The following is a 72089-nucleotide window of genomic DNA, read 5'->3' on the forward strand; positions in this document are numbered from 1 at the left end:
CTTTCTGCCTTTAAAGTATTTAATTAGAATTCTGGCATTATTACTATCTGCACAGTTGTACTGAAATCCAGTGTTCAAGCACATTTTTTATTGGGAAAGTGGTCTCTACTTTTTCATGATTAGCAGAATGATTTTGGTAAATAATAATAACTATAATAACTGTGTTTTGTAGGTTTTACGTGTGCTATTGACATAGCTCACACAAAAGAGATTTCTACTATTATTACTCTCTCTTTTTTCTATAATCTGAAAGTGCTATTGGCTGTTCTCTTGCATCTCAGCATAGACACATTGCTCAGCTAAAAAAAGTCGTATCTGACCCCAATATCCCTTTTTAAAACCTCAACAAGGGACAGTATTATTTTTAGTGCCTGTTGTTTTGGGAGCAAAATGAAAATAGTGAAAGACTTTTACAGTCACTTGTATTTTGTGTATTTCCCCCCATACTTCTGGCTTTTTTTATACTTCGGAGCGCTATGCATAGTGACTTCCATTAGTGGACATTCTGAGAGGGGAAAGAATGTTCGTAGGCTGATTTACAAATGCAATCACAAGTGCAAAATTGCACACAAAATTGAGCATATTTGTAACTGTACATGCAAATTGCACTAGTACATTGGGTCGGCATACCTTGATGAATTGTTTATAACTGGTGGCGCACACCTATATGTACCATTCGTATAGGTGTACTATAGGTACCATATGTACCAAAACTTACTATAAGGTGCTTACTGCAGGGGTCATCTTTTATGTCCCCAATATATACAGAAAATAGGCAACAACAGGACACTCAAGTGAATAAAAATATAACTTTATTAGATTTTTTATATTAATCCAATCTATTTCAATCCCCAAAAACATTGGGTGGGTCCTTCATCAGGGGCACATTGGGGACCTGCATTTTTCTGTGGCCCTGATGAAGAACCCCCAGTGTTTTGGGCGTAGAAACAGATTGGGTTAATACGCAGATCCAATATAGGGTTGCCACCTGTCTTCTTGGTCTGGTGGGGTCATTTACAGCTGCAAGGGCAGTTGCAAGGTCACTAGTTTGTGAATAGACTAAAGCCATGCGGGCTGATTTTTGGCCTGCAGATAAACAACGGCTGAGATTCCCAATGCTCTCATCAGCTTTTGAATGTGCTTGCACCCAGAACCACTGTGTCAGGCCGGGCACAGGCATATGAAATACTACAGCCAGCGTCATCAGGAGACATTTCTCCTGCCATTGTTTTAGTACTGTAAGAGGAAACTGAGCATTGTTAACCTGTAATTTATATAGCACTGACATATCCCACAGCGTTTTACAAAGATTATTCATCACTCACATCAGTCTTTGCCACAGTGAAGCCCCTATGGGCGAAGACAGACAGATAACTTTTAAAACCCGAAATTGTGGTGACTAAAAGTCTATTATTTTATTATTATCAAACTTTTATGTTCAGTCTTAGTAAAATAAAATGGGTGGCACTGTGGCTCAGAAGTTAGTACTGCTGCGCTGGGATCCTGAGTTCAATTCAAGCCTGGGCCCTATTGTAAGGAGCTTGTATATTCTTTCCGTGTTTGTGTCCTTGTACTCCACTTGTACATACAGGCAGGTTAATTGGCTCCTGTAAAATGGACCCTGGTTTGTGTATGAGAACTTTAATTGTAATCTCCAATAGGAATGAATCATCTCTGTAAAGTGCTATTTAAATAAAGGCTAGTATAATAGAAAATATAGTTGCATTCACCATTTCATTGTTGGTATTTTAGATACCCAAATCAGTCATTTGTCCAAATCTTTTTGCCTGTATTGTTTGTACTAAGTTAAACAGTTTATAACCATATTCAATCATGAAATACAATACTTGATATACCTGCGTCAAAGTTATTGTAAAATAGATTGATATAAACATGCTCTGGCTTTCTACTGATCTATTGTATATTTTCGCACAACCAGAGGCATAAACAATTCATATGTCCAGCTTTAAATAAGGGGTTAACTTTCCATAGCCCCCCCTCCTGTGGCTTGGTTCCTAAAAAGACTCTGGGAAATCATGAGAGAAGAAAACAAATCTCCAGTTTTCTTGCTCTCCCACGGGAAGTAAATGCTGATATGTAAGCAGCTGTAAAAGCTCAAATCCCCTTCCAGGGATACATTTCCAGAAGGGGCAGGAATACATCCCACTCTGTACAGTGCAGTGGATGGGCTCTAAAGTGGACTGGGACTTAAGCGATTCCATTTACTAAAGGGCATATTTTAGATTTGTTCTCCCTCGCTGAAAAGCTTCTCATGTCATATTCATCAAACCAAACAAAATAGAAAAACAGCAGCGCGGTCCCACATGGGGCAGATTTCCCAGAAGCTGAATACATTATACTAAATGAAAGAATGTTTGGGATCTGTCAGGATTAGAGGAAACCTCTTGTATATTTTGACACCAGAGCATACAATGGTTTTCTAGACCACATCTAAGTGGTTCTAATACAGCTTAAATGTAATTTACAGTACAGATAACCTGCACATCTCTCATAAGCATTACACATAATTAGTAGTGGTGACCAAGTAGCCAATGATCTGGTATAATAAACAGAATATTAAACAGAGGAGAACAGGGACAAAGTGAGAGGAGACTGAGCCTGGGTAATGCTAGAATCTTAGATCCCTGTCCTTAGAAACCAGTAATTGAAATCAGGGTTGTCCTCTATCCTCCAGCATTTGGCTTTGAATTATTGAACAAAGTCTTTATATGTAATATATACTTTCACCAACGACATTTTCTGGCCAGAAGGACCTCTAGGCAAACACCCTTTGTGCCTTCAAACTAGCCATTATTTCCTATTCACTACAAGACATGCACTTGGCCAGTAAAGTTCTGATAAGTGATCTGTATTTGCTATCTGGTTGCAGGTTCCCTGGCATCAATACTTATTTTGTTGAGTTTTAAATAAAGCCCAAGTATTTAACCTGTGATTGTATGTTATTTCACATCTCCTCTCCTTGCACATCATTTCTCTCTGTAGCAGAAAACCTGTTATCCAAAATGTTCCTATTTATGAGAAGGCCATCTCCCATAGACTCCACTATAAGCAAATAATTCTAATTTTTAGAAATGATTTATGTTTTCTGTAATAAAACAGTCCCTTGTACTTGATTCCAACTATGATATAATTAATCTTTATTGGAGGCAAAACAAACCTATTTATTTTAATTAAAGTTAAAATTAATTTTTAGGTTATCTAAAGGATGGAGACACAAATTACAGAAAGACCTGGAATACCCCAGGTCCTGAGCATTCTGGATAACAGGTCCTATACCTGTATCCCTTTACCTTGCATTTAAAGCTACATAATAGCACTGTAGTGAGGTAACCTACGGGAGTGCAACACACATATAAGAGACATACATAGGCCCCAAAACTGAAAGCTGGCAGACATGTTTCTAAGAACACAAATTTCAAAAGCCCCCTCTGTTTCTGAAGATTAACAAAATACTTATATAATAGAGCTCCCCTGGAGCATTTCCTAATTATAATGGTTTCATGGTTTCTTTCCTTCCGCTTTCGACTCAAATAGGGCTTTGTAATGGAGAAGTGCTTCTCTAGAAACAGAGATTTAAAGGCAGATTTAAGTGTCACTAAAGGCAGCCATACACATTAAGATCCGCTTGTTTGGCAAGGTCGCCAAATGAGCAGATCTTCTCCCAGATATGTCTTAGGTGGGCTTTATGGGGCTAATTTGATTGTTTGGCCCTAGTGCCAAATGATCCAATTAAAAGAGCGGGTAAATGGGCTGTCAGCCAAGGACTGCCTCAGCTCTCAATCTGATGGGAAAATCAACTCTGCCGGATTGAGATCTGCCCGATTTTAGGCCAGATGTCGGTTGGGTAAGCCCATTGGGGGTGCCTATACATGGGAAGATAAGTTGCCAAACGAAACGGTCTGAAGGACCCGAATCGCCAGCTAAAAAATCTGCCCATGTATGGCCACCTTAAGTTTGACTGACCTGTAACACTAAATGTTTATTATGCACTAAGAACCACCACAGCAAAATAAACATCCCTATTTAGGTCCTGAGTAATAGGTAACTTGCTTAACAGGAAGAAGAGACCCATGCTCCAATACTTAGGGGTTGAGGATAAAAAGTTTACTCTCAGCCAATAATAATCCAGCCAATACTTATTCATTAAAGCACCCTTACCCTATGGTTGCCACCATTTCTTGAAAAAAAAGCAAAGCTCACATAAGGGCCCTTTTCTTACCACCTGCCCAAAGGAAGCAGAGATTTAATCTAACCATGGGCCACTGCCCTTAAATAGACTCTATGGGGGATGACTTGCCATAGATCATTTTTACCATCTTGGTCAGTAGCCAATCAATACCACTACCTATCCCCACAGAGGAGTCAATGGGCTGTTAAGCAGCCTTTGATTTTAAATAATCAGTTTTTCTGTATGTATTACATATTGTACATCTTTTACCCCCTGAAATTATAGGTAATTCCACTAATATAATGCCTGATAATAATAACACTGGAATTAAATAAGTATGCCAGCATAGCGATGACAAAAACCCTGCAGCAAGTATTTAAATATACATGTGTGTATTTTAATACACAAATCACCCCTTTCTACACTGCCTACAAAATATAATGATTGGGGGAGGTGCATAAAATGCCCTATTCTTACAACTTTCCCATTCATCTTCATGTTTATAACATTATTTAATTTTGTTACTTTTTATTACTTATCTTTCTTCTCCGGCCCTCTCCTGTTCATATTCCTGTCTCTTGTTCAAACCACTGTCTGGTTGCTAGGGTAAATTGTATAGGATATTGATGCTGCCAATTAAAATTAGGTGAAATGCATCAGAACAACTGGGAAAGGAGGGTTGGTGGTAGGTGCCTTGGTTGGGGGGGTAATCTGAAGGGAAAAAATTACATTATTCCAACACGGTGCTGAGCCTTTTGCACATAGTTATGGGGTTAGTGAGGCCAGTAGCTAGCAGTTGGATGGTGGCAAATGATGGGAGGGGTGAGCTGGCAGAAAGTTGTATGCTGGTGTATGGGAAGGTTGCTGTTGGGTGGACTTGGGCGCCCAAATCTCTTGGCCGGGCTGTACCATGATTTTTATTTTGTACACAACTGCCCACAACCCAGCCCGTACTTGCCACTTAAGACACTATTGAGAAGCCTGAAATAGAGCATATTGTTGTGTCACTTCAGAAAAGATCCTACTTTCCACAAGGCCAACATGACGGAAGTGGCCACTCCTGATCGCGACTCAATCATTGGCCCCGGAGCAGTTCTGTACAAAAATAAAATGTTGGCCTTTATTTCCAAGTAATACTGGCATGTACCTATTGATTTTCATAGGAAAGTGTCAGTATCACCATTACCGGCTAACAGAACACTCATACTAAATGTATTATGATAAAGATGAATTGGCTCGGTTAGGTTAGACAGCGCAGTGAGTGTCAGAGCAGCATTTTTAAGGGCTGGCGCCAGTCTCTTGAGGCCCTTAGTGCTGTGTGTTTGAGAGAGTGTTTGTGCAATTAATTGGTGACCAAAATAGCATCCAGTGAGTTCATGGGAAAGAGCTGAAAACAGTAAATGTGAAGAATCAGTATGCTGCACATGCTTCCCAGTATATATTTTTTGCTTGCTGCTCACAAAAAACACCTCATAGGACTTAGCCTCCCACAAGACCCTTTTTCTAGGTGTATTTACCAAAGGCACAAGTCATTATATACTTTTATTAGGGGGTGGGGGCCCATTGTTCAGGGGGTATAGTTTTCCTTTAAAGGATAAAGTCTTAAAAACAATATGGTTAGAAATGTTGCATTTTATATACTGAATTTACTGGACTGGCCCAGAGGATCAGCAGCCCTATAACAATAATGACTCTGCCCATCAAATTTGCCCATGGCAGCTCACCATCTTCTTACTGTGTCCGAGACACAGCTTACTATGCTCACTATGCTTTGGACCCTTGTTAGAAGATGGGGAGCTACTGGGGGCATCTTCAGAAACACAGATCATCCCTGCAAAAGGGCCGTGCTGGTACAGATCTCAAAACATACAGGGCAGCATTTCCAGCCACTTTATATCCTGATCTTTAGTTTTCCTTACATCCCTAATGATCCCCTCCATCACTACCACTTACCCCAATATAAATATCAAAACCACAGGGGAGCACTCACATGTATCCTCTTGCTCTGTGCTCCACTGAGTGCCTTGCCCCTAGACCAGACATCTTCAACCGATAAGATAATCCAATTCACAGAGCATCGGAACTGCAGCTTCATCCATTTAAAAACTCACTTTTATTGAAAGCATTAAAAACATATCCCAAACGGAGACTTCAAAAGTACACTATACCATATCATAGCCATGTTGGACAAATGTGTCCCAAAGTAGCATAGCCTGTTGCTGAAAGGTATTTCATGAAGAACAAATGTGCCTGGGGGCAAAAACTGTGACACCGGGATGCCTCTCAAGCAGGTCACAGGGTGACCACTGCTCATTAAGAAGAGTATTCTTCCAACTAATTACAGTAATGTCAACTGGCTGTAATAGATTATTGTAATGAGGCAGGTTCCAGTGTGATACGATTTTTATATGTGACTTTTTCTGACATGTTTTAGTGCCAGTAAACATGCCCTCTTCCCCCCCCTCCACAACCTCATCATTGGCACTTGCCTCAATTTAAAATGATTCCTAAGCTGCAGAGCTGCTAAGCAGGTTTGGCAACTACCATCCTATTTCCTAGACAGGAAAGTGTAAATAAATCAAAATATCAAACAAGAAAGAAAACATTTTTTTTTTAAAAAAAAGCATGTTTAGCCTTGGCGTTCTTTTGATGTCCTTTGCCTTTAAAGTGAGACTGGAGGGAATGTTGAGTAGGCAGTGTAGAATGCGAGTGGGATTTTACATTATCATGGAGTACAATGGCACATATTCATAGAGGTTGAAATGAAAAACATGAATTTTATTCAAAACCTCCGTACAGCTTCAACATGACGTGTTTAAGGGACAGTTGGTGTAAGAGAAGGAACCGTGCATTCTTTCAGAGATTTGCAATTCAGGCTTTTGAATAATTTACCCAAAAATGTTATTTAAGAAATTCTGATAATGTTATTATTGCATGTTATTTGCATCGTCTAGTTTTATGGAATATGGTAGAAATGTTTAACGGCTCCAGTGAGTGAAAGTCAAACGAGCAAACAAGGAAGTGGCAAATGACACACAGAATGATTGCAAGGCTTTTGGGAGTACAAAGGGCAAAGAAGTTTAGAAAAGAAATAACATAAAGGTCTTTTAAGGGTTTGTAATAGTATTTGTATATGACCCTGGAGCCTGTGTATAGACTTGCAGAACAGGACAGCAAGGGCTGGTGTGAGATTGGCAGAGTTCCTAAACTGGACCATTTGGCTTTGGCTGGGAAGACCCAGCCTGAAGACCATTTAGGATCACATTTTGGTAGAATGTATGGAACTATGGCTACATGGCTTTCAAGCAATGTTTTTATATATCTGTAATCTTGGATGAATGAAGGGCTGCCCTAACAAAAATGCTAGGTCTGCAAGGGAGCGCAGAATCAAATAAGTCACAAAACCAGTGGTTTGTATCCTTATATCTCAGTGCATATCTTTATATGATCCATCTATCTGCCTACCACTCAAGTGTTAGCCTGTGCTTCAGTGATTGGGGAGAAGGCAGACGTTTACCAGCAGAATCACATCCCCAAAACTAGTGTACATTTCACAAGCCTGGGAATTGTCTACTTTAAGATCTGGAATCTTTTTGAAACAAAGCCTGCATTTAGTAACCTAGAACACGAGATTAAGCATTAGAGGCTCATTGGAGTATTTTTATTGTGGGACCACTTTAATTTAATGAAGGGGGGGATCGGGGCATCTATAGCATACTTATGGTGCAAAGAAACCATAGGGTCATTCCCCTGTTCGATATAGCTCACTGGTCTTTCCCCCTTTTCTCACAAACTATTGCTCTCCTCCATACACTTATTCATTTAGTCTTTATCCACCTTCTCTGCCACCTGTACCCTGTACAGGCAGCTATACTTGTCATTCAGACCCTTTTTACTTGTTTGTAGCGGTACTGTTTCCAGCAAAAAGATGCACCGACTGTATAATGTGCTGACGTTTGTTGGCCAGTATACGGCTATCCTGTAATATTTAACACCTTAAAGTACTTTGCAGAAATAGTCTTTAACAGTGGTTGTAGGACTTTATTGTTTCAAGTGCCCCCCATTAGCTCTTAACAAGGTTACATATGTAGGAAAGCTTTGGTATCATTCAACCATAATTCCAAGTATATCTAGGAGAGCAAATGCATTCTCACCACAAATAACTCCCTGACCTTCAAGCTGGGTTCCAGCTGTATTTAGCAATGTTTAAGGCCTCCCCCACCACACCCCAGTTTGGGAACTACCAGTCTATTGAAATTATAGGGAAAATACACCCACCTTTTAACAGGAGTTCATTTAGTTGGGCTTATGTAGAAAATGTGCACCCCCCACTTCATAGTGGGTGCTGCACAAATTCTCTGGAAAGCAGAGGGACCTCAAGCTTTACATACAAAAACTGGAGTACAATGAAGTAACATCTGATATATAGGTGCTTACAAAACAAGCAACATTCATGGGCGTCGTGGCCTCAGGGTGTCGCTCGAAGGCAGGTATGCACTACACAGGCAGGAAGGGAGATAAGCTTATAAATCAGAGTTATAAAGACAGTACCCATCCTTCTTTAAACAATTGCTTTTATTTCTTTAATATAAAAATACTTATTTACAGAAATAAATATATAACGTAAATAAATTACCAACACATGAAATTTTAAGAGCAGGAAAAATTAAAAAAAAAAAAATATTTACAGTACACACAAGATTTTCTCTTATAGTGCTGATGACTCAAAACATTATTTACAATATAAGATGGTAGGCATCTTCCAATATCAAATCAAATACACAAAACAGTGGATAGCTCATGGCCCTCCAAAAGTTTACTGAACTACCAACATCTTGTTGTAGAAATCGCAGTTAAAAACATGTGGAGGACCACAGGCTGCCCATCCCGCCATACACAGATACACGAGGGAGTGTGGGACATTTGGCAGAGTTATCCGTATGACATACCTTTTGCAAATTCTATCCAAAAAAATAATGTCCGAATATTTGGCCCTATGAGAATTCATTGAATTTTGCCCAGCAGTTACAAAAAAGGAATAGTCTGAGTTCCCTTAATAATTACAGAGCAATACAGTTAAAAGATTATTAAAATAAAAAGGTTAGTTTATCCAAAACTCACATCTGTGTCATGCTTCAAAAACACATTTACACGAACACTCATCAACCACAGAGCGACTGCATCAGAAATATGTGATTGAGGCAGTCATTTAATGTGTGACCTGATGCAAAGCAACAGACAGGGTTGAGCAAGTCAGTGTTGTACGTACAGGAGTGGTTGGTCCTTCTCATTGGGGGGAAAGGATAAATTAATCAGTGGAACTGACTTTGGAAGTGTGAATACTACAGTACAAATGGTTCTAACAGATCCCTGCAATTGTGTCTTCTCTTCTTTTTAACTGAGCACTGACCTCTTCCTCCTACACAGCGATCCCGAGGCAGCAGCATGGATGATTTCGGTCACAGTTGACGTCATTCTGAATAAGCCTCATCTGAACATATGTAAACAGTATACGTGCATGGTGATTTATTGCAGAACTTTTTTTTTTTTTTTTTTACTGAACTGCTGCAAGGCGAGAATGATTTTTTTGCAACCCTTTCCCTTGGTAAAGGACTGCCAACATGGTCCGATAAAGTATTTAATCGTCTGGAGTCTCTCATGCATTATTGCTGCGGTGACCCTGAACCTCCAGGAAGAGGGATGTTGCCTGGTTTCATTTTACTCACTAAACAAGCAAGGTAAAGGATTAACTATCTTCTTAGCGAGCTCTTCTCTTATTACGCCCACAAAGGCTTAGGTTAGGTACATTTGGAAATACTGAACATCAAACTACAGGAGAGGGAGCTTTACCAAGGCAACATGAGAACTTGGTCCTTCTTCATACCCAATATTTTCAGTCCATAGATGGACAGGGGCTTTCATTTTGGCTTTGTCCCTTCACCACACCTCTAGTCCCTGAGGTAGTTTAAAACAAAAATAATATAATAAAATTTATACCAGTGCAAACTGCGCAAGAGGCACAAAACAGTGTCAAACAGATGATTCTTCTGGATTGGAGTCTGGTAATGCTTGCCTCTGCTTTAGCTTCCACCGAAGTTCCTCATTAAGGTCCCCCAGCTGAGGGTGCTCCTCAGCCACTCCCCCTCCAAGTGTCAGTCGGATATAACCATTACTACTTGAGCCCCGAACCCCTGCTAAAAGCATATGGTTGGGTGAATGCAGGGGAGGTGAAGGAAGAGGCTGCCCAGGAATACCATTTCCAGAAGGCGAGGAGGAGCCAGTGCTGTTCTGGCACAATGCATGACCAGGTACAATTTTCAGTGAACCATCAGAATAGTAGAAAGAGGAAGGGTCCCACAGTTTCTCATCAGAGTCTGCACTAGGCAGGCACTTAGGTGTCTTGGGTTGGGAAGGCAATTTGATAGGATATACCAATGTGTTCTCCATAGATTTGGAACCTTTTTCCAGCTCATCCTTTAACTTCCTGCGCAGGTAGACAACAGCTAGGAAAAGGGCCAGGCACACAGCCCCCAGTGCTATCACCATCATCCACACCAGGCCCAGCCCATCCAAAGGAGCACGAGATTCAAGAATAAGGGAAGGCGAGGCCACCACAGTAAGCTGGTAGTTCTCTGAAGTCAGTCGGGTTCCCTGCTCTTCTGAGAAACAGACGTAGGAACCAGAATGATGAGTGCCCACGCCAAGAATGACCAGTGCCTGCAGAGTGGCGTCAAAGAGGACAGAATCATCCTGGTCACTTCCCATGTCTTGCCCATCGAATGTCCAGATAGGTTCTGCCAAGTTAGAGGATAACTGGCAAGGAAGGACCACGTTTGTCCCAATTCCAATAGTAATGTTCTTTGAAAAGTATCTCACTGCTGGACAAAAGAAAAAGAGTGTAAATATATTACAGCAAACTTGCAAACACACCCTTATGTGCGTGAAACACACCTACACAGTCTCTAATGTATCATTACAGATGTATTATGTGTCACTGTGTGAACAATTGTTTCAACTCTTAAGTGGGATCAGTCTCTCTTTTTAGTATAATTTAAAGAAGGCACATAGCAGAAGTTAAAATCTCCACAATATTGTAGTCTATAATATATGATGCTGGATTTAATTTGGGCTAAATATAATCATTATCTTTGCCCTTGGGCCCTTTCTTGGAGCTCCCTAGAGATTCTCTTTGGTCCCTGTTTCAAATGAGGGTTCGTGTTCAAGTGGTCCCAGCCAGAAGGACAGTAGTACCCCCTAGGCAGTCACAGCCCTGCAGTCACACAAGCAAAGATAGGCATCAGTTCCCTATCAGGTCAGCCTAGCTGCTGATTGGATCCTATCCTACAGTACAGTGTGCTGGGGCAGCCACCCCCCTGCACAGCCTAGGAAAGGAGGCAGCAGGAAGTAGGGACCAGTGGGGTTTTTGGAGAAATTTTCAATAAATCAGCCTGAAACACAACGTTTTAAAGCATGTTTGCTTTTCATACAGTATGTCTGAGTGAATAGATTATTATATAGATTTACACGGTTATATAACTAGCTAATGGAGACCGTGACCAGCTAATAGTGAGCATGGCAGCACACAAAAGACTTGACAAATATGTTTTAATCAAAACTTCCTCCTTCTGAAGACACACATGCAATAATATGGGAAAATCATTCCAGATATAATCTGTGACTTAACAGTCATATTAACTCTTAAACAGAATCAGTCTCTCTAATTTAAGGATATTCTAAAGATTTACACTGTTATATAACTAGTGAATTTGGTTATATAACCTCTGTGTGCGTGCCGATGAGCAATACAGGTAAATTTAAAAAGAAAGTTGTTCTATGTGCTTTGTATTTGTATGGACTTTCATATGAATTCCAAGATGGGTTTTTTAAGGTGGCCACACATGTGGCGATTTCCGATGGTCGCACGAAAGATCGTTCCAATCGGCCACTAACGTTCGGGGCTGAAACAGCAGATAAGGAGGTAGAAACAATAGGATTTCTACCTCCTTCTGCCGATTCAGCCCTGAAGGCAGATTTTGATCAGGCGCCTTCTATGGCGCTCAATCAAAATCTTTTAACCCGCCCGATCGGCTAGTCGACCGATATCAGCAGCCTCCTGCGATATCGGTCGACTCACCATACACGCACCGAATATCGTACGAAACGAGGTTTCGTACGACATTATTGGTGCATGTATGGCCAGCTTTAGTCCACATTTTCTTACAGAAACCAACACCTTCTGCATGGATTCCCAACACTGACCTGCATTCATGTTCTGCACCTCACATACTGATGTGTCGGAGTCCTGAATATCCTGAAGGAGTACAGACCTGTAAATATAAAGACAGGTTGTTAAAAAATAAATAAATAACCAGTCCTGGGCAATTCGAGGCCTTTGTTATTAAATGACAACTCCAGGCACCACATTTAAGCTGTCAGTAGCATGGTGGGGGTTAATGGTTTACAACAGATTCAGGGCCACAGGTTGCACATACCTGCTAATGACACACAATCACACATATGCACAAGAGAATAGTATCTAAGGCCTAACCCAATTTACCTGTGCTGTTCATCGGCACGCACACAGCGGCTAATATTAACATTCCAGGCGCAGTAGGGATCTCGAGCAAGTATGCAGTCAGCACAGGAGCGGTATTTACTGCAGTCTGCAAAGGGAAGCTGCACTAGCCCAGATTGTGAGCCCACATACAGAAGAGACTGGAAGAGGAAAAAAATTAAAGGTTACAATAAACATTTTTAAAAATCAATGTAAATTGTTAAGAGCAACAGTAACAAGGATAGAATAATAGGGTAGTGGCAAGTCAAATAGAATGCCAGTCTAGAGAGGTGGAATATGCAATATAAAATATAATATAGAAAGAGTTTCTTGGGACTATAGGATTGGAAGCCTAGGGGACAGAGGATAATAGAAGATCACAATAGGTGGCCAAAGGGCAAGTTGTGGCATCCTGGAAGGAGAAGCAGACTTACCTTGCGGGAGGAAACGGCCAAGCTGTTCACAGGATAGGATTTGTCAAATACTTGCAGCTCCTCAATTATGTGCACCGTTGATCCAAAGCTCACAGCTTTATTTACCCAACCATTGTCTGGAATAAAAGGAACAGAGATGACAGTGAGTGAGATGAACCCCTATCAAAAGATGGTAGACTGGCTACCTATGAGTAAAGGACAGACCGGGCATTTTACAGATTCTTTTATTGCCTGAGTTTTATGTTTACTCCATGGAAGGGACACAAATTAAATAAATAAACATGTCCACGATGTAAAGTGAATGAGAACTGCCGCTATGTGCTGGTTCCTGTCTAGTGACTTAGGCAACTAATTGCTAGAAAGTGCCCAGTGTGCCATTACTCTATGGTACTGGGTCATTTCTATTCATGCGTGTCATATATATATTATGCCTATCAAGAGCACTTCTTTACCTGTTCCAATGAAGAGGACATCATAAGGCTCCTTATCCAAACCCAAGGTCCTCTGCACTGCAATGGTTGTGAAGTTTATTCCCCTTCTGACCAGCAATGGACGTCCTTGGGAAGGCATAACAGTGTCGTCCATTAGCGGATGCTTCTTGACAAAGTTAAGGGTATTGTCAGGAAGCTCCAGAGAGCTGTACACTCCATGATTCCTGTGCCAGTTGGTGATACACTGTTGAGAGAAGGAAAAATCATTATATTCTGTTACTCAAGGACCCAACTCTTCAGCAAATTAGCAGCAAATGTTTCCCAATAAGGTTCATCTACCCACAGAGTGGTACAAGCAGGGACCCAACAGCGGCACAAAACAAAATTTAAGTGACTGTGGCCAAATACATGCACATGGGGAGAAAACTCAGAGTAAGGCTGCACAGACACCCATACAATGTGATGTTTACATGTGATCCTAATATTAGTTCCTTGTATAGAACTTGGCTTGAGTAAAAGCAGGATTAGGCCTGAATTTTTGCATGTTTCTTGCCCTAATAAATATATTTCTTTCCACTTTGCAAGTGCTACATACACAAAAAGACTGTATACATAAATACATTCTACTGTTTTATACCAATAAATAGTACTTACTGATCCTGGTCGGGGACTGGGCACAGAGTCAGAGTATCGACCCCACTTCTGGGATTGCTCACGGTACTCCTTGTACGGTCCGTCAAAGACCTTCTGGATGTCATGGATGGAATACTGACAGACAGCGGACACTGGAGAATCACCCCTAAAATAGAAAAACACTCTTAGCCGAGCTAAAAGCCTTGGCACTGCATCCAAAACATTTACACTTTTGTATATTCCCATGGGACCTTTTGTCACAATGAAACAACAAAGCCATTTTACTTTATATTACTGGAACTTCAGCGGATATCTAATATTTTGCATTGTTCCCTAACACATAACATACAGAGTACAGCAGTTCAGAATGCTTCAGTGGTACCACTTACCAGCGAGCCTGGAAGGCAGCAAAGAACTGAGTGGAGCGCCACTCTTCGGCCTCTAGCTTAAATACAGATTTTAAAAGGTTAAAATTCAGCTGAAGCTCTGGGATGGAGCAAAGAAGCCGGGCTTTGAGGAAACTAGTCCACTTCCTCTGCAGAGTACGAGCCCCTCCTAAATCCCCCTACAAGACAAAATATGAAGATATAGCCCCAATTAGCCATAAGATAAGCAATGTGGAATTCAAAGCAAGGAAGGAAGCCTATTTTCAAAACAGAGAAGTAGTGGAAGGAAAGGTTACACTTTGATGCTAGAGGGTGCCAGGACCATGCGGATTGGGAGGAAGTTTTATTTCACAGAAACGGTGAAGATCCTTCTAACAATTTTACTTTATACCACCTTGTTGTAGGGCGAGCAACATGGAACAAGCCAAATAGATTCTTTTGTTTAAATAGGGTGCACCATTAAGTTAACTTTTTATATAGAATGCCATATTCCTAGCAACTTTGCAATTGGTCTTCATTATTTATTGATTATATATAATCTCCAGTTTGGTATTTCAGTCTCTCATTCAAATCACTGCCTGGTTGCTAGGGTAAATAAGACCGTAATACCAAATTGGAGAGCTGCGAAATAGGTATTTAGACTGAAAAACCAGGGAAAAAAAAAATAAAACAAAGACCAATTGCAAATTGTCTCAGAATACCACTATCTACACAATACTAAAAGTGAACCACCCTCTTAAAAGCAAACAATCCAGTCTATCTAAGCCTTGTTAAAATGAAACATGCTCTGCCCCAGGACCCTTGCCAGACATCTCACCTTGCAGATACGTGCCACCCTGGATACCACTTGCTCACTGGAGCAGTCATATTCTAGAGCCCGTTCGGTGAAAAAGTAGTATATCTTATCATCGTCCCCAATTTCACTGCCCACACTCTCTGGCATGTGCGCCGAGCTCACAAAGTTTGGTTCTGCAGGGAAGAATGAAATCCGGTGAAGTCAGGCAAGGTATGGAGTGGATTTGTAAAAGTAACATGAGAAAGTTTCCATAGGAAATAATCTGTAGTTAGCTTTAACTGGTCTGGAACACCCAGAATAATGAAGTTTGCAACATAACCTCCTTCAATTCTGTAAATGTCCAACACTTACCATTCAGCCATGATGCCAAATACTCTGTCTTCATTATATTATGCTGCCCCACAATGCGCATAATCACAGGCTCTGTTCCAAGGAAGTTGTTCATGGTGGCTGAGTACAGGGCTCCATCTGAGGAACATTAAAAGTATAAAGATAAGGCCTTGCTCTGTTTGACACCATAAATACAGATTTGGATATTCACTCTTCATGCTAGATTACCAAGAGAAATGCATTCCGATTTTAATGTTTCTTGTTATCATTAAAAAACGTTTTACTCTTCCATATTGATATCAATATAGCAATGTATTTAACTACTTTTCCTCTGGGTACATTTAAATGTCCTTTCTATTTATCTTTCTTCAGACATTTCATCATATCTATTTGAATGCAATTTCTTTATGTCCCTTCTCTTGCATAGGTGCTGTTCCTTTACATTTTCCAAAGATGTATAGTCTCCTCCCCCTTTTCTAATCATCTTATCGTCTTGTTTTCTATTGGTGTTCAGCCTTTTAAATACTAATGTTGTTGTATGTACATTTAAGGCCTGCTTTTAGATTACTAGAGTGCCCTTCCCCTGTTTTTTCTTGGTTTGATGCTTAACGCTTTGTCCACTCCCTAGAGCTGAGGGTTTTGGGTTGGAGCACCTGGACCATCCTATTTACATTAGTAAGCTTTTTTACAAGCTACGGGTGCTATTTTGCTAAATATATACATGATTTTTTTACCATAAATACAGTACCAATGGAGAAAAGAGGATGATTAACTCACCTAAAATAAGCCCAGTGTAGCCCTTGGCTGGATCATATGGAACTTTCCCCTTCCCCTCTTCCAAGTTATCTGCATCCAGTGTGAATCCAGACAGTGCCTGCACATAGAAATCAAGTCAAGTCAAAAGAGCTTGCAATTAGAGTACAAGAGTTAACCACCAGGGAAGCATGTGTGTACATGGATAAGCATCAATGCAAGTCTCTCTTGTTAATTATCCCCGGGTATTTGAACACCCTGAGAAAGTAGCTGAAAGTGCACTGCAAGTTCTGCTTTAGGCCCTTACTTGCCTGCAGTTACACAAGCAAACACAAGCTGAAGCACACACTGGTCAAAAACTATAGTGAACAATTCCACAGCTAATCTTGGTTTGTTGCCAGGGAAATGCTAAGATCCCTGTGTGCATTGCTGGCCTATGGCCAGAGTCACAGACATGGCTACATGGCTTATAATCAGCATCTCCCTATTTCATGGCACAGGGCATTGTTGTAAGTAATCCACACCAGGACGTCGCTGCTAGTGTTTTGGAGAATCGCCAGCTGTCTCAACTGCCCCAGCAGTCAAATGCTACCATTACTCTGCAGTACAACTACTTTCGCTCAAAGCATCATACCTCCGACAGTGCCAAACCGGTAGTTTGGACCCAGCCATAAAATGTTTAACACGTAGACTTTGTGAGCCTACAAACAGATTGAAAACTATAAGCATGTATAGAATGTCTACTCACAATGTAAGCACACTTGGGCTGGAAGGCATACGTCCCACAAGTGATGAGATGTGTCTGGTTGTACTCTTCCAGGAAGCGGATGTAGTTAAAACATTCTGTCTGCAATGTTATAGAAAAAAAAAATGTGGCTATTAGTGGCAATTTCGCAGAAATCATTTGACTACTTCCTATGGGAGATTAGAAGGAAGCTTGTGGCCAGCCTAGGCCAAAATGGCAAACTGGGAAGGAGAACATTTTTTTTTTAAATTATGCTCACTAGTCAGATTACTACTTTCCTTAGTGTGAAAACACATGGAGCTACTAGTAGCAACTAATTGTCATGGCTACTAAACTCCAAAAATCCCCTGCCATAGACAATACTGAGAATGTGCTTGCACCCTAAGAGCTCTGGCACACGGGGAGATTAGTCGCACGCGACAAATCTCCCTGTTCGCGGGCGACTAATGTTCTCCCTGCCTCCCTATCTCTCTGTTCGCGGGCGGGATGGCAATTCGGGGAGATTAGTCGCCCGCGAACAGGGAGATTTCTCGCGGGCGACTAATCTCCCCGTGTGCCAAAGCCCTAAAACACGACATTAGTCTCGTGGTGAGATCTCGGCAGTCCTTATCTAGGTTTGAAACAGTTTGTTCAGTGGCCCTTTTTTAACCTCCACATTTTTCTACTACTTTCAACTGGTAATGAAGAAGAGATCTCTTGATAAGATTCCAGCCCAAAGCCATCTACTAGCATGTTCTCACCCCCCATGCATTAGCATAGCTGACGGGCGAGGCAGGCAACCTACCCATTAATTAATGTCCTTCATTACTGGTTAACAGTACACTGATATTAAGATAAACCACTCTAGGTGGGAAACTTTTCACCTACCTGATTGCTTTTTCCCTTTTGGGCACATTCTGCCTTCTTGTCTGCTGGAGCTTGCCATATAATCTAAACAATAAGCATAATTTACATTTAAAATTGCAATCTTAAAAGTATTAAAGTGCAAGGAAAGTCATAATCAGTGTTGCAGCCACCATACTGGATAACGACAAGTGAATCACAAGTAAAATCTACCATACAGTCATTCTTTAACTCCAGTGTCAGGGTCATAAATTGTACAGGTTATGGCCCTTAATGAGTTAAAAGCACCCTTTTTTCCCCAAACAGGTGTTTTGTTGCATATTCTAATGTGCTTCAGAAGTCAGAACTTGGAGCGTATGAATAATGACTACTACTAAATAGCTTCAGGTTGCTGCGCAAAGCCAGCTGCACAGACATGAATAATAAAAAGAAAATAATATACAGTTCTAATAGTTGCTTACACCCCAGAAAAACATGCCTAGTTTCCCACGCACTGATTTTCCTAGCTGGCTTGCCCAACCCCAAACATTATCAAGCTAAGGAACACAAGTCATTTTTTGTAAGCAAAATACTCACCGGAGGCCTCAGCTCTTTGCCGATGTTACTGAGGTCTAAGCTAAATATGACTTCTCTTGCTCCCACATACAGAGCCCCCCGATCCTCATCCAACGTCAGTGTCATGACTTGGGAGACTCCGTTGCGCCAGGACTGTCGCACCACTGACACCCCTAAGTCATGGAAGAGAAGATATCTATCATATACACAAATAAGGTTTCACTCTCAAACCTTACTTTGACCTTTTAAACTGCACTGCCAGGAGTATATTTTAGACTAAATATGCATACTCCTTAAATCTCATCCAAAATGGCCATCATGCTGCCCCCCACCCCCCCATTCAAGGCTTTAGGCAGGCTTGCACCCTGAAGCACAACTTTGCACTAATCCTTGAGGTGACAGAAGTCTATAAGAGCAGACAGTAACACTCAGAGTTAAAGAATTAGCAGTATTTCTCCCAACAGACCGCTCCTAGCCAAGCCAGCAATTGGCCACGTGACACGTCGGTGCCTGCCATATCGCAAGGGGCAGGAGTTATAATTGCTGAATGACATCAGCCCCCTATGGAGTCCAAGAGGAACACAAACAGGTGACATCAGTCAGAACCTGGAACCCTTGGTAGGAAAGGCTTACAGAAGGGCTGTTCCGGCACCCAGTGAGGAAATTGGCACCCACAGTTGACTCACCATGGTAGCGCACGGTTTTCCTCGGAGTCAGTTCCCATTCCCAGGCCTCAGCTCGGAGCAGCAGTGCCAGAACAAAGAAGCAGCTGGGAAACATTGCCATGATGTTCAAAGCACGACCTCTGCCTTTGGAAGTCTGTGGAAAAAAGAAAAAAAAAAAAAAAAAAGAGAAAATTATTACTCGAGGGCACAATGACTCACGTGAAACTTAATAGCGCAGATTTTCGCCTCATTCTAAACACACAAACAGGGCCCTCTCTCGGCCTCATGTAATCAATTCTGTTCCTATGCACCGCAGTATTTATATACTCATAGGGGCTGATTTACTAAGACACGAATTCCGACCGAATTGGAAAAATTCCGATTGGAAAACGAACATTTTGCGACTTTTTCGTATTTTTTGCGATTTTTTCGGCGCCTTTACGACTTTTCGGAAATTATCGCGACTTTTTCGTTACCAATACGATTTGCGCGAAAAACCGCAAGTTTTTCGTAGCCATTCCGAAAGTTGCGATTTTTTCGTAGCGTTAAAACTTGCGCGAAAAGTTGCGCTTTTTTCGTTGCGTTAAAACTTAAAAGGCGCGACGTTTTGCGCAAGTTTTAACACTACGAAAAAAGCGCAACTTTTTGCACAAGTTTTAACGCTACGAAAAAAATCGCAACTTTCGGAATGGCTACGAAAAACTCGCGTTTTTCCGCAAAAATCGTATTGGTAACGAAAAAGTCGCGATAATTTTCCGAAAAAAACGCAAAATACCGATCATTACGAAAAAAAACGCAATCGGACGCATTCAGCCCGTTCGTAAGTAAATGGGCCCCATAGTCTTACTCACACAGACCAACAATATAGATATGGTTATCAGCTGCATGAAGTAGGAACTCATTCGTGGGACTGCCACCACTTTCCAACTCTGTAGGTGATGGCAACATATCAACTAAAGTTAAAAATGAAATTATAGTCAGGTTTCAACTAATTAGAAGGAAGGGACACCAGTTTTTTAGTATACAGCTGATATGTTCAATATAATATTTGTCCAAACCACAAAAAGCACAAGACTTCTGAGAATTTACAGTATTTTTAAAAATAGGAGTTCTATAGGAAAAACAGCCAAGGGGTCATCTGATACGGATGAAAAAACTCAACCTGCCTTCAACTCTAACCCACAAACCCTAAGCCATACCCTATCCTAAACTGCAAAATGCTGACATTGCACACTTGTCTTCCCGCTCTGTATTATACTGCTGTGTTTGATTTTAGTTGCAAGACGGGGAAGGGGATAGAGCTTACATCCCTGGTCTGACAAGCACCCAACTAGAAACCGCAATGGTCACCTATATTTGAACCCAAATCTACCTGACCCAGGAGTGAAATAAATAAGGCTGCCAGATTCTATAGCCCACATTTGCCATTTGAGAGGCTTCCACAAAGACTTCTTAAAGTGGCCCTGACAGATTTTCCATATCCATGCCTAGAATAACCTCCCTGGCCAGTGAGATAGCACATATATAGACAGGTACAGCATACTGCTTTTTTAGGAGCCATGTGCATCATGTTGTTGGTCCCAATGGTGCCAACTACAAGTAGCTACATTATCCTCCAATATAAATACTAACGCTGCCAAACAGGTCAATACAACTTTAAGGCAGCCTCAGATTGACAGGTCTGCAAGGCACGTGTAATTATTTATAGTCAGAGAACAAAAGAAATCCTTAGGTGAACTAAGAGAGAACATATTACATCATTATAATTTTCATTAGTGTGTGTGTGTTTATTACAGTGTAAGTCAGGTTGGCATCTGTAGCCAATTAGAATTTGCTGAACAATAACTCCCAGTATCCACAAATACCACTCATCCCTGCATTAAATTTAGCGGAGAATGTCCTCTCTTCCTCGTCAGGTAGCAGTCAACTTCCAAGGAAAGGGCAAGTCTGGAATGTGTAAGGCCACATTAAACTGCTCTCCCCTTGCTTGCCCTACCACACACACGTACATATATTTACCTCAGTCCCAAAATAGCAACAAAATAAAAATAGTAATACACAGGGTGGGAATAACAGTGTTGTTTTTCCTGGCCAGGAAGTAATTAGCACAAAGGAAAAATGGTTTCCTCCCGATTAACCAAGCAATAAAACAAAGCATCTTGGGCTCTCTACAAGTACCTGTGTAATTGTGTTGCAACAAGGATTTTCCACATTACGTCGGGTCATACCCCTGGCTGTAACGATTGTGCAATAAATGATTCTATTTCTTACAAGGTGTGTGCAGTTCTATTAAATCAGAACTTCAGGAATACCTGGTCTATTGGCCGGCTTTCATAACAGCCACACTGGGAAGGTGGAGGGGGGATTTAACTAATGCAGGAAAATCAATAGCTATTAGCAATAGGTCTGTGGCACTTTAACACCAATGTGTCCTAAAGTAACTTTGGAAGGAGACCTAGCAATGCTGCTGTACAAAATATACCCAGCAGCAATCTACGCGCTCCTCCTTGGGAGATTTCATAGAGTGAAATGAAGACTCTGAGCAAGCTAGGGTCCATCAAAATCCTTCCGTCCCAAAGGCTTTCAGCAGGACAGCCCCTACCTACCCCTACCCTAATGCTACAATGAAGGTCGGTTCTTCAGTAAGACTTAAGGTGGCCATACACAAGCAGATAAAACTGGTTCTCATCCTGATGTATTCCATTAATGTGATCCAATATTGCCCACCTCACACTGGGCATATTGGGGGAAAAAGCTAATTTGGTCAGTTTAGATCTTATCCTAGGGGGCTACAAGCTTGTCAGCAAGATTTCCAACCTTTTTGCCTGGATAATTTGCTTGTAAATAGCAAAAGAAGGGCATACTCTATTGTTAGGACCATTCACTTGATGGCCTCAAAGATCAAGAAAACCAAAGGCCACCCCCTCTCTAACCCTGCAAGGGACATTTATTTCATCTTATCCCAGTCAGGAGGATCAGTTCACACATCTATTATTTCAACTGGCTTGGTCTGGCCTGTACTTTCCCACTCTCTTATTACATGGCTCAGGGCTAGGGGTGGGGGTGGAATACACAGCTAGTTGTTATCAAATAGAAGCTCTCCTTGGGTTTTCCCTCTTTTATGTGACATATCACACTGGTGTTTCAAGTACTGCCACAGGTTATAAACATGACAGATATGCTGTCAACATCCTCCCTCCTTAAAAAGTCCAGCTGTGAACTACTGCTCCCAGCATCCTCAGTGTGACAATCACTGTAGAATCATTGTGTGGGTGGAATTTGGCTTAAATACCCCCTATGCATCATATTCAGGCTTGGATCACGTTTATTTGGCTGCACTGGAATATATATATATATATAGCTAAAAATCATCAACATCAGCATTAAAAAAAAAAGCAATCTGAGGTAGAAAGAAAAATAAAATGGAGGGGGATTTGAGCCCAATAAAAACCCACACTTTTGATGGCAGTTTGGATGAGTGCTTTGGGAGCAAGGGAAGTGTGGGAGTCAGGAGGGGGAAGGGTGTTAAACAGGATACACTTCCTGGGGATTTCGTTTCGCACATTTCCTCCAGCCAACAAAGCTGCTCTTTCCTTCTCCCCACTGGGATCTTACTGTAAGGAGAACAGGGAGCGGGCCTGACTAATATCTACACCGGGCGGGGGGGACAGAGACCGCTGCACTGCAATAATCAGGAATTACCCTGCCTGCTGCTATAAGCAACGGTGCACAGAATTTCCAGGCCTCAAAATCCCATGGCACGGCTGTATTTACACAGCATCTCTTAATGGGAAATGAACCGAGACCTCAGGATATTTAGTTAGCATATAGTCTTTATGGGTCACCAACAGGCTACAAAATCATTTGGTAGCTGGGCATGCCTAGTGTATGTATATACATATACATACACACACACACACACTTTTCATATATCGCTGAAATCAATAAAAACATTTTATTACCTTTAAAAACATTTATTTTTGGTAATAAACCCCCTGCCCCAGCATGCTGAGCTGATGGTGCAAGTTTCTAACAGTAGGGCTGCCTGTCTGACATTCCCCACACTGCACAAAGGCAGCGATTATCTGGACTACGCCATGCTGGCATGTGCCCTTATACACTTGGCATGAATATGTATTACAAAGTTGGGGGAGAATTTACTCAGCATTACAATTCAAATGTTTTACAGTACCACATCTGACCTTTCACTCTTCACAGGCATTCAGTGGGACAAGAATTTCAGGCTCTTTCATTCAAAAGCAGACAAAAACCTGGCACACAGTATTAGCACAGGGTCATTCTGGTATAGGCAATCTATGGCACTCCAGTCATCACCAAGACTATAACTCTCACCATCCCCACCCCCATATCCTGTCAGCACAGTTTCACTCTGGGACAATTCAATGCAACTTGCTCAACAGTAGTGTCTATAAAAGGTTTTTTTTAAAGGCTCTATCATTGAAAGCAGACAGAGGGCTGACAATGCAATCAATATAGCCGCAACACGTGATCATCATTTCATAATGATGTTAACATGGCAGCAGCCAAGAAACAAAATAAGCCATCTGCAAAGCCCACTGTTATTAGTACAAAAATTGGCTTTGGACAAAACTGCAGCCCCAGCTTTTGCCACTGCAGGATATTTGACCAGGCAGAGTGGCAACCTTTTCTTTAGAAGGGTCTGGAAGGCCAGACTGGTGTGAAAGTAAAGTTGCTACCTTTTCTGGAAAAAATACTAGCCGTTCTAGGTCTTCTATAATTTGTTTTTTTTTTCCTATTAATTTTCAAGTAATATTGGCATGAAGCACCAGTTTTACCAGCTAGGCCAGTAAAACACCGCAGGAGGCAACCCCACCTGACCTGAGTACTAGAGGATCTCCCTATGGGCCCCAGCAATAGACAACCCCTATCAGCTATCGTTTCTACCATAAGCTTACATAAATACATTTGCAAGAATTGTCGTATATTATAAACAAGCCCAGCATGTCAGGTTTTCTGGTGGGCCCTGGCAGGCCCAGTCCAACAATGTCTTTAAATTCTCCTACCCTGTTATAGGGTGTACCCTCTTATCCTGCTGCAAACAAGATAATGATATAGAGCAGCAACAGTTCCCTGCCCTTCTCCATGTGAGGCCCAGTTGGGCAAGTTGTTACAGACACACTTGCACAAGAAACAAATGGCATAAATATGAAATCATGTCTGTAAAACACTCACTTTATAGGGCTCTTATAAAAACACAAAGCCTTTATGAAAGGGAAAGGCAGCTGTCAGATCTCAGCAGTCAAAGCACAGAGGCAGTCATTAGAAGACGGGATAGCCAGCATTTCTCCTGACCCTAAATACCCTCATCAATCCCACTTTCACTATCAGCAGGACCAAACTTGCCTCTGCTTTACATGCTCTTTCCTCTTCTATTTTTAAAAGCATATTATTGGGGGGAGAATAGGCTGCACTGGAATCAAACAATGATGAGCCTGGTGGTGCTTTATTTGTAGCACTAAAGTGAGCAAACTTTTTTTTGGAGGCCCTGGATCTCAGCCTAGCAGGAAACATTGGTTGCTTTTTCACTAGTTCTGCCCAGTGGCAGCCACTGTTGGCTGCAATAAATTAACACCTCTTTAGGTAAATCTTCTGTATGACATGAAGAGGGATGTGCTGTTTAATACTAGCTTTGTTTTCATGCCAGCATGGCCACTAAGAAGATTCAAGGCTGTCTTTAAAATCAATCACCATCATTTTAATGTGGATTAGAAAAAAAATAAAGTGAAAGCAAATCCTTAATTATAAATAGGGCATATATTGGTTTATAAACACGTTGGCTCCTTCAACCACACCTGCAGTAAAGCCAGAGAGGGTCTGCAAGATTGCACACATCATTGCATCCGGTCTGGTAAATAACTTCCATAGTACATACAAATTCTGACCAAAAGAAGCAGATAATGCCTGCCAAGGAAACACAGGGAGTGGAAAGTCACACCCAGTAAGAACTTTCTAATAACCCATAACCACATCTAATTATCATGATGTCAAACACTACATCAAGACCCTAGAGAAGGCTTAAGGCCGAAACCCTGGATTCAACACAGGCAGCAGATTATCTCTGTTTAGTGTGCATCATTCTTAAAGAGCAAGGTCCAAGGCAGAGATGGCTACTAGTGGCTACCATGTTCATATTACACCACTACCCCTGTCTAAAAAATCCAGCTGGACCAGAGGAAAGACAAAAGAACTGGACAAATGGTGAGCCATTCATATACTGTTATGCTGTAAACACATGCTCCCACCCATTCCAAAAAGAGTTGCAGCCCCAGGCAGGTGCCTAACCCTAGATCCAGCTGTGCAGATTTATAAGCACGCAATAAGCCTATTCCAGTTTAATATTATAGCTAAATTAGCAATTCACTTTTACTACTTATCATAGCCAATATTTAATACTTTAATTATAGCACTGAGGAACACAAAGGATAGCCTGAATCCATGATGTGATCCTAGACATATAGAGGAGCCCTGTAAGTTTACTAGTAAATCCCCCATCACAAATTCATTACAGATTCAGAGTACACATGGTCCGCTGTACCATTATACCACTACAGAGACCCACACATTTAACAAACACATGATCCTGAAGAAAGGTAATTCAATACATTGGCTATATTACTGTGACCAATGTGATGGCTATGCACAACAGCACGGATGCACATGCATTTCTCAAGGGTCATGAAATGGCCAAGCCCTAATGACAACATCTATAGCTGTAGCACAGAGAGAACTTTCAAGCCAAACCCATATCATTCCTCTATAGGCAATCTTTTGGTTTCAGGAACCCTGGACGCCCACATGTCCTGTATAGTGCTTAATAATAATAATACTGTTATTATACGGTTACATAGCAAATAATTCACTCACCCATTTAAAAGTGTATTCTTGAAGCAACAAATGTAATTTTTTTTTAGTTGTAATATTGGTGTGTAGGCGCCACCTCAGTGCATTGTGCCCGAGTCTGAGCTTTCAGAAGGAGCCAGCGCTACACATTAGAACTGCTTTCAGGTAACCTATTGTTTCACCTACTCCCATGTAACTGGAGGAGTCCCAAGCTGGGCTTGTAATTCTTACTATTGATTGCTGTTCTGATATCTACTACTCCACTAGGCTGAAAAGTCATTATGATAGCCCATCATTGGCTTATAAACTTCCTGCAGCAGGATCTCTAGTGGCTTGTAAGCACAAATGGCAGGCAAGTGGTGGTATTTTTGGAGTTGCACCACTCCTTCTTAGCATTAGCCTGTAGGCATGCTGTGGTAGTAACATTATAGCTTCAACATGTCTATATCTCTAGGATCACGTAATGGTTTCAGGCCATCCTTTGTGTTCCTCTCTTCAGCTTTTGGAGGGACGCTGGAACCCCAACAATACTTGAAGGGTTCCAGGCACTGCCTTTATTAGCTGTTGGACTGCTTTACCTGCTAAAATGAAAATAATTTTGAACTCCAATGAGACAGTCCCCTGTGGCTATAATGTAATAATAGACAGCAGAATTGCTCTGGGCATTTTCTACTCAACAAGAGAAGGCATGCATATATTCTAAGCCTTCCATAATCATGTCCATTTAACTGCAAGAGTTCAGATATAGTTAAAGCGTATGCACCTAGATAGACTAGGACAACAAAAAAAATTGCTGTTACTATTAACCAATATATTCAGCATACAAACATACGGATTACATTGATGTATTGACCGATGAAGGTAGTGGAGGGGGTCCTTTACAATAAGGCCTGCAATCTGAAATAAGAAATTACATGATGGTAAATGCACCAATTTTTTTGCTAAACCTGTTCTACATTGTACATTTGGTATCAGAATTTTCTTGCAGCGCTTTATAAAGCAGGCTTTTCTGTGGTAGCACAGTGACGTATTCAGTAAATGCACCTATTTGGAGTAATTCTACCTTTCACATCTCCTCCCTCTGTCTTTCTCCAACTGTCTTTAAACAATGTCTCTACCTCTCCAACTGTCTTTAAACAATGACTCTACCTTGCTCCACCCCCCCACCCAGAACCCGAGATGTAAAACAGACCACCATTAACTGTGTCTAAAATCTTCCTTACTGGAGAAAGCTTTTAACCCACAAGCCACCAAGTGAGGGCCTCTAGCATACTGCAAGGGAAGGCGATTAAAACAGCAAGGGCAGCAAAGAGTTAAGTTAAACACTTGCCTTCCCCCATCCTGCTGCCAGGAACCCTGATGATGATGATGATGATGCAGGAAGGTCTTGAAGGCAGAGCACAAATCCATAAAGCTCAGTGTTGCAAGGCGTCTTACACAGAGAAGATGTGCAGCACTGACATCAGCTTGCCAGACATATGTTAACTGTCTCATATCTGGGATAATGTTGAACAGACGGACAGCCAAAGGCAATAACCTGCTAGCAACCTGCTTCTAGCAATGCAGTAGCCAAGGCAGCTCTTTGGTTTTATATAAAGGGGTGGCTTTTTAACCATAACGTTTCAGTCTCTTATAGACAGACAATTATGCTTTTATTACTTTATTTGTATGCATTTTTATATTTTTTTAGTCTGTCTCAAATATGACTGAAATCTCTCCCATTTATCAACAACCCAATAACTTACACTCAACTATATCTAATAGGGGCTTGTTCAAGTATTAATTTGGCAGGCTGGAAAAATCCCATCAGCCAAGAACCATAGATGTGGTACAAAACCAACAGGTTCTCAATGGACCCAACTGTCTTATTAAGGGCTAAATGATTGGTGTTATAGCCATAGCCACCATTTGCTGAAAAATAATATGCTAAAGACCAGTTACAGATAAACGAAGACAATGGAGGCTGATCGAAATTAAATGTCCTCTCATGAGCAGGGTCATCGGAATGAAGGTTTTAAAATGTACCCCAGTCTGTGGCCTGCTGCCTCCCAGTCACTTCAATGGGGATGAAAAACATAACCAGAGATAAGCCAGTATTGCCTCACATATTGCATGTATATTATTATTTCTCCTTTACTCTGGAGTCAAGACCCACCAACTGCCTCTTGCTCTCAAAAAGTAGTATAATAAGGCTTTTGCTAGGCAGTTCATTCTAAATGCTCCTGTGTCAATTCCCAGAATGCATCACAGCTGATGACATTACAAGGATTCTGGTTAGGGAATGCGCTTTAAACATTTGAATGCTCTCCTTTCACTCACATCTCTGGGCTGAAAAGCTCCAATACTGGCACTATAAAGGGTTCATTTGAATGTGAAGCTGTAGGGGTACCGACAGAAAAATTCCCTCATGTGCCAACAGCATATTTAAAATTATATAAAAAAAAAAAATACAGTGTGTAAGGAGGAATTACATAGGAAAGAATCTGCCAGAATGTCTCCAAAGCCCACAGATTCCTTCCCAGGCGTTATAAATAGAGGACTTCATAAAGCCATGGAGCTTCCTAATCCCTGTACTTCATCTAAAGAGTCATTTTTAGGTACCTAAAAAGGTTTTGCCAATAACAAACAACTTACAGTCTCTAAGACGCTGAAAGAAAAAAACAACAGGGCTATCCTACCCAGTGCTAAGAGAGCACTACCACATTAGGAGATAAGTATCTCCCTTCTTGAGCACTTGCAGGTCAGGACAAACAACATGCACAGCTGAAAATGGCTGCCAACTCGAACACTCCTGACTGACACAGCAGAATACTGACCCATGGTGTAAATGACCAAATTGGGCAAAGATTCACTCGTTTGGTGGCCTCACAATATAGCGTTTGTAAGCCCAACTAAAGGTTCTGTCTCAACTGGGAGACAGATAAAGGGATTTGATGATAGTTAATGGAAAAAATAGGAATTCCAAAGTCCATTTAAAAGATGTGATCATCCTGTACACTCTCTAGATAAATCCAAGGTTTGATCAGATGCTACAAATTGCTATAACCAATGTTTCCTTTCTTAAGGGGTCATAAACATGTCAGAGAATCAGTTTCCAAAAAATCTGCTTTAGAACCTAAAACCTTGAGTAGTATGTATGTAACTATAAGCACTGTTTTCCTTTCTTTGAAAAGATTATACAGTCCTAAAAACTATACCCGAGTGCTAGATGTCGCACTCTATAACATACATTGCATAAAACAGCACATATGTAAAACCCTGCTTCACCTAATTAAGCCATTTCAAAAACCAATACTACTAAAAAAAAAAAAAAAAAGTATGTGCCATTGGATAACCCTACATAAAAAGAAGTCCATTTTAAGTACTAAAGGCCGCCCTCCTGGTACTGAATGATTCCAAGTACACACAAACATTTTAGGTTCCATTATCCAATTAATTCACAAAGTTCTATCTTTTGCTCTCACTCTTCTTCCTGTTAGTTACTGGTAGATATGTATTATTTCTGGTCAGGTGATCTCTGAAGGAGCACACAGATCATCACAAAATGGTGGCTCAAGGGAAAAGGGCAATATTTACTAATACAGGTATGGGATCCCTTATCCGGAAACCCATTATCCAGAAAGCTCCGAATTACGGAAAGCCTGTCTCCCATAGACTCCATTTTAATCAAATAATTCAGAATTTTAAAACTGATTTCCTTTTTCTCTGTATTAATAAAACAGAACCTTGTAACTGATCCCAACTAAAATATAAATAATCCTTATTGGATGCAAAACAATCCTATTGGGTTTAATTAATGTTTTATTGATTTTTTAATAGATTTAATGTATGGAGATCCAAATTACGGAAAAAACCCTTATCCGGAATACCCTTGGTCCCGAGCATTCTGGATAATGGGTCCCATACCGTATATATAAATATATATTCCAGTTTAATAGGATACTTAATATGATATAAACTATTTGATGGTTAAGTATTCATTCTAAGGCTATAGTGTTCCTTTACGAAAACCAGAGAGATCCTAAATATGGGCATTCAGTTTTGGTCCTGAGCCACAGGTTTAAGATTACCGCAACAATTGTTCTGCAAATGCTTTTTTAGATTGAATGATTTTTGGATTTTGATTAGAATTTTACAAACTCCATTTACAACGTAACTGTATGTAACCTTGGACAGGGTTCTTTTTCACCAGGCCTTAGTGTATTTACCCTTTGAGTGCCAACTGATTTCCTGCCGGGCAAGTTCTGATCCGCTTTGAACAAAGAGGAACTTTCGGGAATATATAATCAGTAACATGAGCGCCTGTGCCATAGATTCAATGGCAGGGGCATTTATTCACACTTGAATTACAAATGCAGGTAACCGAATGCACCTTATTTTCAGCTACCTCCAGTGTCTGTAAGGCAGCACACCTCCCCCAAGCTGTAAGTTCTGGCTGGGTGGGGCAGGGATCTGATTCTATTAGACTTCGAAAAAGAACCTTGTCAGATGTAATTATACAGTAGAGTTGTATTTGTGCGGTGGGAAGGTCAACTACAATTTGCTGCACACACCTGCCTAACAAACCCTGAAGGGAGTAAATCACCTATATGCAGGTATGTGTAAGGCGCCTTTGTTTTCAAAGATGATAGACCATAGCATCACTTGCACTGGAAACTAACCATCTGTTGGGACACGAATGCTAAAATACATATTCATTTTATAAGAGAAAAGCATGTTACAACACAGAGATGTGTGTGTGAGAGTCTCCCTTCTATTGTAAAAACTAAGCCGTCTACATAAAAGGCTTTTTATTGTGCTGGAAAACTATATGTAATGTTACTGTTCAACATAAAAGGGGCTGTATACAAATAAAATATATAATAAATTGTTTTCTTACAAAATGGATAATTAGAGGAAGGACTGTATAATCTTTTCAAAGAAAGAAAAACAGTGCTTATAGTTACATACATACTACTCAAAGTTGAAATTTTTTTTAAAAACAAAAAAAAAAAATATATATATATATAATATAATATAAAAAAAAAAATTATATATATATATATATACAATTTTTTTTTAATATTATATATATATATATATTTTTTTTATTTAAATAGGTTTATTGCAGTTATTCCATGTTTCTTCCCTTGTTCTTTTGAGGCAGGTAATTAAATTATGAGAGCACAGCAAAGTGTTGGGGGGTTGTTTATATAGTAAAAACCAAATCAGCTAATTACAGGGGAGTTAGCAAGTGTTCAAGCAAAACAACTCTCTCTGACTGCATAATACAAAAAGACAAGAAAAACAGAGATTAATGTTGGCAAAAAAACCGTGTACACTGGTCTATACTTACTGAGGGAAAAAAAAATCTCTTTTCAACCTAAAAAAGGGGTAACCAAGAGTACTGGTGCCATCATCCTTGTACCTTCTCTCTTGCTAATAGGGCATCCATTGCTTTCTTAATGCTGTCTAACATACATGCCAGTACATACACTTCAGGTAGAGAATTCCACAACTTCACAGTTCTCACTGTAAAACCTTGTGGCACCTTAACATGAAACCTCATTTTTTCTATCTCATGGCATGTCATATTTTCCTTTTGATCTACTGGTAAATAAGAAAGATTATATGATCTCCTTATATATTTAAACAGTTATCATACCCCCCCCCCTTAACTGTCTCTTCTCCAGCATAAACAGACTCAGCTTGGCCACTATTTTTCATAACTAAGTCCTTCCCATTCCCTTTACTAACTTAGTTGCCCTTTATGTACCTAATTTCTGTAATACCCCTTCTAAGCACTGGATACCCAAACTGCATTGCACACTTTAGATGGGACAAGTGTTTTCTAAGGGTAAGAATGACCCTCTCCTCCTATGAGCATACAAATCATACTGAAAACTGATCTATGATTTGTCTGTTTTACCAGCTTCAGCCAATAGCCACTTGATGGCAATACAGACAAAATGCCTGGCCAAAGTCTAGCCATGAATGGCAGGCTTAACAACACTCTTGGCCAGATCAATGATCCTTTATCTGAAAGGCTCAAGGTTTTCATTGTTGACATTTGCAAACTCCAGTCTCATGGGGCTTTAAAAGGCAGCTGTACATGGGAAGTAATTTGAGATAATTCCTTTAGTCATAAGAGTGGGACTAATAAGGCCTCTCTTTTAAAAAAGGGAGAAATTATATATATATATATATATATATATATATATATATATATATATATATATATATATATATATATATATATATATATATATATATATGGGCAACTTGACAGTTCCACCTGTGCTGCTAAAAGATATCCCGAAAACATGCACTGCTCACGAGGGTGAGTTTGGTAACCAATAGCACAGGCTGTAGCAAGAGTGCAAATGTATCTTTACCACCATTTCATAAGAGTACAGCTATTTTGTGTTGCTGTTACTGACAAGTAGAAAGATACCAACAGGTACATAAGCCATAATGTAATACCACAGGGACTTTACTATGAGTCCATAAATGTCATATATGAACTGCTTCTTCTGACAAGATCAGAATCATGATTCAGCACAGCGCTGGGTCTGGAGAGCCAGCAGCAATCTCTATTAAAAAGCATTCCATCTCCTCCAAAACTCTCTCACATCACTGCTCCATCACTGAAGAACAGAAGGCACAATTAGTCTTTTATTTCCTTCAATTGTGTTCCAATAACTGAGATTGAAATCAAATTAAAAAAAAAAATTCATACTAGTCATTTCTCCTTATTCATTTCTTCACTCTTCTATCTTGCCCTCTTTTTATTTTGAGGCCTAAAACTAGCCATACATGGCCCAGTCCTTACAGTACCCAACCGACAATCAGAACAGTGACAGGAAGACGAGCTGCAGGGATGCAGCTACTCTTCACTTTCTTTCCCACAATGGAAATTATCAGTCAGGACCTATAATCCTCAATCTGGCAGGATCACAGGAATTCCGGTCTCTGAGGCCCCACGACTGGTCATACATGCCCACATGGTCGGGCAGTATAATCAAAACTGGCCACACTGCCTGCAGAAATCTAAGCAAATGTCAAAAGCTTTGGCTGGGTCAATAACATTGCAGCTTGCTAGCAAGGCCAAAAAGGTAAAACCAACATGTCACCATCACCACATGATTATGATTTACCTTGGCAACTTCCCACTGGAAATATCTCTGTGACAGAAATCTAAAGCAGGCCATACACATACTGATTTGTTTCTGTTGGGTGGCTGGTCCCAAATGATATCTTAGTATCACCGATATCGCTCTTCCTTTGGGCAGGTTTGAAAATGTCATGCATGATGCTAGCCAGTGCTTGGTGATTCAACAAAGCTCCTTTTCACTTCCTGCAGTTCCAAATGTGGGGACTATCAGCCCAAATGATAAAAATAGAAAGTTGGTCCTGCTGTATATTACCACTGGGTAGATCGATTAGATACCATAAATCATAGGCCAGAGTATGGCCACCCTAAGAGGCAAGAATAAAGGCATTTGATGCATCTACTCTTGCCAAGTCCTAGACTTTAAGCTCTAAAGAAAGGCACCTGCCATTTCTCATGCCATCACTACAGAAATGTTATTTTTTTTTATTCAAATATCTGGAGATCATGATGGAGGCTTGAGAAAGCACAGACCAGTGCTCCTTTCCTGTGAGCAAGAAACATGCCAAAAGAATTCATGCTCCCAAGCCGGATACAGAAAATCCTCTATAACAATGAGCGGAAGTTTTATTTTACTAAAGAAGCTGTGAATTTATGGAATTGCCTCTTGTTAGAATTGGTCAACGCTTGTGGCAGTAATAACGCAGGTTTCCAGAACCCAGCACAAACAGAGAAGACTCAAACTGTGCACTGTGAGCAAACAGAAGTGTAATCTTTGGTTTTAATTCCACCCCCCTGCAGATGCCCATGGAAAAAGTCATAAAGGTAACCCCCATGGAAGCTTTCCTAGTAAAGCCCTACTCTACGCATGACGCACAAGAGATGCAACAGGAAACAAATGTCTAGGTCATCACTGAATCAATATCAACTATCCATATGTCATCACAGAAATAAAACAGCCCAGGCATTTCAAGGGGATATAAACCCAAAATTATAAATTTGCCCAACGGAAGAAAATACATACCTTAATTACATATTGCAACTGTGATTGCTACTAAAAGCAGTGTTTGTTTGACCTTTTCTGGGGTTGTGCCTCGTGAAAAGTCAGCTTTTTAGAAGGCAGAACTGCCAGTGTAAAAGAATATCAAGGTACTGACACTGTTTCAATAGCAATTACATTTACAGAGAAATTTAGGACCAATGAAAATATTTAATTTATGCATTTTGTAAAACACATATTATACATAATAGTGACAGTCATTATATGACTTGGTAACACCAGGACTGGAGGATTAACTCACTGGTGACTTGGAGATATAGCGGATATCTTTGCATTGTAAATGGCTGGTTTTAATGGTAAAGCATTGCCCAAAATTTATAGAAATAACAGAACAGAAATCAGGTAAGTGGCACAAGATGCAGTGGAAAGCCTGCATGTCCTTCTGTGCCATACAACCCAGGGAAATCCCTGCTCATATTAGATATATATATATATATATATATATATATATATATATAAAATATATATTCCAACATGTAACGCAAGGCAAAATTCAAGCAGGTATGGTTAAAGGCTATAGAAACACACCAATATAGGAGTGACATTTTAGAGCCCAATGGTAAGGAGTCTTGCCTAGCCCTGCTATTCCCCTGAGATGTCATTCCCTTGCTATTGACTAGAATTGCACTGATTTCATTCATGGATAATTCAAGGCAGAGGGCGTCAACTGTAGTGGGGAATATCAGGGGGTTAATGGCAATCACTTGCAAGAAAAAAAGAGGAATGGTAAGCCACAATATATATGGCAAATATAAATCACTGAAGGGAAATTTAAAGGTAGGGTTATAATTTTTAGGGTTTTGGGATTGGGGCATTGGACTGCTGTAAGGCTCGCTATGACAAACAGCCGTATGTTTGCTAAATTATAACCTTTACACAAAAAGCATTGAAGGTGTCCATAAATATACAAACCTTATATACAATATGGTCATATTTTGAACACCCCCCCCTCCCACTTATCCATTGGTCAGTTTGGTAGAATTATATATCTATATTTTTATTGCCCAAAATGAAACGCCATTCTGACTGAAAATATGATTCAGACAGTATCTAGTGGTTGAGATTATAGGTATATAGGAACATCAAGTACCAGGCAGCCCACAATTTTGCACTGTGCTTGTGCTACGCCCTGAGTGTGGAGAAAGAAGGCAGTAAAGGTGGAATCTACATGTAAGGCCTGTTAGAACTGGGAACCTGCACAGCAGCCCTATACTCCTAACCCTAAACTAAAAACATGAACTTTAATTGGGGCTGCTCACGGACTGACCATCATGCATAGAAGTGCAACCTGCAAGGCCTTTTTGCTTAACTAGAATTCTCAGCACCCTGGATATAAGGAAATGTTGGGGGTTGAGTAACTAAATCACTTTATTAACCCCATGCACAAGGATAAAGAAAGGCACACATTGCTCTTCGTGAGCCAAATCCCAGCACCCTCCAGTATAAGGAAGGCTTGCTGTACAGCAGCTAGGGGTAACAGTTTGCAAAGGGCAAGCAGCACAGTGCAAAACAAGCCTTAAATGTTAGTTTAAATGTTGTGTCCCTCCCATGAGTGGCTGCACATTTGCCTGGGTTTATACAGCGTGCAGAGTAAATACATCTGGTCTTTGCACCCCCCAGCCCACATGTGCAATTAGTCTAGCGCACAAACTAAAGCCTTCCCAGCCCCCCCTCACACATATACAAACCTCTCCCTCCCCTTTATACTATCCAGACCTCTAGGAGTCAGCAAAAAAAATCCCTGCCCCCAAACTACTCTCCAGTGCTGCTGCACACTCTCCTGGCTAATCCACAGCAGCATACAGTACAAACAGTAACAATAGTATTATTATTATTATTATTATTCCCATCGTCCTTTATTTATAGAGCAGCAGCACAGGGAAACCTGCAATAGAAAATCAGTTCAGCGCAAGAAAACCCATCTCAGGTTACCTATAGCTACACAGTCATGCACAGCAGCCTCACCTGCCCCAGGGATGCCTCTCTTTGCCTGATCCCTCAACGCCAACGTCACCTTTCCTATAATATCCAGCAATTCGGCCCCCCTGCATACAGCGCTCCCACTAATCCGCGGGCTGCTGCGCAACTGGTGAGGGCGATGTGCGGCAGCTGCGCTGATCCCACGGTGTGCAGGCGGCAGGGCTCATTTACTGTAGTTCCATATGTACCTTCCCCTGGCCGCTACCAGTAAATCCCCTTACGCAGGAAAGGATAGGGCAGCGATCGATAAAACGGTGATTAGATCCCTTTGCGCTGGACGCGCTCTGCAGCGGAATTACACACAGCGCTTCTCCGGCTTCCCGAACGCTATGAGTGCGCTTATCTTCTATCTGTGGCTTTCTGTATAACACACACTACTTTGTAGTCTCCTCCTCTCCTGCCCAACCGTATCCCTATCCCTTCCCACTCTGTAGCGTCACTGGCGGGGAGGGGGGGCCGGGATCCTTAAAGGGCTCGGATTTCACTCTGCTCCATTAATGCTTCCATTGTCCCAGATGACCTGCAGGCACAGGGGGCAGAGCCTCGCCTATAGACCCAGCGGGGGCATGTGGTGCTGGTTCCTTCCTGAGCTGGCTGCGAGTTACAGTAATGCTCAGCATATGGGCAAGGATAGTATTCTTCCTATTATTATGCTTTATTTATATTCCCTTCAGATTGCCAGAGAAGTCGCAATTGCCTTGTGAGGAGCTAAGCACAAGGGGTGCTTGCACATTAGCTTTATTAGTATTAACAATAATAAATACATGGCTAAGCATGCAGTATAATGTAGACAGAGGGCCTAATTTAGGGCTGTAGTTAGCATGGGACTGTAGCTGGGGGGAGCAGCATTGGCAGGGTTAATTATAACGCACCTGGTAGGTGATGGGGTCCCTGATAAAAAATTAAGCAGCAGCTGGGCAAGGGGTCATGGCAAGTTTAGGGGCTGACAGAATATTAGCTACAAGGAGTCACATGTACAGGGTACGGGGGGGGGGTATAAAAGGGCAAGCTCTTGGGCACAGGCTCACCTTCCATCAGGGACGGTCTTATGACGTTCCCACCCACCCAGCCGAAGTTAGTGTTTACTTTGTACTTTGTAAGGATTGTAATGCGGTAGTGGTATAAAAAAAAAAATATATATATATATATTATTGTCGCAGCTTGGAGGTGTTTATGTTGGTCTAAAATTAATGGGAGAATTGAAACAAATTTGATATGCTCCTGGCCTGGCATTAAGGCGGAGTAAAAAGATTTAAAATAAGGCAGCTGGAAGAGTTATTATTCTGGCGTGCTTGGTTCATTTTGTGTTTATTTTGGTGAAAATTAATAAATAAGCTGCGGCCATTATCTTCCACCCAGCTCTGGTCTCCGAGTGGTTCTTTATTATTTTAGGTAATCAATGTTACATCCAGCGTACAAGTCCCATGTTCTATCCAATCTAAAAGTCAGGGCTATATCTAGAAAATGCAGCTTTACTTGTAAAGGAGATCTTCAGCCACAAAGAAAAACGCTACCTTCCAATTTGTGCCTGTATGTTACCGATTTACTAATCCATGAACGGATCAAAAGCGTCTAAATGCGTTTTTTTTCGTAATAATCGGTATTTTGCGATTTTTTTCATCGCCGTTGCGACTTTTTCGTAAATTGTCGCGACTTTTTCGTAGCCGTTATGACTTTTTCGTAGCCGTCACAAAAAAATCGGAAGGTTTGCCAGCTGTTTACTAGCGCTCAATACAAAAAAGTCGCGACAATTCGTGCAAGTCGTAACGGCTACGAAAAAGTCGCAACAATTCACTCAAGTCGTAACGGCTACGAAAAAGTCACGACGGCGATGAAAAAAAATCACAAAAAATACAAAAAAGTCGCAAAATGTTCATTTCCAATCCGATTTTTTCCCATTCGGGATTCGGATTCGTGGATTAGTAAATCAGCCCATTAGACTGTAAGCTCTGCGGGGCAGGGACCTCCTTCCTACTGTGTCTCATACCACATGGCACTTACTGCCTGTGTATTTATACTTATTTATTGTATTATAACACTTGTCCTCCCTGTGTGTAATTTTGTATATTGTAAGATTGTACAGCGCTGTGACCCTTGTGGTGCTTTATAAATAAAGTTATACATACATACATAGATATTGCTATTCTAGGCCACTTTCCAGTATATTCATTATTATATTTTTGTAAATAAAATGGCTATTTAAAGTGTTATTCTCTTTTCAATTAGAAAATGAAAATATCAATATTGGTCAGGACTTCATTTCCCACAATGCCCTGCAGACTTCTGTTGTTCTCAAGTCTGTTAATTCCAATACATGCGGGGCGTTGTGTGAAATGGAGTCTTGGCCAAATAAAGAGCAGCTGGGGGAAGCAGAGAGGAGAATGAAAAAATGTTTCCAAATTGAAATTAAGTTTAAAATGGCTTTAAAATGAATGTACACTGGAAAGTTTCTTAGAATTACTTTTTCTTTCATTATGCAAAAACAATTTTTGGGTGCAGAGCCTCTTTAATTAAGGAAGCAGTATATATATATCCTTTTTTCAGGATGCAATGAATAAATAGGGCTTGTGTTAAACAAACTAAATGCCAGAGGGGCTGTTGTTAGAGGCCATAGACAGTCACTGTTTATTGGGCTTGTGGGGGGCCTGTTTGGGCCTCTGTAAACTTGAAATGCCAGGGCCTGTCTAAAACTGGCCATACACGCACCGATATTGTAATCCCATATAGAAAGGCAGCCATTTTAAACACTGAGGCTCTGTGCTCACACACAAACCAAGGGCACGTATACATGCTAGGTTGCATCAGCCAATTTACTCTAAGGTGGCCATACACATTCACATGCCTGACATGCCCACTTTTCCCAATGCGTCGGGAATTAAAACCTGCCAATGGACACCTGGCCATTTCGTCCAGATATCGATTGGGGGGGCCCATACACGTGAAGAGAACCTGCCGAATTGGTCTAAAGGACTTGAATCAGCAGCTTAAACCTGTCATGTATGGGCCACCAGGTAAGAACCCACAGAGTGGTTGAGTCAACCGCACCTTTTCGGAGCAATTCGTCACCCACTTAAGCGCTCCATGGGTTCTTACCCTTACTCTTCCTTTTGTAGTTAGAATTTGTGTTGTTTCCTGTCAGGTGAACAGTGAGAACATCACAAAATGGTGGCTCGAGGGAAAAAAGACAATAATAGCGGATATGTATATGCCAATTTGATGAAATCCTATGTATGTATTTATGTATAAGTACTATATTATTTCCCATATCTATAGTTACCTTGTACTTCATCAGTGAATATTTACCCCAAATAATTGTGTCTTAATAGTAGCATCCAGCCATTCCACATTAATTAGCTGGTTACTCAGGCTGGTCAGAATTGTTGGGTGCCAGCCATTACCCACCTTGTGAGCAGGCAGCCAGCAGCTTGGGAGAGCTGACAATGAACTCCATGTTATATTTCCCTTTATAAAGGCAGAGCTGTGGTTGGCTACCCACATCTATCAGAATTCCAGGGGAAGGACCATTAGGACAAGCCCACCACTTGACTATTTTCCACATGGTTGCATATAATGCTTGGAGGTTTCTTGGGTCTGTCTGTCTTGGCACAACATTACTTCCAGACATTTGGCTCCTGATTGCTGTTGCCGCAACTAAGAAGACAAAGGCACCATGATGGAAGATTCATTCTGCCAAAGGCTATGTTGGTGCTGTGGCAGCAATTTATAGAGAAAACCCTCTGATCTGTATTTTGGCTGAAAGCAGCCCACTTTTATATACATTACAGCATTCTTATCACACACATGACCTCCAAGGGGCAGATTTTTTATGCTGTGTAAAAAAAACAGGGACAAAATTTGCCACACATTGCCAGGCTTTACTGTGTAAAAATGATGCAAAATTTTTCACACTTTTTTTTTTTTCTTCTGCCGGACCTTACATAAATGGCGTAAAATCTGGACGAAGAACTTCACCATATATTTTACACAGCCTTTTACACCATTTATTTTTGGCAAATTTTGTTTTACACAAAATAATAAATAGGCCCCCGAGTGTACCAAGGTTTTTGATTCTTAAATGGACAATAACTATATGAAATTCTAATTTCCAGTTTGCATTAAGACATGATATACACTTAAAGGAAACATATACCCCTCTTTGTGACATGAGTTTGTTAATTTGGGTTTATGTAGAAAAGGTACATAAACATTATATGAATTTCAAGAAATATAAATGCATTTTTGTCTTTTAACACAGAAATCTGATTTCTCAGACTACAAGGAAACCCTGGCAGTGCCTCAGGGACCGTTTACCTTCCTCGCCTCTAGGCTCAAACACCACTTCTTCACCCTGTTTCATTTGAAGTAATGGATTCTGGCACTTGAAGTCCTTTTGCTTTCCAAAGAATTAGTGCACCTCCCACCGTATCTCCTCCAGCTTACATTCCCCATGGAGAGGCTTGGAGCAGTGACAGGGGGTATTAGCCATGAAGGCAATAAAAGTGAGAAATGGGGTGAGTGGCAATTTTCTATCATAGATACACCATAAATCCCAACTTAAAAGTTAGGGTAACATTTGGGGTGGATATGTATTTGCTGTCCAAGATATTCTTGAAATTATGGCTAAATGACTAATACACTGTCAAATATACCTCCCCACTGTTCTGATTGTTTCAGAACAGTCTAGAGTGTTGCCCCAATCCTGCAGTTCCAAATAGTTTGACTAAAGTCCCATTTCTAATAAGCCCTTGCTGAGAGTCTCATCCCATGATGAAATGTGACATCACCTCCCTTATATAAATATATATGATATTACTGTTAAAAAATGTTTCCTTTATTTGTCTTATTTTGTGACCTGTCCTTTCATGTTATTCTGTGACCAGTGGCACTGCAGGAACTGTGATGCACAGAGCTGGTGGACCTAACTCCATTAGGTGTTCATTGGTTAGGTATGCTCAGGCTTATTTGTTTAAGTAGGTGCAAATTTGTACCAGAGCAGTAAAAGTGGCCATACATGGGCAGATTCAAGACCGATTCAGCAGCTTATCTGCCAGTGTATGGGCACCAATATAGGACCTACCTGACTGATATGTGGTCTTAAATTGGCCAGATAGCTTGATCTTTGGTTAAAATTGTAGGCAGTGTTCTGCGACCTTAACCCACAGCAATCAGTCACCAGGCCATCATGTGTGCCTTAATTTTAGTTACATATTTCAAACAGGTAAAATAGAATTTCAGACTTATTATCATGAGTGGCATGTGTTTGGCCACTTAGAAAGAATAATCATTCTTTTATGGAGTCGTCTAAAGTTGAACCATCAGCTGACCAAAAAATATGTTTGGATTAAATGCCTTCCTTTCATAGGACTGATACAGTAATAAGTATTAATAGCAATGACCCACAGCCCAACGCAGATCATTCTTTATTGTCCTGAAGCTATCCTTAGACCTTTTGCACTTTTCCAACCATAAAGCTTATAGCACCAGTATAATCTCACTAAATATACCATTACTGTGTCCCAAATCATCCCTAGCTACACCCATGCACGTGTGTGTTATCAGCATCCCTTTCCCATATCACTAATACAGGGCTGATGGAAAATGCATACACACAGGAAACAGGGGGATTTGATAATTATTAGTTCCAAAACATGAAATGATTTACAAGGCAAATGGAAAAAGAAAGGAGCAAAAGAAAAAAGATAAAATACCACCATATTAAGTATATATAATTTGTGTATATTTATGCCATTATTAGGGATTATTCTGTAGAGTTGGATGCAAATGCCGTCTATACTACATGTATTACTGCAGGTGTCTGCACGGTGCCCACTTATGTCAAGCCGTTTCAACAATACAGATATTTTGTCATATGTTGTCAATATACTGTATACAGATATAGGATCTATTAACCAAAATGCTTGGGACCTGGTGTTTTCTGGATAAGAGATCTTTTTGTAATTAAGATTACCATACCTTAAGTCTGCTAAATAAAAATAATATATAAACATTAAATAAACCCAATAGTATTGTTTTGCCACCAGTACAGATCGGTACACTCATGTTGAACTGTTCTGGCAGTACTGTTATTCATTCTCTGTTTACCATTCACTTTTTTACTCTGTGTGTACTACCCATAATGGCCTCTGTTTGAATGCCAAATGTGATTCATGGCTTCTTCTACAGGATAAAACCTTTTAATATAAAATGCAGCAGTTGCTGCCAAGCAATATTTAATTTGCAGGATCTGGGCAAAGAGATGTTGTTTTATTTACTCAGTACTCATTTACTTACTTGAGTAGAGGCTGAGGTTCCCAAACCAGGTGGCGAAAATGACAGTTTCGATTCCAAAACATTCTTATGCTTGGGGCCTTGTTCACGCAACAGGGAAAAAACTAGAGTGTAACCAGTTAATTTAGACCGACAAGTTGGCTAAATGTTAACAGGTTCAGTTTTTCTGCCTCTGTTCCTAAAGGCAAGTCCCTAAAGTTGCAAGCACTTTAACATTCTGTTGTAATTTCTGTGCAGATTTCTTGCAACAGCAGCAGTGCTCCACAAACTGGCCCACTTGGGGAACAACGGAACAGTGGCAGGGTCTTAACCTGAAGACTAGTTGGGGTGAGAATTTGGGAAGATGGCTATTTGCTCTCCTAGACACAACTTAAAGCCCAGTGCAATTAGGGTAAGATTTGTCATACATATTCTTACTACGGCTGGTTGGACCTTTAACAGGGGCCATAGTAGAGGACCTTTTAAGGGAGCTTAAATGAAAAAAGTTGAAACAGGGCTGGAACTCACATCCACCCACACTGAAGACAGGGTTGGGAGGTAATACACACAGGCAAGCAGGCAGGCAGTGGGGGGACAAGGAACCAGAATAGGGGTAGCCAAAAGAGGTACGTGCCTTGTGTCCCCCCAACATTGCGCCCTAGGCACTTGCGTCTTCTGCCTACCACTAGTTCTGACCCTGCTGGGGCCCACTGGGGCTGCCACCCTAGGGGCCCCCCAGTAGTGAGCTGACCCCACAGTCCATTGTTTCGCCTACCATATACTTTCTTTGTCATGATCAGGGGCGGTCAGGGAGCACCAATACTTTGTGGTGGGTCTGGGTCAGATGGGCTGGTTTTTATCGAGCGGGGCCAGTCCCACCCAGGGTATATTGTGTTATCTGCTGTCTCCCCTAATGTTCAACCTCTTCAGAACAATTTACCCATTCTAAGGATTGCAGCTTCCATGTACTTGTGCAAGGATTTGTCAGAAGATTACAGTTCAATACTTTACAGAAAGTGCTGAAAATTTTAAATATGGTATTTAAAAAAAAATTCCAGCCAGGACCAGTCTGTGAAATGGGATTTCCTGTCTTTTTGGCATCACTTTAATACTGTAATATGGGCTTTGACTGGTTATGTATAACCTAAACTCAGTTCATCCTAGTAATTAGGATATACAAAGTCATTGCAGATTAACAGCATTTTGCCACATTTCCACCAGAGAAAATCTGCTTGTAAACAGTGGTTGGGGGTTGTTCATGGCTTAACCCCCTCCGGCACCTGTCTGTCTAGAGTGATGGGGAGAAAAATATATTTAGGGTTTTCCCCTTAAGGGAGCCCCTTCAAGCTGTGTGTTTGTTTATGCCCTTGAGCCTTCCTTTCCCTTTTCCATCTGTATGGCATAAGGGATCATTTTGCTGTTAGGATAAAAAGGAAAACATACTGTAAATTCACCCAATCTGAAGAGTAAATGTGGGAGTTTAACTCTCCAGCTAGAACCAACCCAGAACCCTTACAGATAAGTTACGGGCTGGGATATGCAGTCACTTTAATACTCTAATATGTGCCTTAAGTGTTTATGTAAAGCTTCAACTCACGTCACTGCAGTAATTAGCAAACACAAATTTGAAGTGAATGCAACTTTAAGAGTCTGATGTATACAACCATTCTGGAAAGTGTGTGATATATATATACTAAAGGGGTCATTTAGGAAAACAAGTGCAGAGTGCAAATCACCATGTTTTTTTACCCATAGTGTAGCATTTCCCCCATAATTGCAACCATACTCCAAGTCCTGTCCTCCACAATTGCACTGCTGTAATTCGGCGCAAGTTGTGGCTAGTGGGGGTTGCGTTACTTCCACAACGCATGTTTCACTGTGAATCTGATTCACTGGGCCCTGGAAAATCTTTTGAAACGGTGGCAACTATGGATTGTATAGGAAACCATTGTCTTGGTGGGATAAGCTGCCATTTCTAAATTTATGTGATTGGTGGAGCTCCAGCATTCAGAGCATGTGTGGGTGGAGGGAGTTTGTCTGCACTCTCCAGGCAGCTAATAGGTGTATGGGCAGTTCCAGGGTGCGGCGAAACCTCAGGGGATTTAAGGAGAACAGTGACTCGTAATCTTTTAAACCGTCCCATTATTGGCCAACTAATGACCACATCAGAAGGGTGATCCAGCTCATTATTCTATCTGCCTGCATGCGGTGTGTCCAATATGGTAGTGCCTACTTTGGCAAGAACAAAAGCTGTTGTTGTTTTTCTAACATAATTGAGATTTGCAGAATCTGTGTCTACAACAAAATAGTTAAGTGGAGATTTGTCTGTGTCTTCCTCCCAACAATTAGCCCTTCCGTTGTGTTAGGAAATGTGTAAAACTATACTTAAGCCTTTGCCTAATATATAGCTGGAAAAAAATATCATATATGCTTTCTCCTCTGGTAAACAGCTTGTGTATAATTAGGACTGCATGTTGACAAGGTACACAAGGATAACGTGATTTGTGTAAAGTACTGATTCCCGGGAGGAACATGCGCCCAGTGATGTTGCTCCCAGTGGCCTCAATGTAGGTGCCCATTTTTAAATTCCTGGCTTGGAGGCAAGTTTTGAAAACATAGAGACACCGCTTTACTCCAAGCAGAGCCTCCTGCAGGCCAGCAGTCCCCATGGGGCTACCTAATAGCCAATCACAGTCCTTATATGGCATCCCCAAAGAACTTTTACATGTCTGAGTGGCTCACCAACACTTTTTACATCTGAGTGTGGCTCACTAGTAAATTAGCAGCTTTTTGTCGCCCCTGGTTGTTAGAGGTTTTTACAAACAAATATATATACTGGACGAGGCTTATAATTAAAATTCTGTATTTATGAAGCACTTTTATTTTTTTGGTGTTACTGACCCTTTAAAATAGGAAGCAATCAATTTGGGTATTATGACTGTCAGCTGAATGTTATTTTCACATGTGATTGGTTTTTTTTTTCAGTAGGACAAAATGCAGATGTGCATGAGACCTCATACATTATTGCTGTTTGTTCCAACAATCCTACTCTATTCATCTCAATAGTTTTCCAAGGAAGTCACCAGAATATCCAATTTTCTTTCTTAATTGCACAATGTTGTTACGTGACATTGTGATTCTCCCCTCCGCAGTTCTGGATTGACAAAACCTTTTTGACATCACATGCAAATAATGCATAATGATTCATTTTACTGCAGAATCCTCCCAACAGCATCACTATAAATGGGGCCTGACTATCAGCAAACGTTAAACCAACAGTTCCCACATGAATTTTATCAGTCCTTCAGAAGCCTTTTAATAATCAGATTCCAGTAGATATCACAGTCATGGCATAAGGAATATTAAGTATGTATAAGGGCATTTTACTCACCATTATTCTAGAGTTATATGGAAGAACATATGCATAACTGGATTAATAACTTGTAGCATATGAATGGTGTTTGGAAGTAAAGTTTAATGCTTTGCAAAGTTTTCCTATTATCTTGGAATTTCTGCTAAACTTGATCACACATTGGGGTTCAAAGTACAGTTTGGGTAAGTGTTGATCAGTTTTATGCTTCAGATGGGTTTTGGCAGTGCTGTATTTACATAGTAACATAGTAAGTTGGGTTGAAAAAAGACATACTGTACGTCCATCATGTATTTAGGTCCAGTGCCTAGGGTGATTCAAAATACGCTCCCAGATTGTGGAAGTAACGCTACACGCAGCGCGCACGTGAATCACTTCTGGTAACGCGTGATGTAATTTAACCTTGAATGACATCAAACTCCCTGTTTCGCACATCCTAGTCTCTTCATCCCCCAGTTATGCACAAATTTTCCAGCCGTGGCTGGGGGATTTTTATTTTTTTTTTAAAAAAAGAAAATCTGTTATATAGTCACCCGAGGGCCACCCCCAAAAACTGCTACCCTAAGGGAATTATAAATACGGCTCTGGGTTTTAGGGCTCAGCAGTATATTGAGAGCAGAGTGAGATGTAAAATAGACCCTGAGATTTGAAGTACAGAGGCTGAAACAGCCCCCACAAGCCCAATAAATAGTGACTGTCTATAGCATCTTACAGCAGCTCCTTCTCATTTGCCAGAAACCAGAGTCTGCCAGTCTGGGCCGGGTTTATGTGCTTTTTGGTCTATGTTGGGTGAATTAACTAATATTGTATAATGTATTACACTGTATTATTTAAAACATGTATTATTTAAACATGTAATTAGGCTTAGACTGTAAGGCCCTACATTGTTTACCTGTTCACACCTCAGAGAGACTGTAGGACCAGTGCTAGCATTGTGTCACTGTATGTACTGCAGAGTATGGTACACACAAGTAGCACAGGGAAGGCAGAGTAAGGCACATTGGTGGCATAGGGCAGGCAGAGTATGGAACACACAGGCAGCATAGGGCAGGCAGAGTATGGCACACACAGGCAGCATAGGGCAGGCAGAGTATGGTACACACAGGTAGCATAGGGCAGGCAGAGTAAGGCTCATTGGCAGCATAGGGCAGGCAGAGTATGGCACACACAGGCAGCACAGGGCAGGCAGAGTATGGCACACACAGGCAGCATATGGCAGGCAGAGTAAGACTCATCGGCAGCATAGGGCAGGCAGAGTATGGCACACAGGCAGCAAAGGGCAGACAGAGTATGGCACACACAGGCAGCACAGGGCAGGCAGAGTATGGCACACACAGGCAGCATATGGCAGGCAGAGTAAGACTCATCAGCAGCATAGGGCAGGCAGAGTATGGCACACAGGCAGCAAAGGGCAGACAGAGTATGGCACACACAGGCAGCATAGGGCAGGCAGAGTATGGCACGTACAGCGCTGCGTACATAAGTAGCGCTTTATAAATAAAGATGTGCTGGGTTTACTTGGATGGGTTGAACTAGATGGACACTGGTCTTTTTTCAACCCTATGTAACTATGTAAAAACTATGATATACATACAGGCAGCACAGGGCAGGCAGAGTATTGTACACATGGGCAGCACAGGGCAGGCAAAATATGGCACACACAATTGGTACCCTGCCTGCCCTATGTTGCCTGTGTGTGCCATACTCTGCCTGCCCTAGGCTGCCTGTCTGTACCATACTCTACCTGCTTTATGCCTGTGGGAGGGCAGGGGTTTGTTCTGGGAGTTTATTAGCATTTGGAAATAGCCATTATATGGTCCCTACGGTGTGTAATTATGTTCTGGGGGTTGCTGTGCTATCCACAGGGGAGGAGGAGACGGCATATGGATTTAAGGGTATGTCTTAATAGGACAAAATATAATTCTTTTACATATGAATGATGGGTGATATCCCTGCAGTGAGCACCAACCATTTGGATTTTTGCTCGGCTGCCACCATTTATATGGGTATGGTCTTAAAAGCTCTTGTTATAACATGGGTGTGGTTTGAAGTTGGTGAGGTTTAAAAAAGGGGAGAAGTCAAAACAGGCTGCCATTATCAGCCCTCCACCATGTAGGCTAGAACAATTCTGGCCCTTGGTACCACAGAAGTTGGACATCACTGGCCTGGATAATGGAGTCTCAGAGGGTATAGGTAATAAAATTGGCTGTGGGATATAGCAGTGCAGGGCTTGTCAGTGATACTGACACTGATATGAACATACCAATATCATTCATCCAATAAAGTTGTGGTATTGCAGTCAGCATTTTGTATCTCAGGAAAAAGCAGCTTCCATTTTCCTTGCAGCGACAAAGCTCTTTCTCTTACAGAAGATGGAGCACCTGTTCCATTACAGTTCTCCCATTGGTTGGCGCCGTTTCATTACTAAGTGCTCATTGGAATTCTGCTTTGTCATAGGCCAAGACTACCTGCCATATACCTTCAGCTTGCAATAAGGCAACAAAGGGCAAAGGGATTAAAAAAGATATCTGTAAGTAATGGGACCAACTTGTTTGTGCTTAAACCCTTCTAGGGATTCCTTTTTGGGATGTTTAAATTAGTGTTTACAAGACACATTCAGGTCATTCAGGTTTGTCAGCGTTAATTTGTTACTCACTGTAATGCCGGCACCAAGTTTGCTTTTATCATTGCTTAAGTTTGTCCTAAAAAGATAATTAAAAGAAGTTGAAAAAAGCAAAATGCTCTTTAATGTTTCCTCATAATTGCTTCCTGCAGCCTCCAGATTTAGCAGTTTTATTGCTCCAAGTGATGACTATAGTTTACACATACGTTCTGGAGCACTTTTGGAGAGCTGAGGAAAATGAGATGCTTTCCAAGTCTTGGGGATGCTTTATTTGAAAAAGTTTTTCCAGTTGAAGTAAAGTACTGGCAATTTTGCCTCTTGCTCTAAATTGCAGTACAGAAGCCAGAGTTTTCCCATACACTGCTAGTAACACTACCCCCTCTAGTATTCCCCTCATCACCAATAGCAACAGAAGCCTGCCTAAGCAATACAGCACTATAGACCCTCATGTGCAGTATGGGCAATATCCTACCAGGATACCGGAAAGCTCACGGTGGGCCCAGGTGTCATTGGCCCTCCTGCTCCTGACCATTCTGCCTAATTCATGGTCATTTCCTATTTCAGAATGGGAAGAAAGAGGAGAAATAGATATAAGAATAGATGCTAGCATGTAAATAAAAGAGACTACTGGCCATCCTCTTCTGCCTTTTCAAATGGGAGTCACTGACCCCAGCAGCCAAAAACTATTTTATTATTATTATTGTTACTTTTTTTTATTTATCTTTCTATGCAGGCCCTCTTCTATTCATATTCCTATCTCTCTAATAAACCAGGGTAAATTAGGGTAAATAAGTGCTTGTTTGTGTGCACTGTGAATCATATGATCCCAGGGGGTGGCTGTTAGTACTTAAAATGACAATTTTCTGTTTAGTACTACCCAGTGGCACATACTACTAAAAACTGTATTTTTATGAAAATGATGAGGCAGGGTTTTAAATATGAGCTGTTTATGCAATATATTTTTTACAGAGACCTACAATATCTGCATGTACGAAAGCACAACAGGGATAGATGGGACATGGGAGCAACAAAGCTGCAAGAGGCTGTGCCTCCTTATGAAATGCTGTCTGCACTGTCTGTGCATCCATCTTGCTAGGAATAGCTGAAAGAGCGTTGTCATGTTCAGGTGAACTGCAATCCCATGTGTGCAGTGCTGACGGCAATCAATGTAGGTTGCTTTGTGCATTTGCTGCAGAGTCTCTGTGAATCAGCATCTCTGGTCTATGAGCTCAGTGCTTTATTATAGGAGCTCGCTGCAGGCCCTGTTGCTCCTTCCCTTTATTGTATGCTCAGTGGCTCTGTTCATGTTACTAATTATTTCTTGGCGAATAAATAATTTCCTGTGTGTGCATTTGAGCGTATGGAAGCAGCACTTCTCCTTATTTTAAAGCCTAGCCATCTACCAATTCATTTTTATTATAGCAATGTCTCCATTGTGTGGCATAAATGACCACTCAGTGTAAATTATAAAGATATTCAGTCATGGCCAAGTATATACACCTTTGTCCATACACTCAGATAAACTGATCTAAAACATGTTGGGAAAAAAGAAACAGATGTACACAATTTCTTCCTTTCTAAGATTCCAGAACTGTGTTATTCTATACAGAACTTCTATCCTTTCAGATATTAAATAAACAGCACTGACAAAATTATTGACACCATTGGTAGCAAACCCTTTGGAAATAATACGTAAAACCAGGTGATTCCTATAGCCATGATCAACCATCCTTCTTTTGTCTGCTGATAGTTTGGAAACTAATCCCAGATTTAAATGTTGCCTTCTCCCAACTGCCATTTTCAGACCTCATCTTGATTGTTCAATGGTTAATTAATCTGAAACCCTTCCCATTTTGTCTGTAACCTTTCCTGCCTGGGGGGCCGTTTGAATTGTGGGTTTGGTCCTTTTTTTTCTGGAAAACCCATGATCTGAATGGAGACCCAGCTTTCTGAGGTTGGGATCAAAACCATGCTCCCAATTGCCCGCAATATCATAATGCCATACACAGGCTCCCAGTTCCAGGGGCAGCAGAAAAAATAATCCCCAAAAGCTCTAATATTTCCTCAGCCTTCTCCCAGTGGGATTTTGCCATGTTCATGTGTGCTTTGGCAAACTCCAGACATGCTAAATTGTTCCTCTGTCAGCAGTGAGGTCTTGACCTGGGTCTCCTAACATAGAATATTCTTTCACTAAAATGGTGACAGACGGTGTTGTTTAAACTATTGTACCTTGTGCCTGAATCAGTCTGGCAGTTGATCAGTGTTGTTTTACCACTATTCATAAAATCCTCTGCAAACACTGACCAATTTTTCTCTTGTGTAGACATCCAAGGAAATTTGCTACATTGCCACAATCCTTAAAGTCTTTGCTAACATTGCATATGGTGGCCGTGTAGCCTTGACATTGTTGACACTACCTGTTCAGGCAGTAGTGATTTGTGGGTCAGCACTGACCCTAACCCCTAAAAGGATGCCTTTGTAGGACATGCACCCATGTCATTTTTTACACTTTGTAGGCTACTTCTGCATGCCTCTCTCATTCCAATACAGGGAATGTTCAGGAGCAGAGGAGAAATCGATGTCTTCACTCTGACCTGCACCCAATCTGATCTTGGAATGGTTGACTAAGTTGCAAGCCAAAACCCACCTGCAGGTCAACCTGCACATCGCTATCAGCCAGTTCTCTTCTTTCCTGTGTCTTCTCCATATTCAGTGTGGGGTACAACCCATACTGGTAAATGGCGTCCATCTTATATGGCAGCCAGTGTATTAGGATTAGAGTATGGCAGCCACCTGCATCTCATTACAAATTAAAGGAGGATCATCTGCTTGTAATCCAAATATTTCTTACAAGTTCTAGAAGGTGGTACATATCTTTTCCAGTCCATTTTAGGAGACAATGTAGTCCTTTTTCCAGCTTATCTGTCCTACTCCACTGCAAACAAAAGAAATACATATGTGAATACCACAGCATTGTTATTTTCACAATTATAGAGCCAGCATTGTCAGATGCCACCAAGATTACAGGTCAAGTACCTTTATACAGGTCACTGAACAAAGTAAGCAAAATATTTACAAGTAGCTGTGTTTGAAGATGGATTACCTGTTAGCCTGTGGCCTCAGTCTTTTTAACAGGTCATACAATTCCAATGTGACATATTAGGCATATTTAACTTAACTGTGACTGCAAGCTCTATTGCCCTCCGGTCCTACTGCCCTTAGCTGTGGGAAGGGTTCATCAACAACTGCCAGCTACATGTAACTACATGGCGTTGCCTTATATATAAATTCTAGTTGGGGGGATCAGGTTTTATGTAATACAAAAGTAATATGACAGCTGTAATTTTGACTCTTAGAAACTAGATATCTATCATAAATTTCAATTTGGGGCCAGGTAGTCTTTACCCAGTAGCAATCTCTCTGTATAAAATACAGTTCCATAAACGCCCATGTCTCTGCAGATGTTCTGAATACAATACCAGCTAATGCTCCATATCCTGAAACCCAAGCAGTATAATTCCCCTTTTCCCTGCAGTGGTTTTGCACAAAGAAACCTTAGAACTCTTAGTGACTCTGCAGATCATAGCAGCCCCTCTGAAGGAGCCCTTTGCCAGAGATGGGTTACGTACGAGGGACCACCTGCCACGCATACCGACGACTCAGGCACCAGAGAGATGGGACACAAAGGAGCTGCTAAGCGAAAGCAAAACTAATGAATGGAAATAGCCTAATTAGTGTTATTAATTAAACAGCAAGCGGTCCCTGCATGTCTAGAGGGATCATTAGCGCTGCACCCGACAGACTGCTTGCTTGGCAGTCGATTTCTTCTACACAGAGGTGCTGCCTACATACTGCTCTGATTGGTGCAAAGATCGTGTTAGCCATTACGCTGAAGAAGTGGGCATTTTAAAGGGGAAATCTACCCTTTATATATACCACTTTTTCATTCCAATTATTTTCTCTTAAACAGAAAAAAGTAAAGAGATAAAGTGATTTGGTGTTATTGTTCCTTGCATATTTAGATTTTTCTCTCCCTTCATGTCTATTACCATAGTAAAGGATGTGCCACAATTTGACTGACATTGATGTTTTTTAATCTAAAAAGTTTTGCAACTATATATATACACATGTGTTAAAGCTGCCATATTCTTCCTATGCTTAAACAGATCAGAGCCAACTAATACCTGCAATTGAAAAATAAACCGAGGTTGGTAGTATTAAAGATCCTGTTTAGAAGAAAGAAGGTTTCATCGAATTCAGAAAGGGTTGTTTTTTTTTACAGCGAAGCTGTTAAGTTCTCTCCCTGAATTCTTACTGGCTGATACATTAGATAGCTTCAAGATGGGGTTGAATGGCTTTTTAGCAAGTGAGGGAATACAGGGTTATTGAAAATAGCTGTAACCTGGCACTACTGGAGTCAGGAAGGAATTTTTACCCCTCTGAGGGTAATTGTAAAGGTTTCAGTTGGGGTTTCTGCCTTCTTCTGGATCAACTAGCCATTAGGCAGATATTATTTAGGCATAAAAGGTTGAATCAGGGGTTCTCCTGCCATGAGGCAAGTTGAGACACTCGCATCAGGCGGCCGCGCCTTACAAGTCACCAGGGGTGGCAAAAAAATTCCGATATTTAAACTCAAATTTTGGCTTTTCTAGTGCAGAGAGTGCAATATCGCTCTCTGCACTAGCAATACAACCCCCCTTCTAACATAAAAAAGCTATGTGCGAGGGGGGGGGCAACTTGACCACCTCAGGCGGCCAGGCCCCCTGTGTAACTATGTATTTATGAATGCAAATATACAAAGAAGGTAAGTCCTGAGCAGAGTAATCCATGTCCCATATACTTTATGTCTTGCTTTAAAAATGCAGATAAATGTTTACTATGTATAGCCATGTTTGTGATCAGAAAACTCTGTAGTACTGTATGACTCATGTTCTTTCTTCCCCATTCTAAATGTTATATATTATATTATTATAGTTAGTGTAAAGCTAGTGTATAATGTATTGGGTAATTACATGGAGTAAGTGTACCTACTGCACTAAGGAAGAGTATTCTGGAACAGTAGTGGCCCTTTAATTAGAATGCCCCTAGGAATTGAGACATTAACATAAGGCTGATAATTAAAAGAACAATAATAAAGGCCAAATACGATGAAATATTATGGATTTTAAAATCCATGTCCATGTTTATTCTTGATGGGCAAAACAAAAGATAGCCTTCATTATGGAGTTGTGTCAACATCATGCCAATCCCTGGGTGGATTTATAACCTGTAAAATGAACTGCCTTTTCTCATAAAGCCTGCTCTACTATTGTATTATTTATCTTAAGGATATGTCCATCCTGTTGCTACTGTTATATTACAACAGACAGTCTGTCATTGACAGTTGGTGTATTGTATTCTGCGCTCAGCCTGGAAATGTGTCCTCTATGGCGATCCAGATCTTCTTATAGACTTGCTTACTGCTAGTTTGGAACCGTTCCTGTTAATCATTTGATTAGCCTTAATTTCAGTTTAATTAGTGCTAAAAGCATCTGTGTCATATGATTGTTCCAATGATACATACTGCCAGTGGATCTGTAGCTGCTTCCATTATCATTAGTTACTCAACGGGAGACCTCAAAGTTTGGAAATTTAAAAAAGAATTTAATAGTAACAAAATGTAAAAATCATCATTATCTTTTATTTTATATAGCACCAACATATACTGCAGTGCTTTAAAGAGATTGTATATCATTCACATCAGTCCCTGCCCCAGTGAGACACACACACACATTTTAAAAAATATACTTTATTATATATAAAATATAAACAACAACAACAAGGCAATACAGTAATCCTTGTGTTACAGTATTTTTCAGAGATACAATAATCTAGACATAAAGCTACGGAGGGAAGGAGGAGTGGATGGAGAGTAAATGGGCATCCCTTCCCTTCCTCAGATTAAGGTGATTCCTGAAGAACTACAGTTTATATGGTGCCAGTCTTCCAGCATTGTCCCTTCCATATGGGTGTTCTGAACACTCAATAAAGCACCGTAGTACTTAAGAAAGTTCCTGGGCACACCATCGGAGTTCATGTTCCATGGCTTCAAGCAGGGCCTGTGCAAATGGACTGTCCTAAAAAGTGTGCAAAGCTGTGCTTTATGAATGATGTACTGTGGATAATGCTGGAAGCTTCACAGGTTACCCTAAGGCATCTTTCGCCATGCCTTAATATAAATTCACTTCTTAAAGTTACCTAGAGCAGCTTATTGCCACCCCTGGAAACCTGTGGGGAACTGCTATCTGAGGAAAGGTTGTCACCTTACCTCATGGCAGGAGCACCCCTGTACCTGCAGAAGTGGCCATGCTTGAACCATATAATGTAGGATGGGTAGAATCTCATTCTGCAACACTAATGTTTTTCCTATAATGGTAATATCTTTGAGGCCCCAAAGACAAATCTTTTGACAAACTTTAGCCATTCTCTCATCACAGCACTTTAGGGCTGCATCATTACTACTGAACCAGACTCCAAAGATTTTGATGATTTCGGATTTAAAGGAAAAGGCGACGGTATCAGAAGTTAGATTCCACTCAAATAAGTGCAAGGTCTCAGACTTGCCCCAGTTGACTTTACCCCTGTAGGGTTGCCAAAATACTTGCAGGTCTGGACAAGCGCTCTCACCAGCTACTGATATGTGTAGAAGATGGTCACATCATCCAAGTACAGTGAGCACTTGATCTGGTTGGTCCTGGTGCGCTGATCTCTCTAAACTCTTGCATTTGTCTGATACACTCAGCAAAGAGCTCTATGCAACAAACAAAAAACAGAATTGAGAGAGGGCTGTTTTGTCTGACCCCAGACAACACTGGAAAGAGGTCCATTTTCCAGTCATTTACCAGCACCAAATTAAATTCCACCACACTCCCTCCAGTGCCAAGGGAGTGTTGTGGGATCAATGGTATAAGTGTTACCTGATGCCAAGGTTTCCTCAGTATCTTTGGGGGAATAGAGGAAGCTGTGACAGTGTGTGACCACTCCCATCACTCCCTCCTTCTCACTGCAGCATATAAGGGCCCTTACACAAAGATATTAGTCGCCCACAACAAATCTCCCTATCTTCACCAAATGCATTCTCACTAATGTAAACTGGTTGGAAGAATAATGCGTTGCTTCGTCTTTCCATAGTCGCCCAAACCATTTAGAGGCCTTCGGAAAGCTGAAATAACGCATGTATTCCTTTATATTAATGCCAGTGAGAAGACCCACAGTAGAGGAGATTTTTCATGGGCAAATAATCTCTTTGTGTGTCAGGGCCCTAAAGTGCCAAGCCATCATGTATTATGCACTTTGCACCCTTCCCTACCAGTAGCCATGCAAGTAAGGGAGCCCTGGCGGCACAGGGTGTAAAAGAGGCCTGTACTTACCACTTACCAGTGCTAGTTTATATTATGCCACACAAGACAAGATGTGGCTTCTATTTTAGTTAAAGGTTATATGATTTTAGTTCCTCATCCAGGTATTCTTCTTTATAAAAAACCCAAAATGCCTCTCAGTGATTCAGTGCTGTATATGTAACCTGAGTCTTTAAGGCAGGGGTCCCCAACCTTTGTTACTTGTAAGCCACAGTAAAATGTAAAAAGACCCGGAGAGCAACACAAGCACCATAAAATTTCATGGAGGTTGCCAAATAAGGGCTGTGATTGGCTATTAGGGGCCTCTATGCACACTATCGGCTTACAGGGGGCTTTATTTGGTAGTAAATCTTGTTTTTATTCCACCAAAACTTGCCTCCAAGAATTCAAAAATAAACTACCTGGTTTGGGGGCACTGAGAGCAACATCCAGGGGGTTGGTGAGCAACATGTTGCCACTTATCTCGCCATTAGTTTTGAGAATTTGTTTCATTGATATTATATCATATACAGTACTCATAATTAGCCTATTATGTCCAGAAAGAGATATGACTATGAGCACCTGGAAAAGACATGCCCTTGTGCAAGCATTATTACACTACCCCTCCCAAAAAATTATTTTTATATATTATTATTATTATACATACTGTTTCCGTCACAAATAAACATATGGTCATGATAGTATCCCTTTTAGATGACTGCATTCAACGTTCTTCATCTTTTGTTGGTCCCAAGCCATAGCTCTAACAGCAGGGAGACGTGGAGGTTCATGTGAAAGTGCTCCATATAAAGCCAGCTGTGTGCTGACATAACTTGGCAGGATATCTCAACCACAGAATCACATTGCTCTTTCCAAAGCCCCTGCGATAAGTTTAAACAGGAAGGAAAGCAAGAAGCTGGGAGTATGAGAAATAGTAGGGAAATGAGCACAGGCTGGGAGATTCTAATCAGGTACAAGTACGGATATTTTACAAATAAAGGTCGTGGTGGCATCAAACATATTTGAGGACAGCAAGGAAATATTAGCAGTGTTTATTAGAACAAAGTTTTCTACTCAAGAACAGGAAGCTGTTCAACATTACATGGTATTGTTCCTCCAAGAAAGGCCTCCACTCTGTAGCTCTTCAAAATACAAAAGGGCTTCAAATAACCCACAGAGCCTACAGATAGGTGAATGACCCACGGCATGTGCAGCTGAGAGAGAAAATGGCCATCACAGCTTGGGGCTGACAATGATACCCACAGAGGGCTCCACTTAACCAGATGCCATTTTGTTTAATTGTTCCCTTTGGTTGCCATTCTAAAAACCATTCAAGGCTCAACCCATTCAAGTGACTGATTTATTTGTGCATTTAGCTGTCCCTGTCCTTACAGAGAATGGTGGCTTGGTAAAGATCCTATTCAGACTTGGACTGACATAGAGTCCCAGCAGACCTCCAGGTGGGCCCCACAGTTTGGACCATCTTGTGATTCTGTGTCTAACTGTTTTCAACAAGTCACAGTAAAACCTTCATAGTTACATATAAGATAAGGTTAAAAAAAAAGTAAACCCTGCTTACCTCTAACTGATCCAGAGGAAGGTTTAAAACTCCACTAAAACTGCCTCAGTTTTGCCTCAGGAGGGATAAAAGATTCCAACAGTAATAGGATCAGAGTGTTCCTTCTTTTAGAATCATTTTCTTTCTCGCCCAGAAGGCACCCATCCTTTTCTTGAAACGACACCTGCTTTCAACTCCACAACTGCATTTTTAACTGTTTCTATATCCTCCATTCTAAGTAAGTAAGCCCTGTGAGTCCAGAGCAGAGAGTGCTACTTAATACTAAGTGCCAAATACTCCCAAGGATTCACAATAAACTGGGAGTAAAAGCATCTGACAACACACATCTTTGGCATTGGCCCTTCTTCAGGACAAAAGGCTTTCCAGTTGATGCAGTAATTAATCTTTCCTTTAGACATAAGTCCAAAGCAGGAACAGAAATACTAAAAGAGGAAGAAAAGCGTATGTATGTAAATAAGGTATAAGCAAGGTACCATGAAAGGAGATGCCATGTTTAGGAGGAGGAGGATGAGAAAACTACATAGACCAGTTTGGCAGTAATCTTGAAGGGCCCATCATTACAAATCTCTAACATTGGAGACAGTTGGGGAGGTTTTATATGCTTGATGAACAACCAAACTTAAAATACAGAGGCCACTCTTCAAGGACAAGTTTGATGGCCAGCAGTTTTTTTGCCAATATAATACTTTCCTTTTTTTGTGCAGAGTCCCTGAAATACTAAATTCTGAGAGAGGAAGGCTCCTACTCCAGCTTCAGAGATAGGGCAAGATAAATCTGAATAGCCAACCTTTTATGTGTAAAATTGTGATTGCCCCGTTCTGCTTCACTGAATAATTCACAAAATGGTGAGGTTTAGATACATTCCTTGTTTTTTCTCATTTTTTTCAAGCAGTATGGCAAAACAATAGCTCAAATTCTGTATCAGGCAAAAATATTTGCTTATTCCTAGTGGCAACTGGGCGCCAAGGCCTGTTTTACTTTATCAAAGTTGTATGAGCATAAGGATCTGAGGTTACTCTAATAACTTGTTATGTAAGGCCTCTTGTAATAGTTGACAAAACCAAAAAAATGGAAAAGTGTCTTGACACACACAGAGTGGAAGGTCACTTCATGTGAGGTAACAGTTATTATTGTCTGATTCTATTCTTTCATTTTTTGAGTCTTGGGGACAGAGAGTCCCAAATAGGAGATGCACCATAAGGCTTATAGCCTGTAATACCAGAAATGCTGGATCCTTGCTATCCAGTCTGACTGGACTACAGATGGAAAGTACAGCTGGGCTCTCTGGCTCAGATCCCCTGAGATATGACCTCCGACCTCCCAACATAATCTCAACTCTTACACTAAAAATTATTGTCTTCTACCAACCTGCTTTCCAGTTACACCCAGCCACACTTATGTCAAAAAACAAAAAGCAAGGAAGGGGCCATTTTAAAAACCTTTTTACAATACAAACCATAAAATTGCATTTGCATTAAAAAAGCTATCCATTCATATATGGGGTCCAGCGCAGAAGAAAACAAAAGATTAGTAGTTTATTATCAGCTCAGAAGCAAGTGCACATAGCAAGTTAGCACTCATTTATGCCACAGTTGCCAGATTTAAAAATTGGAAGTAAGGCAGAGAACACAGCACTGGCAGGAGTAAGGGCTTGTACTCATGAGCATTTGCTTCTGCGCTTCCCTGAGTTGTGTTCCTTTGCTTCCCACCTCAGGGAAGCACAGGAACACACATTCCCTATTCTTCCGCCCATACTCGCACAGGCACATGTAAGTGAGACTCACCCAAACACTCACTGGAACAAGCCCTTAGTCTACCTAACCTACCTGTCTGTTGAGGACAGGGTCCCATTGCCTCTGCTGCTCCCTAAAGGTGGCCACACACATGGCAATGGTCGCACGAAAGATCGTTCCAATCAGCCACTAACGTTCAGGGCTGAAACGGCAGATAAGGAGGTAGAAACAATAGGATTTGAAGGCAGATTTTGCTCAGGCGCCTTCTATGGTGCCCAATCAAAATCTTTTAAACCACCCGATGGCGAGTCAGCCGATATCAGCAGCCTGATATCGTACGATATTATTGTCTTATTATCTTGCACCTGTTTTATCACTTTGCGCTCTGCCTAGGTGGTCGTAAATGATCCCTTAAATGTTTTTGGCCTATTCTACAAAAGTGCAGACTGAAGAATTGTGCTATTTTGTTCACAAAGATACCTGCACTCCTTTAAACTTGTGGCTAGCACCATAAGCATCAGAAAATAGGGGGCCATGGGTGTGGGTTTTAGACTCTTACCCCCCCACACTTGATTCATTATAGGCCATTTCCCCACTTAACAGCTCAGACCACAGTCCCAGATTCTTACTGAAAAGTCCCCCATTTCTCTTTGATCTACCGCACTGAAGACTAAAAAAGATTTTTTTTAAATCTTAATTAAACAAGTAGCTTTTGGCAGAGAGCCCAGAAAACTTAACAAGATAAACCTGCACTTAGATACAATTGTAACTAATAAGCTAAACAGGTACCTTGGGGGAACTAAGACTTGCAGCTTAAAGGTTCATTTCACCTTTTTTAGCAAACCTGTAATAACACATAAAACAAGACCCCGAAACCCCCAGAAATGTGATCAAACTTTATATAACCTGGCAAATTCTGTAAAAATGGGAGTGGTATTTAGGGTGTATTAGTTGTTGTGGTTGCAAAAATGGGCATGGTTTGCAGTAATATGCGCAGGATTTCTTTTTGTTCCTCTTTACACTATTCAGATGTTGGGCGGTATAAGCTACATGCCAGCTTCAGTAGGATGACGCCTCCACTTGAAGTGATTTTCCATGGTGCCTGCATACCACCAATGCTTTAATTCAGCCTGCCTTGATGAATTACTTCCAGTTGTGCACAACATGCAAAAATCACAGGGCCTGCAGACAAAGGAACCATGGAACCAACTCCTTCCTTGTTAATGATTCCCTTAGTGAGTTGCACCTCTATACACATGTTGTGCCAAAAGTAATGCCATACGTGCAAACATCAAGTGATTAAATCTGACACCTCAGTTTGCTAATTTATGCCTGAATCTGTATATCTCATGCAAGTTTTGGCACGTGTGATTTTGTTGATTTCTTTACTTTGCTGGAATTTTGGTAAAAAAGCAAGAAAACAAAGAAGGAGATTTGCACCAGTCTATAGCACTGTACATAGTGTATCTTTGATAAATGAGCTCTACTTTGAACACTGAATGTGCCATCTCTATAGGCTTTATTCAACTGTAGGACTTTGTTGCCGCAATGCCGCACTGACTGCAGGCTGGGGAATCATGTATGTATCCCCCCTCCCACCCCTTAAAAGTTAGGGAGGACAGGCCTCAACTCCTGATGCTCCACTTTGCTTCTTGCTCTGGATTTTCAGTCTGGTACAAAGAGCAGAACTCAGCATTCCCCAGAACAAAACTGTTAGATAAGCAACAATGTGGCATTCTCTTGCACCCCAGGGAATAAAAAAAAAGACCCCTTAGGTCTCTAAGAACTTGTCTTCATACTTCAAGTATAAGTGACCATTGTTTAATGGCTTCTTGTATTTCTCCTATAGTTCTCCTTTATTTTCATATTCCACTTACAAAATGTCAACAATGGTGTTGGGGGAGGTACAAGAACCTATGAGTGTGGTTATTTGGGATGCCATCTCCTTCTTTAATATTTTTTACAAATTGAATGCACATAAATCAGTTCAGTCTGCAGCATGCATCTAAATTAATTGCTAAGCTGCCATGCAGGATTTGGATCTAATTTGTGTCTGGTAGAAAGTGATTGGTTGCATGGCCGGGTGAAAATGGCTGGTATTGCACTACTACAGGCATTGCCCCTGCATTTGTTTATAGCCTGTGCAGAGCGATACCATAAAATCTCACTTTACTAAGTACAAGTCAGCAAAGATTTGTTAGTGTATAGAGGCACTTTTATGTCTGTCTGTCACCATAAAACATCACCGGGCTGCGCTTAGCCAATCACAAAGCCTCGTTTTGTCACATTTCTACACAAGTCTTAATGTTTGGTGTATAAAACAAAGACCTATGTGGCCCTTCCGTGTGATTTTCCTACACCCCATTGACTCATTCATATTTGTAACACCGAATGGCCCACTGGTTAATGTGTCCCAAGTTACAGACATCATTGTCTCTGGGGGAAGTGACTAATATATAATTATCTCGAGCCAGATAGCTTTCTGTAAGAACAGGAAGCTAAAATACAATTTATCTCTCAGTGGCCTTCAAGGGCAGCAGAATGGATGACTGTTATTTAAGTAACTGGGGTAATGATATATGCTTCAAGGCACCATTTAGCAGGCTATGCTGTCAGAACTGTAACAGATCTCATTTAACCCAGCATATCAGCCGTTTCACATTTACACATTCAAATTATCCAGATTTATTGCAAAGGAAACACAAGTTTAGTTAGAAACTATCCAAGACATATATCAGTGATATTTCTATAAAAATCTCAGGCCCAGGGAATGTGAGGAGATGGCTGTGTTTCCCACTGGTTTGACATTATTGGCTGTGATATCCCAGATGGTATTATAGCAGGGCTCCTGGATGCATCAGGCTGCTACACAAAAGGTGTTATGAATGTGGCTTGGCAAAGGAGAGGATTAAGCAAAAGCTAAGCGGGGGAATGAGATCATTATATTATTGGAATAATAAGAATAACTTTGAATATTGCTTTTTGCTTAGAAAATGCTGTTAGGCTGATGGCACATATAGAAGAGACATTAGTCTCCTGGGGTCTATACCCAGTCATTTATGGCCACACCCTGTTATGAGAGGACCATGCTCTGTTACAGTGGCGTAACTATATGTTACTGGGTCCAACAGCAAATTCAATGTGGGCCCTAAAATATTTGTAGTTTGATTTACTCTATCATGATGTATTGAATTTGTTAAGTAGGGCCTCACTGGGCCCTCTACATTCCTGGGCCCCCAGCAACCGCAGGGCTTGTTTCTTCTGTAGTTACACCCCTGCTCTGTTACACCTTCATTACATCCAGTTCTAGACTGGGAGTCAAAATAGGCCCTGGCATTTCAAATACTAAGAAGCCCAAACAGCCCCCCACCAGCCCAATAAATACTGACTGTCTATGGCATCTTACAGCAGCCCCTCTGGCATTTGCCATGATCCATGGATTCCCAGTCTGGGCAGGACTACGTCCCTTGCTCTGTCCTGGAGTGTATATACCCCAAAAAATCTGGGAGAATTGATAGGTTTGACATTTGGAGTGTTTTGCCCACTAAATGTGCCACCCTCAAAATGGGGCATCCAACTACTCTCATGGAATGGAATTACATGTAAATGCTGGCATCTGCAATTTTTATGCAATTCTATATGTGTATTTTGAGAATTATTACATGCTATAAGCTCTTCAATGGGAAGCCATCTATTGGTATCTTCCCTCACTCCTTGTCGCCTGTCACCATGGTACTGGTACTGAAAATCATACAAAACTAGGTTAAATACAATTTTGCAAGCTATAAAGATATATTTTGTCACCAAGCAGGTAAAAGAGTGCAATGAAGAAGGAACTTCAGCTTTTAATATGACTGCACATTATAACAGCCTCAAACAAATATTACTTCTTGTACAAGCTAGTCCTTTGTGTAGCTCTATGGGGGCAGAATGCAAATAATACACTGTTACTGTATGGTACTGAATAATATCTAAATGCTATATAAAGTAATAATATAAAAATATCTAAATGCTATTTAAATAAAACTACTTCCATTCTAGCAAAGTGTGCTATTTTGCTTAATATTGCCTCTGCTACAATATATAGATAAACATGCCATTTATTTTACCGTGTGACCCAGCAGCTTTATTGCAAAGCAGTTTAAACCCAAGACGCTACCTTCAAGGCAATATACAGTATATGTATGTGTATGTGCAGCAGGGAACATCCAAAGCACTACATGGCTGGGGAAGGGTTAAAGGTGATTGGGTAAATGACAGACTGTCATTGCTTGTTATGTCACCTTGACGCCACTGTCCGTCAGGGACCAGAGTGGTATCCTTGGTATCTCGTGCTTTAATGGGTGACTGCTGTTTTTAATCATAAGTCAACTAAACCATTACATTTTTACATTAACATTTATTTATAAAGCGCCAACATATTCCGCAGCGCTGTACAATAAGTGGGTTACATACATTGGACATACAGAGTAACATATAAAGCAATCAATAACCGATACAAGAGGTGAAGAGGGCCCTGCCCAAAAGAGCTTACAATCTACAAGGAGAAGCCAACATCTAGTTATTACATGTAGATTTCAGTTTTATTTTGAGTGTTTGACCTTTGTTGTTGTTTTAAAAGAGAGATAATAATGGTCATTTCCATGACAGAGGGGTGACTATTGCTTTGAAGTATCTGGGACTGGACCAACCTGAGTGGTGGAGAGATGTGGCTGAACCGGTTTTATGTTCCCATGATTTGGAGTTAAGTGCCTTTATTTCCAAACACATGCCCTTAGGGAAGCAAAAATATGCCCAGAGATTATTTTGGCCCTACACTTTTAGTGTCCTGGGCCACCATCTTTAGAGGGTCATAACTATAAGGGTAAAGCCCAAGCATCTTATTGTTTGTACAGGACTATAGGGGACTGAAGGCTAGTGTTGCTTTTCTGGGTTTTCTAAGTTACCATCCATAGAGAAGCTCAGGGATGTAGGAAGGATATATTCCCCCCAATCTCAGCTGGGGGTCCCATCCTCCCTGCATTTCCAAAACCATACATTTTTAAGTATTTCACTGAAAATACCCATGATAAAAAGCAATTTCAGTACCCACAAGTTAGAGACTTGTCTTCAACAGGGTATTTATTACAAGGGATCCCTCATTAGGAACAGGGAGTTACCAGATCTCTTCAGACAACTTGTGTGTGGTACTGATATTACAGGAGAATAGGCCTTGGCAAGGACATAACAATAGTAAAAGGAGACCCTGTTACTTTTTTGAGCAGTACCACAAGAGTATGGAGGGCTAAGTAAGGCCCTTATACCTATTTTGGTTTACTGTATGTTTGGAAAACAGTTTATCCTGAAATACCATAAAATAATTACATAATTTTGCTTAGGGTTCCACTAGCATCTAGTTAAACTACTGCTGGCATAGCTGGGTAATGGCATACTAAACCCTTTATATAATTAGCTAGTAGTAGCCGATATGAATTGTTCCCCTGAATAGAAATGTGTCCTGGTTCAACCTGATGGAACTGTGTCCTTGTTCAACCTGAAGTTAGAATGTAGTACCTATAGACAAATCTTTGTGCAGGGGTTAATGCACTGTTCCTTTTAGCGAGATAAATGTTCACAGAGACAAGGTTTTTTTTTATTATACTGAGGACATAGTCAAGTGCCCTTCCCAGTCTTTTACAATCAATTTCTTAGGCAGTGTCTTATACATAATATGGCTCAAAGTTAAAAGCCTATTCCACTTACAGGATCTGCAGCTTAATTTAAACAATTGATACATACAATGCAGGATCAGCAGATTTCTAAATTCTATGCCCAAGAGGGAAAAGGGACAAAATGTGCCATGACATACACTCACTGGCACACTCTATGCAAAGTATCTTTACATTTACACGCACAATGGTGTAAGTGCTATGCCACAGTCCCTTTCCAGAGGCTATTATCCTACTGCTACTATAGGCACCATCTCTCCCTACTATACCTGCTATCCCACAGCCACAGTCCCTTCCCAGAGGCTATTATCCCCCCACTGCTACTATAGGCACCATCTCTCCCTACTATACCTGCTATCCCACAGCCACAGTCCCTTCCCAGAGGCTATTATCCCACTGCTACTATAGGCACCATCTCTCCCTACTATACCTGCTATCCCACAGCCCCAGTCCCTTCCCAGAGGCTATTATCCCCCCACTGCTACTATAGGCACCATCTCTCCCTACTATACCTGCTATCCCACAGCCACAGTCCCTTCCCAGAGGCTATTATCCCCCACTGCTACTATAGGCACCATCTCTCCCTACTATACCTGCTATCCCACAGCCACAGTCCCTTCCCAGAGGCTATTATCCCACTGCTACTATAGGCACCATCTCTCCCTACTATACCTGCTATCCCACAGCCACAGTCCCTTCCCAGAGGCTATTATCCCCCCACTGCTACTATAGGCACCATCTCTCCCTACTATACCTGCTATCCCACAGCCACAGTCCCTTCCCAGAGGCTATTATCCCCCCACTGCTACTATAGGCACCATCTCTCCCTACTATACCTGCTATCCCACAGCCACAGTCCTTTCCCAGAGGCTATTATCCCCCCTCTGCTACTATAGGCACCATCTCTCCCTACTATACCTGCTATCCCACAGCCACAGTCCCTTCCCAGAGGCTATTATCCTACTGCTACTATAGGCACCATCTCTCCCTACTATACCTGCTATCCCACAGCCCCAGTCCCTTCCCAGAGGCTATTATCCTACTGCTACTATAGGCACCATCTCTCCCTACTATACCTGCTATCCCACAGCCACAGTCCCTTCCCAGAGGCTATTATCCCCCACTGCTACTATAGGCACCATCTCTCCCTACTATACCTGCTATCCCACAGCCACAGTCCCTTCCCAGAGGCTATTATCCTACTGCTACTATAGGCACCATCTCTCCCTACTATACCTGCTATCCCACAGCCACAGTCCCTTCCCAGAGGCTATTATCCCCCACTGCTACTATAGGCACCATCTCTCCCTACTATACCTGCTATCCCACAGCCACAGTCCCTTCCCAGAGGCTATTATCCCACTGCTACTATAGGCACCATCTCTCCCTACTATACCTGCTATCCCACAGCCACAGTCCCTTCCAGAGGCTATTATCCCCCCACTGCTACTATAGGCACCATCTCTCCCTACTATACCTGCTATCCCACAGCCACAGTCCCTTCCCAGAGGCTATTATCCCCCCCACTGCTACTATAGGCACCATCTCTCCCTACTATACCTGCTATCCCACAGCCACAGTCCCTTCCCAGAGGCTATTATCCCCCCTCTGCTACTATAGGCACCATCTCTCCCTACTATACCTGCTATCCCACAGCCACAGTCCCTTCCCAGAGGCTATTATCCTACTGCTACTATAGGCACCATCTCTCCCTACTATACCTGCTATCCCACAGCCACAGTCCCTTCCCAGAGGCTATTATCCCCCCACTGCTACTATAGGCACCATCTCTCCCTACTATACCTGCTATCCCACAGCCACAGTCCCTTCCCAGAGGCTATTATCCTACTGCTACTATAAGCACCATCTCTCCCTACTATACCTGCTATCCCACAGCCACAGTCCCTTCCCAGAGGCTATTATCCCACTGCTACTATAGGCACCATCTCTCCCTACTATACCTGCTATCCCACAGCCCCAGTCCCTTCCCAGAGACTATTATCCCCCCACTGCTACTATAGGCACCATCTCTCCCTACTATACCTGCTATCCCACAGCCACAGTCCCTTCCCAGAGACTATTATCCCCCCACTGCTACTATAGGCACCATCTCTCCCTACTATACCTGCTATCCCACAGCCCCAGTCCCTTCCCAGAGGCTATTATCATAGCTTTGAGGCTGAGTCATCCCTTTGAAACCACAAATGTTTTCAGCCTTAACCTTTTCAAAAATTCTGAGACTGTTTTTGTTAATACCAGGTCCAAAAAGCTCCCTCCCCCCCCCCCCCCACAAGCCCAATAAATAGTGACTGTCTACTGTAAGTCAAAGCCATTCGCATACAGTCAAGGGCGGGCCAAGCCAACCGGGCGCCCTAGGCAACCTGGTCGGGCAACTCCGCCCACCCCGCCCCCACCCCCCCGAAGGGCGCATGCGCGCCAAAGCACAGGAGGAGGTGCCGGGGGGGGTGGTGCGATCAGATCGGTCATTGCCTCCACCGCTAATAACAAACGGCGGAGGCAATGACATAGTAGCACTAGGGGTAGGCAGGAGAGGCTCCTGCCTGGCGCCCCTCGATCGTTGCGCCCTAGGCAGCTGCCTCTTCTGCCTATCCCTAGTTCCGGCCCTGCATACAGTAAGCAGACCCATTAACAATAAAGGATAATAAAGGAAAGCAGTCAGTCGTTCAAAGTTAATATTAATCTTACTGACTGGACATTGAGCTTAAGGATTTGGAAGGTGGCAAAAGCGGCTTATAAAGAATTAGCGCCATTCATTGCTCAGTGAGTTCATTTATAGGACTAGATTACAGTATTGACATGTTTGTTTGTTGTGTAAATCAGTGTGGGTTATAATTATTGTAGGCTTATAATTTATCTGTCACGTAAATGTATTAGTGCCGGTAATGGGTAAATATTCACAAAATAACAGCACCAGTACCAATTTAATATACACAAACCAATATATTTTCTGTCTGCATAAGAAACAGTAATTGTGTATTTAGAGCTGTGGGACTGTGGGTATTATATCCGGAGGGTTGATTATTTGTCATATTCCATATTCCATGGCTGGATAATATTAAAATTAATACAAAGAAATTTGTGGAGACCTTATGCAGACTGGCGGTGATGAAGAGCCCTTCCCTGTGGGCCTCCAGTTGGACATAACATGGCAACATACTGTATATACTCGAGTATAAGCCTAGTTTTTCAGCACCCAAAATGTGCTGAAAAAAGTCACCCTCGGCTTATACTCGAGTCGGGTGCCATGGGTCCCTCCAGACTAGCACCCTCTCTCCTTTGTGTGCAAATTAGGCCACCCACAACCAGACCCTCCAGTGCCCTGGCCTAGGCTCCCACTAGCAATACTTATTTCCCCTCCGGGACCGGGTCTGCTGCCAGTTTGCCAATGTGCAATGAGCGTGGGGTAGTACTCATATTGTTTTTGTTGACCCTCTTCTCCGCTTACAGAACTAGTTTACTGTTTTTCTTTGAAATAAATATTGAAAAACATATACCCCACTGATGCCTCAATTAATATAATTTTATTGGTATTTATTTTGATTATTAAAACTTAGCAGTAGCGGCTGCATTTCCCACCCTAGGCTTATACTCGAGTCAATACGTTTTTCCAGTTTTCTTAGGTAAAATTAGGTATCTCGGCTTATATTCGGATCGGCTTATACTCGAGTATATACGGTAGTCATTTTACATTGGTCTTCTTTTTCTGTACAGGTATGGGACTTGTTATCCAGAATGATCTGGACCTGGGATTTTGTGGATAATAGGTCTTTCTGTAATTTGGATCTCCATACCTTAAGTCTGCTAAAAAATCATTTAACCATTCAATAAACCCAGTATGTTTATTTTGCCTCCAATAAGGATTAACTCTGTCCTAATTGGGATCAAGTACATGGTACTGTTTTATTATTACTGTGAAAAAGAAAATTTTAATTATTTCATTAAAATGGAGTCTATGGGAGATGGCCTTCCCATAATTTGGAGCTTTCTGGATAACAGGTTTCCAGGTAGCAGATCCAATATCCCAGGCTATTTGCCTTTATATTCTGCCTCTCTCTAGCGGAACCCAAACGTAAATGCTAATAATGCCCAGCAGCCTACCAACAACAATATCATTACATCCCCAGCAACTAGATTGTCTCCCTGGGAGTAAGAATAATGTGCTGATATTTTGTTATTATCAATTAACTACTTATCATTTAACAGCCTTTTTACATTTTGTAGATTGCCAGTTCCAATTACTTTGTCTAGGGCCACATGCTATAGCAACAAACCTCTGTCTACACGTTCTCTACATTTATTTGCTCTCTTTATATGTATACTCCTCTCCATAACTTTCTCTGATCAAATTTTTTCCCTTTTTTGTGGGAAAATTTGCTCTTGGTCTTATCGTTTTATTATTTGCGGTTTTTGAATTATTTAGCTTTTAGTTCAGCAGCCCCCCAGTTTTTCATTTGAACAACTATCTGGATGCTAGGGTACAATATACCCGAGCAACCAGGCAGTGGTTTGAAAGAGAGACATGAATATGGATAGAGGAGTGCCTAAATAAAAAGATAAGTAATAAAAAGTAACAATAGCAATAAAATTGTGGCCTCACAGAGCAATAGGTTTTTGGCTGCTGGGGTCAATGATCCCCACTTGAAAGCTGGAAAGAGTCAAAAGAGAAAGAAAAATATTTCAAAAACTATACAAAATAAAGAATGAAGACCAATGCCCTTTTTCATTTTTCTTATCTACTTTATCCCACCATGTCTACTCTCTCCTGTTATGTTCTATTTTTACAAAAACACTGTTTCAAGATGGCAGGATGGTACTGATGGCAGTCACTTCCAACAGATTCCAGCATGGTGACCCCCTGTGAAAACTTAATTGGATAATTACTACTATAGAGATGCTGACCATTTAGGCTGGTTCAATTAAGTTCAGTATATAAAATATGGCTTTTTTTAGCCATATTAATTTTTAGGGTTTAGTTCTCCTTTACAAAATCTGCAAAAAGTGTAGAGTATCACAAAATGGGCTTTATTTATCAGTTGTCTCACGCAACAAAACCTGCCCTTTAGGGAGCAGAAATGTATTCTTTTTTTACGTGTAAGTGCCCAAACCTTAATAATAATGCACCAATGCCATTTACTGTTATTCCAATACAAGTTCATTGATGAAGCAGTTTGTGTTCAGTCTCCCATATTCCAACTGGTTATTAGGTACATATAGAGGTCAAGGAGAAGGAAATCTTCATCCTAGCATTGCCTTCTTCTCTAGGCTCGATGACCATCATCCTGTGAGCGGCTGAGCCTGGGTCCCAGGCTTTGCTCAGGATTTAACAGGCGCTGGGTTAATTTGCTCTCACCTGACTCGCATTAAGATTCTAACAAGATTATATTTGTTATTAACCAGAAAGGCCCACCGTGGGAAGACATAACAAACTTCTGGTTTTACACCATAATAAAAGGGGACACACATCTGGCTCCAGTTATGCAGTATGAATTCTTCAGGGGCCAACAAACCCACTTTTGTGATTTTAGAATTACAAAGTGCTCTCTTTAAAGAAGTGAACAGTTTTAATTAAATGTATACATTATTTAAGTTAAAGAAAGCGCAGAGATTATTTTAGGGCTGACCTTAACTAAATGTGCACAGAATGTTGTAAGAGGAGAGAAGGCAAATTTCTCAAGATTTCCATAGCTCCACTTGGTGCAGAGTGGGGAGAGGTTATTCATTTTGGGAAAGTGGCAGAAATTCCTCTTTCCCTTACCAGCCCTCTCCCAATAGCCTACATTGGTTCCCACTATGATTTGGTTGAGGACCGGACAATCAGATCAGCCTGGCACATAGGTCACAAAGATCCGCTCATATGGCGACCTCACGAAGCAAAATGATCTTAGTGCTCAAGGCAAGCTGCACCTCGCCAGCTTCAACCCCCGCGAGAGATCAGCAAGCGGCGGGGGGGGGGGGGGGTGCCTACCCCTAGTACCCTGGGCCCATACTAATGGTTGGCCTAGTTCTGGCCCTGGTGGATCTTCAGGTGTATAGGCACCTTAAGGCTGATGCAGGGTTGATGCTTGGCCTCACATCAGCCATTTCATGTGCCTGCACCCGGAGCCATTGTGTGGGCCCTGGTGTAGGTACATGGAGCAGATTTTGGTGCCAAAATGCCGATATCTGCCCTGTGTGCCTGCACCTGGGTCAAACATAAAGAGGCTGATTCTCAGCCTGTGTTTATACACAGGCCGAGAATGAGCCCCATGTGGTATCAATCTAACTCTCTGAACTGGACACTTATGGCTGATGCCACAACAGGCGTATGGTGTATATTTTCCGCAAGCTGAATAATGCTTGCTGAAAATATGCGCCATATACACCATATGCCCCTACCAGTGCCTGCACCAAATGAATGGAATACACTTGGGTGCAGGCACATGTAAAAGTCTTGCGTTTTTATGCGTATTTCAGCTATATGTGCCTGCACCTGAGCATATTCCATTCATTCCGGTGCAGGCACAGTTAGGAGCATATAGCACATATTTTCGGCAAGCATATTTCAGCTTGCCGAAAATATACACCATACGCTTGGTGTGGCATCAGCCTATAGCAGGGGTGGGCAAACTTTTTGGCTCAGGGGCCACATTGACCAGCGTTATGCCCAGGGCCGCCATTAGAAATCACGGGGCCTCTCAGCTCCCACCCAGCATCCTGCAGCTCCCCACCCCAGCATCCTTCAGCTCACCCCCAGCATCCTCCAGCTCCTCCCTCAGCATCCTCCAGCTCCACTCCCCAGCATCCTTCAGCTCCCCCCTCAGCATCCTGCAGCTCCCCCCTCAGCATCCTACTCAGCATCCTGCAGCTCCCCCCAGCGTTCTTCCCATCATCCTCCTCAACATCCTCCTCAACATCCTCCAACCATCTACCCCCCCCCCCCCAGCGACCTACAGCTTCCTTTGGCTCCATGCTCCATCCTCCAGCGACCTCCTGCCTCCTCCGGCTGTGTCAGTCCCCCGGCTCCCGCTGCATCTGAAGTTTTATACGGTTGCGCCCCGTGCGTTCTGACGTCACGCGCACGCACGGGGCGCAACCAATCAGGAGTCG

At 41.4% G+C, this 72089-nt stretch overlaps 1 protein-coding gene across 2 annotated transcripts; it reads right to left on the minus strand.

Annotated features, from left to right (window-relative positions):
* Positions 1 to 8746: 8746 nt before the first annotated feature.
* Positions 8747 to 36748, minus strand: sema4c (semaphorin 4C). 2 transcript variants are annotated; one of them, XM_002932567.5, is made up of 15 exons: positions 36312 to 36748; positions 19336 to 19468; positions 18671 to 18822; positions 18119 to 18181; positions 17255 to 17353; positions 16531 to 16627; positions 15775 to 15891; positions 15445 to 15596; positions 14631 to 14806; positions 14263 to 14407; positions 13630 to 13852; positions 13178 to 13293; positions 12747 to 12904; positions 12449 to 12516; positions 8747 to 11064 (listed from the first exon to the last, which is right to left on the minus strand). In XM_002932567.5, exons 2-15 carry the CDS (start codon positions 19433 to 19435, stop codon positions 10220 to 10222), a joined length of 2511 nt encoding a protein of 836 aa, XP_002932613.2. In that variant the 5' UTR covers positions 19436 to 19468; positions 36312 to 36748; the 3' UTR covers positions 8747 to 10219. The 2 variants fall into 2 exon arrangements, with proteins under 2 accessions (XP_002932613.2, XP_004912631.1); XM_004912574.4 differs by having other exon boundaries at positions 8747 to 11067.
* Positions 36749 to 72089: the final 35341 nt, after the last annotated feature.

This window comes from Xenopus tropicalis, chromosome 3 (assembly GCF_000004195.4).
Source record: "Xenopus tropicalis strain Nigerian chromosome 3, UCB_Xtro_10.0, whole genome shotgun sequence".
NCBI lineage: Eukaryota > Metazoa > Chordata > Amphibia > Anura > Pipidae > Xenopus > Xenopus tropicalis.

What these genes read in the sequence shown, in the direction of transcription:
- sema4c (XM_004912574.4), bottom strand. Translation starts at nt 19,435, where the DNA reads ATGGCAATGTTTCCCAGCTGCTTCTTTGTTCTGGCACTGCTGCTCCGA. An exon ending in AAAAGGGAAAAAGCAATCAG is followed by an intron (nt 17,354 to 18,118) that starts GTAGGTGAAAAG and finishes ATAACATTGCAG; the next exon opens with ACAGAATGTTTTAACTACAT. An exon ending in CCAGTCCCCGACCAGGATCA is followed by an intron (nt 13,853 to 14,262) that starts GTAAGTACTATT and finishes TTCTCTCAACAG; the next exon opens with TGTATCACCAACTGGCACAG.